This window comes from Trichosurus vulpecula, chromosome 5 (assembly GCF_011100635.1).
Source record: "Trichosurus vulpecula isolate mTriVul1 chromosome 5, mTriVul1.pri, whole genome shotgun sequence".
Lineage (NCBI taxonomy): Eukaryota > Metazoa > Chordata > Mammalia > Diprotodontia > Phalangeridae > Trichosurus > Trichosurus vulpecula.
The window spans coordinates 39,028,803-39,086,852 of NC_050577.1; the positions used below are offsets into that span (position 1 = coordinate 39,028,803).

General features: G+C 44.7%; 3 protein-coding genes and 1 non-coding gene across 4 annotated transcripts in view; 2 read left to right on the top strand and 2 right to left on the bottom strand.

Annotated features, from left to right (window-relative positions):
• COLQ (collagen like tail subunit of asymmetric acetylcholinesterase) overlaps nt 1-6,703 on the top strand; it is a 46,695-nt gene extending 39,992 nt beyond the window's left edge. Inside the window, exon 7 of the mRNA XM_036760488.1 lies at nt 6,396-6,703. Within this exon, the coding sequence (XP_036616383.1) occupies nt 6,396-6,465 (70 nt within the window). The 3' untranslated portion in view covers nt 6,466-6,703. The remainder of the gene's footprint in view (nt 1-6,395) is intronic.
• An 11,536-nt stretch (nt 6,704-18,239) lies between these two features.
• Nucleotides 18,240-26,529, bottom strand: EAF1 (ELL associated factor 1). Its single transcript, XM_036761329.1, has 6 exons — nt 26,220-26,529; nt 24,891-24,985; nt 23,154-23,290; nt 22,021-22,205; nt 20,085-20,318; nt 18,240-18,754 (listed from the first exon to the last, which is right to left on the bottom strand). The coding sequence occupies exons 1-6, from the start codon at nt 26,320-26,322 to the stop codon at nt 18,708-18,710; spliced, it is 801 nt and encodes a 266-aa protein (XP_036617224.1). The 5' UTR covers nt 26,323-26,529; the 3' UTR covers nt 18,240-18,707.
• A 48-nt stretch (nt 26,530-26,577) lies between these two features.
• Nucleotides 26,578-34,645, top strand: METTL6 (methyltransferase like 6). The gene is made up of 6 exons (XM_036758686.1): nt 26,578-26,838; nt 28,194-28,561; nt 29,175-29,309; nt 30,194-30,364; nt 31,154-31,295; nt 33,165-34,645. The coding sequence occupies exons 2-6, from the start codon at nt 28,346-28,348 to the stop codon at nt 33,311-33,313; spliced, it is 813 nt and encodes a 270-aa protein (XP_036614581.1). The 5' UTR covers nt 26,578-26,838; nt 28,194-28,345; the 3' UTR covers nt 33,314-34,645.
• Nucleotides 34,646-44,201: 9,556 nt separating this feature from the next.
• On the bottom strand, nt 44,202-44,275 carry TRNAT-AGU. The gene has a single exon. It is a non-coding gene; the product is annotated as a tRNA-Thr (tRNA).
• Between the last annotated feature and the right edge of the window lie 13,775 nt (nt 44,276-58,050).

Here is a 58,050-nt window from a genome sequence, read left to right on the forward strand (position 1 = left end):
GCTCTCGGTGCTCTGGAGCAGGGCTTCTTAAGCTTGCCAAAGGGCTCCTGAATGGAAGAAGGTTAAGAAGCCCTGCTCCAGAGAACTCTTGAAGACTCCAAGTTAAAGGAAAGGTGCCAGTCTGCCCAGGGAGAGGAAGTTCCTCACCAAGGCTCCCTATACCTATGGAATCACAGGTCTTATCTCCATCCGTCTTCTTGACTGGGTGCCAGGTACCGTGTAAGAGCTGGGACTACAGAGAGAGGCAGAAACAACCCCTGCCCTCCGGAAGTCTATATCCTTTTTTTTATTTTATTTTTTTAATTTAATTTTTGTTTATTTTTAGTTTACCACTCTTGGTTCTACATAATTTTGAGTTCCAGATTTTCTTCCCTCCCTCCCTCCCCCACTCCCTCCCCAAGACGGCATGAAATCCCATATAACTTCCACGTGTAACTTCGCATTGAATTAATTTACACTCTAGTCAAGTTATGGAGAAGAATTATGACCAATGAAATGAATCATGAGAAAGAAGAAACAGAACCAAAAAAAAGCCCCAAAAACAAAAGAGAGAAAAAGAAAAAAAAAAAGGGAGGGGTGGGGAAAGGCTAGCACGAAGTGTGCCTCAATCTGCATTCATACTTCATAGCTCTTTCTCTGGATATAGACAGTATTCTCCATCGTGAGTCCTTTGGAGTTGTCTTTGTACCTTGTGTTGCTGAGACGAGCAAAGTCTGTCAGGGTTAGTCCTCACAGAATCCATATATCTGTGGCTGAGTATAATGTTCTCCTGGCTCTGCTCCGCTCAATCAGCATTATGTCGTGTAGGTTTTTCCAGGTTGTTGTGAAGTCCGTGTCATCCGCATTTCTTATGGCACAATAGTATTCCATTACCTTCATATACCACAGCTTGTTCAGTCATTCCCCAATTGATGGGCATCCCTTTGATTTCCAATTCTTAGCTACCACAAAAAAGAGCTGCTATAACTATTTTTGTACATATGGGTCCTTTTCCCACTTGTGTGATCTCTTTGGGATACAACCCTAGAAGTGGTATTCCTGGGTCAAAGGGTATGAACATTTTTATAGCCCTTTGGGCACAGTTCCAAATTGCTCTCCAGAATGGCTGGATCAGTTCACAACTCTACCAGCAATGTAACAATGTTCCAATTTTCCCACATCCTCTCCAGCATTTATCATTTTCCTGTTTTGTCATTTTAGCCAATCTGACAGGAGAGATGTGGTATCTAAGAGTTGTTTTGATTTGCATTCCTCTAATCAGTAGTGATTTCGAGCATTTTTTCATATGCCTATAGATATCTTTAATTTCTTCCTATGAAAACTGCCTGTTCATATCCTTTGACCATTTCTCAATTAGGGAATGGCTTGTATTCCTATATATTTGGCTCAGTTCCCTGTATATTTTAGAAATGAGGCCTTTATCAGCGACACTGGTTGTAAAGATTTTCTCCCAATTTTCTGCTTCCCTTCTAATCTTTGTTGCATTGGCTTTTTTTGTACAAAAACATTTCAATTTAACGTAATCAGAATTATCCATTTTTCATTTTGTAATGCTCTCTATCTCTTGTTGGGTCATGAATTCTTTTCTTTTCCATAAATCTGATAGGTAAACTATTCCTTGCTCTCCCAAATTAAAGTATCAGCCTTTATTCCTAAATCATGAACCCATTTTGACTTTATTCTGGTATATGGTGTAAGATATTGGTCTATACCCAGTTTCTGCCCTACTATTTTCCAATTTTCCCAGCAGTTTTTGTGAAATAGTGAATTCTTAGCCCAGAAGCTGGCTCTTTGGGTTTATCAAAGAGTAGGTTGCTATAGTCATTGACTTCTCCATCTTGTGTTCCTATCCTATTCCACTGATCCACAGCTCAGTTTCTTAGCCAGTACCAGGTAGTTTTGATGACTGCTGCTCTGTAGTACAGTTTAATATCTGGTATGGCTAGGCCACCTTCTCTAGCATTTCTTTTCATTAATACCCTAGATATTCTAGACCTCTTGTTTTTCCAGATGAATTTTGTTATTATTTTATCCAGCTCTGTAAAATAATTTTTTGGTAGTTCAATTGGTATGGCACTGAATAGATAGATTAATTTAGGTAAAATTGTCATTTTTATCATATTAGCTTGGCCTAACCATGAGCAACTGGAAAGACAAAATAACAACAAAGAGTGTTTATGGAGCTTTTTGAGGTTTGAAAAGTACTTTATGTGATGATAATAATGATCAGCATTCCCAAAGTCCTTACTCTGTGCCAGGCTGGTGCTAAGCCCCTCACAGTTATCATCTCATTCAGTCTTCACAGCAGCCCTGCAAGGTAGGTGCTATGGTTATCTCCATTTTTCAGAGGAGAAAATGGAGGCATTCAAAGGTTATTTGCCCACGGTCATAGAGCCAATAAGTGCCTGAGGTTAGATTTAAACTCGGGGCTTCCTGACTCCAGATCCAGCACTTTATCCCCTGAGCCATCTCCACCACACCTAGAGAGGGGACCAAAGGTGACATTAGATGAGAGGAGTGATATTTCAAGTTGAAGGTTACCCAAGGACAGTGAAGGGCTTGTGGCAGGTATGAGCATGTCGCACCTCATTATATTAAAGAAGCAGGAGCCCAATGGATTCTATACCAGAGATGAGTGATCAGGGAAAAAAAGAGGGGCTGGTCCTGTATGGGGGGGGGGGACTAGCCAGCCAGTGGACAGCCTGCATGCTCCATCTTCTGTCAGGAGGTTACAGTAGGACTTGAGGGGAGGAGAGGAGACAGGGAGCATGGTAGAGGGGGAGCCATGCATTGCTTTGTGCTCTCTGGGCCTCAGCGTGCTTATCTGGAAAAGGAAGGGGCTGGACTAGACAACCCTGAAGGTACGTTCAGGCTCTGAAATTCTACAGCTATACTAAGGTACGTTCTTTTTTGCATTCCATATGAACAAGTTCATAAGCATTTATTAAGTACCTACTGTGTGCCAGGCACCATGCTTAGCACTGGGGCTACAAAGAAAGGCAAAACCTCCCAGTCCTTGCTGTCAAGGAGTTCAGAGTCTGATGGGAATAATGCTTTTCATTGAGAAAGGGGACACGGTGTTCTCTTGGAGCGGTGGAGGAATAGGGCCTAGTGGGTTTTTTTCTTGGTAGATTTGTTGGGTTTTCTACACTGGAAAAACATCACCACCCTCACAGAGGCAAGGAAATATGTGAGCTGTGTAGAATGAGAGCAGAGAGGAGGCCCAGAGGCTGTTGAGGCTCCGTTCCTGTCTTTGTGCTTGAAGGGGCCAAGGTTCTTGTAGAAGGGGCCCACAGTAGCCCAGCTATTGAGTATGGCAGCTGTGTTCCTGAAACGTGGCTCTCCTGACTCTCCCGGGGCAGCACATGGCCTTCGCTGGAACACTGCCATTCTGGGGAGGTTGGGTGTACTGGGCCAGAGCCGTGTGCCACATTATCTCCTGATTATTGACTGGCCTCCTTTGTCTCCTCATCAACATTCCTCTTCTCCAGTCTGACCTTCTGTTTCCTGTCAGCCATCATTCCTGTGGAAAAGGGAGCAGGCAAGAGCTACCCCTGAGCCAGATTGTGGAGCCTGCAGGTGGATTGTGGGAAAGTGGGCCAGGCTGGGATTCCATTCCAAACTCCAGATCCACAAACAGTGATCAAGTGCTCACTCTATGCAAGGCTCTGTGCTGATACTAAAGATGCCAACACAGAAACAAAACTCTGCCTGCTCTCCAGGAGCCCTGTTCTGCCGGGCTGGAGAGAGGCCGAGCATATCTCCATACACATGTGATACAAGACCGGCTTGGGACAAACCCAGGAAAAGTGGAGGTGGGAGAGGGCTCCAGTCTCGTGGAGATCAGAGAAGGCTTCCTGGAAGCCAAAGGCAGAGATGAGCAAGGAGTACATCCCAGAAATGGGAAATGGTTTGTAGGGATTGGGGGAGCCTGAGGTGATGGAATGCTCAGGCCAGGGAAAGCTCCTCGTCCAGGTGGACAGGAACATATAGTGTTTAACATGAGGCCGTCAAGTGGAACTAGACTGTTAAGAACTGGCAGTTCCAGGCTAGGAAACGTGTCTTCTATTCTAGAGGCTATAGGGAGCCATTGAATGTATTTGAGCAAGGGAGGAACACACTCAGACCTGTGCTCTAGGAGGATCACTCGTGCCTTAAAAGGGCAGAGACTAGAATTGTGGAAACCAATCAGAGGGCTCTTACAACATGGAGGGGAGTAGTGATAAGGGTCTGAGGTAGGTGATGGTCATGTGAGTGGAGAAGAAGGGATGTACATGATGCGTGTGGAGATAAAATGAATGAGACTTGGTAAAAGGATTGGCTCTGTGGGCTCTGAAGAGGAAGAGCAGAGCTACGGAGGACTCTGAGGCTGTAAGCCTGGGTGAGCATGAACACGGGTGCAGCCATCGGAAACAGGGCAGTGTGGAGCACTGGTATGGGGGAAGATGGGACCTCTCATTTGGAGATGTGGAGTTTGAGGTAGCAACAGAATGCCTGGGTGGAAAGGCGGGACTAGAGTTTGAGAGATTATGTATGGAGAGGCTGGATGTTTGGAAATCCTCAGCATGAGGGTAACTGAATCCATGGGAGCCAAAGGGAGAGTAGATAGAGAAGATGGCTCGTGACATCTGTCTTTGGGGGGCAAGAGATGGGTGATGCAGCAAAGGAGACTGAGAAGAGTAGTCCCATGAGTCTTTAGGAGAAGCCAGAAGGCTCAGCTCCCTACAAGCTAAGGTAAGAGAGTATCCAGAGAGAGGGCGTGGTCGACAATGTCCAGAACTGGGGAGAGGCCGGTGAGGATGAGGATTGAGAGATGAATGACCATTGGTAACATTCGGAAGTGGCTTCTGCAGAACGATGGAGTCAGAAGCCAGATTGTAGGGGGTGAAGAGATGGGGTGGCTTGTGAGAAAATGGAAACAGTGAGGGTAGATGATGTTTCTCAGGGCTTGAGGGGGTGGTACCATCAAGTGAAAGGTGTTTGTTTTTTAAGGATGAGGAGACCTCATTACATGGTCAGGCAGCAGGGAAGGCCTCCTTTGATGGGGAGAGATGGAAGACAGGAGAGATGAAATAATCAGTGAGACAAACTCCCAGAAGTTGAGATGGGATTGAGGGTGCAAGGTAGAGGCATTTACCTGCTGACTCTGTTACTGAACTTGTATCTTTAAAAAAGGGGAAGAGCCGCTTCTTCCGAGGCTGGAGCAAAGAGGGAAGGCATAGATGAAGGGAGGTCCCTGTGCAGGACCTCAGTTACTCAGTAGAGCAGGAGCCAAAGTCCTGGGTGCAAGACAGAGTGCAGGGGGTGCAGTTGGGGGCCTCAGAAGAGAGAAAGGCCATTGCGGATGTGCAATAGAATGTCAGCCAAAGCAGGAGAAAAGGACTGGGAGAACAGGTGAGCAGTGAGGCAAGGCGAGAATCCACAGGGGACCAGGCTACTTGCTTGGGTAGTGTCCTCCAGTGCTGCTCAGCTGGGGGCAGCTAGGATTAAGAGTTGGCAGGCATGAACAGTGGAACAAGGCAACAAGGAGGGAAGGGATTCAAAGGAGGAGGCCAGTGCTCTGCTGGACTGCTGAACTACAGAAGGGAATGAAGAGAAGCCGAGGTCGGGATGATGGACTGAGATGAATAATTCCGTTAGATTGTAAACTCCTTGTCTTTTGCCTCTTTTTGTGTCCCCAGCACTTAGCACAGCGACTGGCGCATACTAGGTGCTTAATAAATGTTTTTGCTAGCTTGATTAGTTATAACAACTCCCCTGTCAAGAAGGAGCTTCATGGGCACTGAATCCAAAAGTTCAGATTCAAATCCCAGTTCTTCAGCTTCCCCTATTTGGGCTGGTTTTACCTCATCATTGCACTAGACCAGGAGTCCTTAATTTGGGGTCCACAGATTCCTAAGAGGGATGTGGATAAATTTCTGGGAACTCAATGAACTTGTTTTTAATATTTAGCTAACTGCATTTCAATATAATTGGTTTCTTTTGCAATCCTCTGTATTTTATTTTACACATTTGAAGTCAGGATTTGAGAAGGGGACTATAGGTTCACTGCACACTGCCAGAAGGGTCCGTGACAGAAGGGTTAAGAGCGCTTGAACTAAATGGTCTCTAAGGAAGTTTCCAGGTGGTTCCATGCATAGAGTGCTGGGCTCAGACTCAGGGGTTCAAATCCGGGCTGTGTAGACCTGGCAAGTCAAACTCAGTTTCCTCTTCTATAAAGTGGAGATAGTAGTAGTACCTGCCTCCCCCCATTGTCCTGAGGATGAAGTGAGATGGTCTTTGTAAAGCTCTTAATGTGTGCTGTTATCATCCAGGTTCCTTCCAACTTGCAAATCCTAAGTTCCCATGGTACCCAGGGAATTCTTTCTGACCCAAGGTTCTCTTTCTCGCCTCAGGTCCTATGGGGAATTGAGATGTACTTCACACTGCTACATTGACTCCACACCGTGTCGCTATTTCACATGAAGTGATGCAAGGTGGACAGTATCCCCTGTGGAATGGACAGCAGCTGCCATGACACTAATTCAGACTGGCATAGTCATGCCAAATCTCTGCATGAAGAAAACAAAAACCAACCATCTTGCTGCTGACGGCTATTGGAGATGTATGCTTAATTAGTTCTGACTGGAAGAAAAATGGACCACTGTATCCTTGTCTTAATCCAAAATGTAGATGGCATCTCATAGACTCACTCGTGGGAGCTGGTCTGCTGTTCAACTGTAACGGCAAATTAACTGGAAAACAGTAACAAATCTCCATATCCCAGAAAACTACGTGATAAGACAATGATACCTCAGTTTAGCACTGTCTATACACAGACTTTTGGGGGTGTTGTTTGAATTGAGTTTTGATCTGCAGTTTTCAACTGTCTCTGGGTATAGCCCAGGCGTGGAGGTCACAACAATGCTCTTCTATCCTCCTCTGACCTTGAGCAGCGTCAGGACCACACAACAGTACAGACTTCAGCATCAGTGACTTGAAGTGCCAAGGATGCCAATAACTGATGGAGCGATTCTCCCGTGCCACCATGGAAGGGACCCTTGGCCACTGTAAGCCCCAGCGGACTCTTGAAATGTAGTGAATCTGCAGAGGGCATGCAGCCACCCCTCCCTGAGGAGATGCTGGTTCAGCCCCACACTGAGCAGCTTCAAAAGAGAGATAGAGGGTCAGCTCCCATTCTGACTCCTATGAGAACAGAGGCTTACTGAGAATTTTTTAGATTAGCTGGAAAAACCGTCCTGGAGGTTGGTGTCCATTTTCTTGGCATTCCCTTGAAGGGGAAGCCCATTTCTATGTCCCAGGCTTTCTTTTCTCTCTGTTCGTTCCATTTATCTGAGCTGAGCTTCATTATCCAATTTTAGTAACCACACCTCCACACCATTCTCTTGTAAAGTTCACAGATGTGGTTTTCCACCTGGGTGCAGTCTGTCTTCTCTCAGCCCTTCAGGAAACCTGGTCCCCAGTCTTAACTGTATAGGGTTTTGCCACCGAAAATGATGTCTCCGTGCGTCTCATCCTTCCTGAGTGAATTCTTTGTGACACCTCTCCAGGTGTATGAATCATGCGTGGATCTTATTGTTGTGTCTGCAGATGGGAGCTGCTGATTTCTTTACATGTGAGTCCACCAGGCCTGTGAGTCATCCTGCAGTCAGTCTGGCTAGAGAGGTCTTTGTTCTGTCCTGTAAAGAAGGGTCAAATGCGATCTGCTCTCTGTCCCTGTGGCATTAATGATGTCTCTGTTTACTAGAACTACCAAATGGCTCTTTCTGTGCAAGAGGATGAGTGTTCTGTACGTTTTGTGCAAACGTATCACAAATAGGGCAAGGAATGTGCCATACAGTGCACATGTCTGTAGCCCACGCACTGATGCAATTGGGATCCCAGTTTATGACCCGGACTCCAAATGAAGATGTCAAATACGTGCATTGCTGGGGCTGGATTCAGCAGGGCTAGACTCAGTCCTGTCGATGTCTCCCTAAAGACTGGATGCAGACAAGAAAATCCCTGACTCATGTCAATGAACAAACGCTTTCCCCTTTCATCAAGTGGGGAGGAGCTATTGCTGTACATCCCTGACATGGGGATTCATGGGTGCAGAAGGAATAAAGGCAGTTCATTTACTCTCAGTGACTTGCTTTTGCTTCATGGTTTGTAACCAGTTCAGTGTTGCTAAACACTGCCAAAAGGGTGTTAACAGTCTGGATTTAAATCTGTTTTATTGACCTTCTTTGTTGGCACAAATTCGAAATTCTTTTTTTAAGATTAAAAAAAAGGATTTCAGTTCTTTTTAACTTAGACAGCATATAGCACTTTGGCGGGACAGAGGCAGCCAGAGCAGATTGGCTGGGGGGTGGTGTGGAGGAAGTTAGTAGTCTTGTGTCAGCCTGTCCATCTCTCTGGGACTTATCTTCTTTATCACTTAAGTGATGGGGTGAACATGTTGACTTCGAAGGCCTTCCACCTCTAACATCCTTTGACGCTCTCTATGACTACTGCCCAATCCTTGGCAGCATGGGCATTATGAGTTTTTTCATAGTGATGAAGACCATCTTCTTAAATGATCACAGACAGGACCTGCATGCTCAGAAACTGTGGGCAGGTCTATGGAGATTTTTTAAAATCATGATTTAATGACATATCTGTGTTTTTGCTCCCTCTTGGACAGAGAATGAATCAGAGGAAAGCCTCCAGCATGTTCTGTTGGGTAGATCCTTTATGGGAGATATGGATGAATGAAAGCGTTCACATTGTACACGCAGCAGGACTTCCTCATGGACAGCCATTCACTTTGTCTATCATCCTGTTTTTTTGTTGCCCCATCAAACGGCTTCTGCTGCTAACCATGTTGCTGCCGTGGGGGTCCGTAAGTGTGTGCTTATTACTGGATGCTTCATCTCTGCACTGGAATGTCCCTGGAGACCTGTTTTCTTTCCCCTCTGCTGGCTTTTCTTCCATGCCTCTGAAGCAAAGGAATCTGGCCTCCTCCAGGAGGACATGTTTTTTAGAGCTGACTTGTGCAGTGTGTTATGTCCTCCCTTTAAATGTGCTTTTCCCTATGAGTCATGTAATCTTGTAATACATGTTTTAATATATCCACTATATAGATTTTGGAACTGACCATATTGCACAGCCTACACACAATAAAATCCATTTCTTTGAAATATGGGTCTCCTTCCTAATCTCTATTCTCTTTCCTTGTCAGATACAGCAAATTTTTGTTCTCTTGGGCTACCTGTGTTTGTTATAAAAGTACATTTATAAAAATGCTTTAAGGTTTCCTTTGTTGTAATGGATACAACGCAGATGGAGTCAAAAAGATCTGGGTTCAAGTACTGCCTTTGCCTGTTAGTAGCTGTATACCCATGGGCAAGGCAAGTAACCCCTTAATTTCAATTTTCTCACTGCAAAGTGGAGCGAATAATAGCTATAGTACCCAGCCCCAAGCATGGCTAAGAGACTCAAATGAGAAAGTGAACAAAAAAACGCTTTGTCAACTTTAACTTGCCATGGAAATATCCGAGCTTCTTAACATTTCCTCATAACAACCCATTAGAAAGAAGAAATGGGTCCAGAGAGAGGAAGAGCCTTGGACACAGAAAATCCCTGTCTCCCAAGTCCACATCCAGTGTTCCTCACGCTGTTGTTCAGAACCCAGTGTGAAATGGAACCAGAAGGTTGGGAAGTAGGGCTGGAGATAAATCAGATTCATCAGTGGGACTCTTCTGGCCCCTGCAGCCCCCTGCCGTGTGAATCCTCAGTGCCATCATCTAGAAAATGTGTCTGTTGGGTTTTTGTTTGTCTGAGTGTATCGAGGCTTGCTGAATTAGCTAGTCTTTCATAATTCGGGGGGTCTTGTCTTTCCCTTTTCATAAATTTGACAAACATGAATATTTTCATATACAAAGAGAAGCAAAATTTGGTATATGAAACTCTTAATTTTTATCACATTTGGTTTTTTTTAAAGCATAGATCATATTTAATACGGTGGTATCAACACTGTCCTGCTTTTCCCTTTCTCCTTCTGCACATTTCTGATTTCTTCTGTGTTTTTCAAGTGTTCCATTGATGTTTCTCTCTAATTTTATTATCACTAACCCCTCTGTCCAATTATCTACATAACTAAAAGTATAGTTAAATAAAACAAACTTATTCATTGGCTGTATCTGAAAATGTTTCATTCTGCACCCACAGACTATCACCTCCCTGCCAACAGGTAGGAAGAATCCTTCACCATCAGCCACATGAAGTTGTGATTAGTTCTTAAGCTTTTCAGAGTTGTTTTCCTTTACAAGACTGTGGTCATTGTAGAAATTGTTCTTCTGGTTCTGTTCATTTCACTTGGCGCATCAGTTTATGCAAGTTTTTCTGTGTTTCCCCAAATCTGTCTTTTTTTGTCATTTCTTAAGGTACAATAATATTATGTTACATTCAAATACCGTAATTTGTTCAGACTTTGTTTCCAGTTCTTTGCTACTACAAAAAGTATTGCTATGAATATTTTTGTGTATATATGGGTCCTTTCCAACTATTTTTAGCCTGTCTAGGATATATGCCTAGAAATGGTATCCCTAGGCCAGAGGGTATGTAGTTTAATAAATTTGGGGATATAGTTGCAAATTGCTTTCCAGTCTAGTTGAACTAATTCATACCTTCCTCAACAGCACAGGCGGTGTGTCAATCTTCCCACAATTGTCATTTACCTTTTTTTTTTAATCCAGCTTTACCAATCTGATGAAGGTAAAATAGAAACTCATTTTAATTTGCATTTCTCTTATCATTTATGATTTAGACCATTTTCCCCCATGTGTTGTTGATAGCTTACATTTCCTCTTTTGAGATATGCCTGTTCACATTCTCTGATAATTTATTAAATCTATTGGGGAATGGCTTTTGTTCTTAGATATTTGTGTAAGTTCCCTGTGTCTTGGATATTAGCTTTTTTATCAGAGAATTTGCTGCAAAGATTTTTCCCAAGTTGTTTCCTTTTGAGTTCTAACTCCTTTTTGTTTGTACAAAATCTTTTTGATTTTACAAAATCAAAATTGTCGTTTTATCTCTTACGAACATCCCTATTCCCTGTTTGGTCAAGAACTCTCCATAGCTATTACAGGAACCTCCTTCCTTCTCATTTGTTTACATGACCTTTTATATCTAGGTCAGGAATACTTTTGGAGTTTATTGTGGTGTATGGTGTGAGATGCCAGTTTGAATCTAATTTCTCCCATACTGCTTTCTAATTTTCTCAGCAGTCTTTGTCACATAATGAGTCCTTACCCCAATAGTTGTGTCCTGGGGTTTGTCAAATACTATGCTACATTGTTTGCTTCTGGGGCTTTTGTACCTAATCTGTTCCATGCATCAACTTTTCTATTTTTTAACCAGTACCAGATTGTTTTGATGATTACTGCTTTATAGTACAGTTTGAGATCTAATACTCCTAAGCCCCCTTCATTCCCATTCTTTCATTATTTATCTTAAACTTCTTGATATTTTGTCCCTACAGATTAATTTTGCTATTATTATGTATAGTTCTATAAAATAATTATTTGGTAGTTTGATTACCGTGTCATTAAATCTATAAATTAATTTGGGTAGTACTGTCATTTTTATTACATTGGCCTGATTCAACAATGAACAATTAGTATCTCTACAATTATTTAAGGCTTCTTGTATTTCTGGAAAGTATCTTGTAATTACATTAATATAATTTCTTTATGTGTTTTGGTAGGTGGAATTTGAAATATTTTATACATTCTATGGTAATTTTGAATCGAATTTCTTTTCCTTTCTTTTTGGGTTTTATTGGTAATATATAGAAAGGCTGATGATTTTCGTGGGCTTGTTATATCCCTATGTTTTGGTGGTTGTTGTTTCGATCAGTTTGAATTGAATCTCTAGGGTTTTCTAAGTAAAATATCATCAGAAAAAGTGATAATTTCGTTTTCTTCTTTGTCTATGCTTAGTCCCTCAGTTTTTCTTGTCTTATTGCTAAAACTAGAATTTCTAGAACTATAGCAGATAATAGCGGTGACAGTAGACATCCTTGTTTGACGTGTGATATTATTGGAATGGCATCTAGCCATTCTTCATTATAGATGTTAGCTTTTGGTTTTACATAGATACTGCTTACCAAAATTAAGGAAATATCTCCTTAATTTTTTTGATTATCTAAGTTTAAATTGTTTCTTGTTATGTTAACCTGGGCATTTTGTACTTCTATAAATATTGATACTTTTCATTTATCATTTTTGTTGGCATAAAACTGAGCAGAATAGTTCATAATTTTCTTTATTTTTATGGCTTTTTTTTTGTTTACATTTTTGCCCACCTGGGTTTTCTCTATTTTTAAATTAAATTTTTAAACTATTTATTAGGCTTTTTTTCCCCCTAAAATACCAGCTCCTGGCCTTATTTATCAACTCATTTTTCCTCTTCATTTCTCCACCATTTTTGATTTTCAGAATTTTTATTTCTGTACTCAGTTGAGGTTTTCTGATTTGTTGCTTTTCTAGTTTTTTTTTTTAAAGTTGCATGCCCAGATCTATTATTTTTCTTTTGTTGATAAGTGTTTCAAGATAGAAACTTCTCCCCAAAGACCATATTGGGGCTGCATCCCAGAAGTGTTCATATGTTGTTTCATTGTCTTTTATTTTATGAAATTAGCTATTGTCTTTATGATTTGCTTTTTGATCCACTTAATCCTTTGGGATTTAAGATCCAATTAATCCTTTAGGATTAATTAGTTTCCATTTAAGTTTTGACTCCCTTCTTCAAATGCTCTTTATTGATTATATGTTTTTACTGTGTTATAGGAGAATAAGGAATGTCTAATACTTCATTTTTCCAATTTGGAAGTATGCAAATAGTCTTTAAAAGGGCTCCATATACACTAAAATGTTTATGTCAGCACTTTTTATGTTATCAAAGAACTGGAAACAAAGTAGATGACCATGAGTTGGGGAATGGCTATATAAATTATAGTTCATGAATGCAATAAAATGTTACTGTTACTGGTGGGAACTGATACAAAGTGAAGTAAGCAGAACGGGGAAAACAGCGTACACAGTGTCAGTAAATGGAAAGAACAACTTTAAATCATATGAGCTTGTGTATGGTGAAATTGCAAAGACTACACCCGGCCCCTCCCTCAGGCCAGGCCCCTGGTTGTTTTGGTGGGATAATGGAATGACAGGAGACACTCATAGGCTCTTAATGGTTAACAAAAGGAGATTCACTCAGCCATAGCAGAGGGATATTCCACAAAGGCATATAATTTAAGGATCAAGTTGATTCATTTTGAATGAAACTCTCATTTACTCCTATCTCCAATCTCAGTTTGTGGATGGGGACTTTATGCCAGGACCAGACTCTTCCCTATTCTGCACTCGGGATGGGATGGGCAAGCCCCTCTTTGGTCCCGTCTCTTCAGCAGTCCGAATGCCACTTCTGCTGCAGTTCTAGGTGAGGTAGCTGGTACAAGGTTCCATCTTCTGGTCCAGTCCTTTTCCTGGTGGTTCAGTTCAGATGTTGGCCTCTGCCTCATTTTTTTCCTTGCACCATCTCTACCTACGATTTGGCTCTATCACTTGCTATAGTCGGGCTCCAGTCAAATGCTGTTGACAGGCCAGTCTCAGGCCTCCTGCAAAAGTCCCTCTGTGGCTCCTTGTTCTCTTAGGGGTTCATTCCCTGGCTCTGTCTCCCTGAACACTGACCTATCAAAAAGCTAGCTCTGTCCCCACCTGCTGCTCCAACAGATTAGAGCTGTGATCCCCTTGTCTTTGGGAACTCGCACTTTTTTTCACATCCCCAGGCATAATCCCTGAAAAGTAAAATACCAGTTTGCTTCAGATTGGCCTGCTTCTGATTCCCTGGTGCTTCCCAGCTTGGAGCTCCCACAGATTTCAGGATCTCCTTACACTAGCTTGTACTGGCTTCTACCTCCCCTCAGCACCTGCAGGCTCTTGGTCACCTTCTTGGACAGTCCTGGACAGGATGGAAGAGTTTACTGGTGTTTCTCTTTGGTCTCTGGATCATTTTTCAATCTGGTGCACTTAGGGATCTTTGCTGGAATGTTTATGGCAGAATCACCCTCTTAACCAGAAATTTCAAAGTCCTTGTTGGTAATGGATTGTAGGTCTGTTTAAATCTACTATGTGCCTCTCCATTGCCCTTTGAGTGAAGGAAGAACAAGTCCCCCCAGTGATGTGGTTGCTTGAGGATGGGTGCCTACCTTCATAAGAAAATGGTCAACTTGCCAGAAAACCCTCACAGGATCCCCAAAACTCAGGCTCAGGCCAAGGGCAGTGCCTGTTTGGCAGAGATCAGTGAAACAGATGAAGTTGTAGATTGCAGCTGTCCTTTTTAAAATCGTTGCCCCAGAGTCGGAAGGAACCTTAGAGATTTGACCATTAGCTAAAATAAGAATCCTTTCTACCACATCCAGTAAGAAGGCATACAGCCCCTACATGAGGACCTGCAGTGAAGAGGAATTCTCTACTTTTTTGAGATAGCTAATTTTATATGCATGCCTCTAATTAGGAAGATTTTGTTGTTGACCCTAAATGTGTCTCTGTTAATTTCCCATTTATTAGTCACAGTTCTGTCCTATGGATCTGATCCTTCTTCCATGTAACAACTCTTCAAATGTTTGAAGAGAACAATCCTCTCCCTACTAAGTCTTCTCTTCTTGCAGTTATCATCACGTTGTAGCACTTGTCTATGTCATGGTTTCAAGCCTCCAAACCATCCTGATGTCTCTTCTTTGCACATGTTCTAACTTGCCAATGATCCTTAGAACACACTTGCCTGGAATTGGCCACAATTGATCATATTTAGGCTGACACAGGAAAAGAAGTAACATTATCACCTCCTTGACTGTTAAACCCCTTGACTTGAGTTTTCAATCTACTAAACTCCCTTCCCTTGCCTTTTCCCCCTCATGAATTGCTTTTTAACTTCATTTGCTTCAGTCTGTACTTGAACATTTGATTTTTGTTAACCTAAGTGAATGACTTCATTCTTATCCCTATTTAGTTTCATCTTGTTGGCTTTTGCCAACATTCCAGCTCATCAAGATCTTTTTGAATTCTAATTCTGTCATCTAATATATTGGCTAGTTCTAGTTTTATGTCATTTAAAAAGCATAAAAATCAATAGTCATTCAAGTCACTGATTTTTTTTTTAAGGTGTTCAAAACACGGCCAAGGAAAAGAACCATGTGGCTCTCCACTAGAGTTCTGTCCAATCTGACTGCCACTCAGTGGCATTAACTGCCCTTCCTGACCTTGGAAATCACCTGATCCAGCCCCCTCACCAAAGAGAGATGGCATGCCTCATCCTGGTAAGTGCTCTGAATGACCCGAAGTCTAGCACTCCTTCTACGACCTCCTGCTGGCCTCTCACACTCTCTGGGTTTAGTCGATCAACTTGTTCCAACCCACTCACCATTTTCCATCCAATCCATAACCTTTTGTCTTGTTCACAAGGAGACTGTAACTCTAGTGAATGAGCTGCTAATACCTAGGTGTCCACAGGAGTTCCCTGGCTTTCTACTCTAGGGTCACTGTCAAAAAAGAAATGCAGTTAGTCTGGTATAACTTGTTCCTGGTGAATCCATGCTGGCTCTCAGGTATCCCTTTCTCCATTTCAGAGTGCTCCTAAGTCATTCCTTTAATAATTCATTTTCAACTTTTAGCCTTGTAAACTTCCTAAACTTAGTGACTTCCAGTTTTAAGAATCATTTTTAAGATTCCATTATCATTAGATCCAAGCATGAAGGGTTATTGTAAGAAATTATTTCCATTATGTCTACCTTAAGAAAAACAAAAACAAGACAACAAAAGAAGAATTGCTGACTTTAATTTCTCATTTAAATATAGTGACTTTTTTAAAAGAGTAAACTATAAAACTTTACACTGCAAATATTTTACATAAATGTAAACATGCATATTTCTACCCTATAGTAAAGCAGCTATGAAAATAAACTCTAGGCATAGGATTTTTAAAAACTGCAATCACAGAGCCAGACAACTTTAAGTTAACTTGTTAAAATGAACTTGGGACAAAAGTGATGATGGGGAAATGGCTATGGCTGTGGCAAGTGATCATTATTCTACTGGTCTTTTACTTCAGCCACACCACACTGGAATAATTCCATTTTTACTATCATCTAATATACATCCACATGACAATTATTTCTTTCAAAACAACATATAAATACATCACAAACACACACACGCACACGCACACATCCTACTGAATCTGTTATCTTAATCGAGGAAAAGGGATTCTGGAGTCTTAAGTTTTCCCACCACCAAAGACAAGCAAATATAAACACTACACACAGAAAAACAGGAGACTGTTACAGACAAAAGGCAAATAAAGAATAAGTAGTCTTGGTTTCAGCTAAAACTCTCGAGTTTGCTAGCATCCAAATCCTACTGTGATGTTAGATGTAAAATTTAAGCATTGTCCAACAAGTATTTCCAAAAGGCAGGGTTCTGAGATTTCTGACTATCCACTATGACCACCGGGCTCTAAACAAAAACAAAAGGATGGGAGACAAATAACAAATAAAAGAAAATTTGAAAAATTCCATAAGATGCTTCAAAATGTTGAAAACATCCTTGGCTCCCATGTCCAAGTTGTCATCCAAAGTGTGCATATTCTTGGAATGTCCTCCCCTCCATGTTTCCCCTACCAGTTTACTATATCTGAATAACTAACCATAGCGCTATGTGCAAAAATGCGTTTACACAATCCTTTTTGACGATTAGCAAATGAACCTTGACTTGGAGATGTCAGAACCAAGGCCCTGCCTGTTTCCTTTAGCATTTGTTTTTACTTAAAATTTAAAAGGTTATACAGGAAACCTTAGCTCAAATGACTGAAATCTGGCTCAAAGAATTGGGCAAGTTAATAATAGCAGTGAAATATTTAAATATTCCTTATTTCCAGCAATAATATAAACTGATAATGGTATTGTCCACCTCTAATGTCAACACTACCAAAAGATTATAAATAAATTATCAATTCATTATAAATAAATTCTTATACTCCATTAAATTCAATCTAAAAGCCTGAGATTTGGGTAAGAACCAAAAAGTACTTAAAAGGTCACAAGGCAATGAGGTTTATTCCCCTTACTTGAACTCCCGGCTCTCTTTGGACAATTTGTAAGGGGAAAGCAGAGTTTTTCTCCCCTTCCTTCTACCCCCTAATTATGGCTCCACTTAATTGTATTCCTTTGAGCTTCCCCCATGTGTCTTGTATCCCATGTCTAGATTCAAATTCTCCTACTACAGAACTGGTGAAGAGCTGATAGGTAGGGGAATGGTGGGGGTGAAAAGGAGGCATGAGCCAGGGAGGCAACAGGCCAGAAATTAATTTAAAATCTATATGGCCAGTATTCTAATTATAGGCAATGGGATGTTCACTTAGACTGTATGGAGACCTATTGCATGTACACTCAATAAGGTACACTTAGTTTGAACTTAGGATTGCTGTGCCAGAACAACATTTTCATTTTGTCAGTATTTTAGGCATTTTGCAGATCTGTACAAAACAGGGCCTATTTTGTCTTGCTTCTAGCTATAGAAAAATACAACCTGTAATTTAAACAGTTGTATAAAAGCACAGGGGGAAGAGGAGGCTATCCCCAAATCAAGGAGAGTCATGTTCCTCTCATGTACTCTCTTAACTCCTCCTGGGATATTTTTTAAAAACTCACTTCTAGTTCAGTAGTTTTCTCCTCTAACCCCTACTACTCACAGCCATTCCAATTATTTCTTTTTTTAAACCCCATTCCTTTTAAAATCCACTGAATCAATTATGTCCAATGAAGGCTGAACATGGGCTCATGGTTTTCCCTTATCAACTCAGTACTCAAAGCTCCTTTTTCATCCAGTCACTGTGCCTAAATATGGGGTTCTTCCTGTCCTGGATAGAGCCAACTTCTACTGGCTCACATTCAAACTAGAAGTAAAATGGTAGTCTTGACTTTCACAGTCTAGGCACAAAGCTCCAATATGCATCTGATTGGGCTCCATACCTAAGCTCTGCACACAGTAGGTGCTGAATAAATATTTGATTAAATATAATGGGAGGCATTATGGTACAATAGAGAAAGTGCTGGAGCCTTGGGTTTTACTCTGTTAATTAACTACCTACGTGCATCTGCCTCTCTAAGCCTCCCTGCTTGGACTGGATCACATACAATGTTCCTCTCTACTTCCTAAAAGTCTATGCCTAAGTGTCTCCACTGGCCTAACAGGTCAGGTCTAATTAGGCAAGGAAGGATACAGCCTTCATCTCCACATGGGCAATAATTAGAAGAGGCTTGAACTCACTTCAGGGGTGCTGCTTTCCCCGCAAAGGCCAAATAATTTGCTTCAGCAATGAAGATGACACGTCCAAACTCGTGACTGCCAAGGATGTCTATCACTCAGCCTTTCAACGACCAAGATTCCCCCTCCCCCAACTGTTCAGGTTTCCATCCACAACATTAACCAAAAACAGCCCTCCTAGTTATTTACTCTACAGACCTAGGTAAAACTTTTAAAACTGTATTCACATAGTATATACAAGAGCACCGGTGCTCGGTGACAGCCCCTCAGTGCTCACTAATCCCCAGGCGCTCTCCTTGGTGCTGTGTCCTGCTACCACCACATGATCTCCTTCCAAAGGGACAGAGGCAGGAAGCTCCGAGGCTAGTCATCACTGTCACTGCCAGACTCACTCAATTGTAAGTCATTTCCTGTAAAAATAAATCAAAACAAAATCACAGAGTTAAGTCAGTGCCTTAAAATTCTTTGGCTGACAGCATTCAGTATCACCAAGAATTCTCTTTTAAGCCTTACAAGGACACTTTTTTATCTATCATTTTGGCTACTATTATGACACATCACCAATTTCTATTAATTTAGTACAGACACTCTTGGGCTTGGTTTCAGCAATGCTGAGACTGTAAAAAGCCTGTAATTATACCCTTGGATCAGCGATGGGGATTGGGCAGGCAGAGAGACATTACACTTCATTTGTGTTTGCTTGGGATGAGTTAACTCGGTTGGACCTCCAATCCATATAACAGGAGCAGAGTTAACTCAATTACTTTCTCTACTGCTACTGTCATAGTTTCCAATTCCTCCACAGCTTAAACATACCAAGGAAGGGCATTCATCAGTAAAGACAAGCAATATAACCAGGTTAGGGGCACAGAAAGACCCAACATCCTCCCCCCAACCCCAGACTGTTCTTCCTCCTGCTCTTCTCTTTTTAATTGGCTGCAGCAAATGCTGCCAAACATGTGAATGCCTGACCAGCTCTTAATGGCCAGAGCCCGCTGGGCCAAGGGCATCAGTGTGTGCTGGAAGATCTGGATTCAAGTCTTGCAGGCTATGTCCCAGCAGACTAGAACAGTTACTGCTTTGCACTGGCTGGCATGGGGAGTCCCCTATGCCAATGAAAGAAAAGGTCAGGACTAAACAATATGCCAGCTGCTGGGGGACATGCTGGTGGACTAAGCACACAAAAAGGACAAAGTCCCCACGGTCTGTCAGGGCACAGCCACAAGAAACTCAAGACAGGCTCTGGCAGCCTCAGGGAGGAGATGCCCTCTGAGATGAGCACTGAAAAGGCCACAGGATCTACCGAGCTGAACAACTGGGGCCCTTCAGGAAATGGGGAAAAGCCCAAAGGGCCAAGTCTAGGCCAGACTGACCCTAAGCTTGGCTGTGCAAACACTGGAATTCAGCTGTGTGTGCACGGGAGGAATGCTAAATACCAGTTTGTGCTCTTTGTTCACACTGACAGTCTGGGTTAATAATCGGTTCTTTTTGGTGACCAGATTCTCCCACAAGCCCCAGGTTCCTCCAGTTCACATAGAACTGTTGATATGCCATGATAAGCCTTCAGGTACACTGAAGAACAAGAATATTCCTTTGAATCCCAATGTCCCTAAGCCTCAGGACCAGTCAACGGTATGAAATACAATCACAAAACAGACTGGACTTGGGCTGAGACCTTAACTGGGGCCACACGGATGTCACAGAGGAGGGAGCAGCGGCCCCCAGATGCTCCCCACTTACGCAGAGTGTTCATCAGCTGGTTGTTTCCTGGGGGCCGGCTCGTGCCATTGGCCACAGGGTTTCTGTGACTGAACTGCTGGGGAGGAGGCTGGGAGGGGGAGGCCCGGGCGGCCGGCTCGTCCCCTTCACTGCTAGAGCTGTCATCGTCACTGCCTGAGGAGCTCTCGGAGTCTGAAGAGCTGCTCCCGCTGCTGCTGCTCATCTGTTCGATGATCTCGACCTCTGCTCTCAGCTCTGGAACAAAAGGGCAATTTGTGGGTCAGGGAGAACTAGGTCAAACTACATTCTTGGCTTAAAGCATAATATTTAAAATTTTTGCAAACTACAGGTTTGTGAATTTATTAAAGAGGAGAAAGAATTCAAAGTGTGGGCCAAAAAAGTCCTAGTCTCAAAAGACACCAATATACAATGTTGCTTTTCACAGGCATGGATGAATCTTCTCACAGCATTTTAAGGTTCTAGCAACAGAAGGAACTGAGAAGTAAATGACACTGATTACGTGAAGAAGAAAATGCCAGAGTAATGAGCCAGCCTGGCACACTGGTGCTGGAGTCCAAGGACCTGGGTTCAAATCCCGCCTCTGATGCTTACACCAGGGTGATATCAGGTGAGTCTTTTAAACTCCCTCAGACTCAGTTTGTACCTCTTGAGGGGGTTGGACTAGATGCAGATGGCCTCTGAAGTCACTAGCAGTTCTAGATCTGTGACTCCATTAACTCCACTGCTAAGAACATCTCCAGGAAGATGCTTTACCATTTTATAAACCACGTGTTGCCAACAGATTTGGCTAAAATTTAATCACTGGATTCCTTATTCTGTATGATTTAAAATTTAAAAAAATGTATTTGAAGTCTTCTTGCAAACACATTATCCATTGCTGAGATATATCTGCAGACATTCACACATAAAACACGCCTTCCTGTGGACACATAGTACAATCCATTCACTTATTCCCAACACACCTGTGTACAACCAGAACTGACTAGGCACTCATGGTCTATAACGCTCATCCAAGTAAACACAGGGAGTTCTTAACACCCCAATAAGTCAGAAAAATAGAAATGAGGAGCATATATTTTTAGGGTGCTAATGCCTGTAGTGCTTATGGAGGGATCCTGGAGGCTAGAAGCTGAAGCTGAGCACTGGGGCCTAGGTTTTTTACATTCACTATCTGACTGGTGGGGCCAGGGGGGACACTGTCCAGAAGAGGCTATTTATCAACTCTCCTCCTATCCACTGGCCCACTGGTATCTGCAGGGTTTAAACCATTTCACACAAGTCAAGTGTGGCTCAATCTCAAAATATCCCTCCAACTGGAAGGTGCTAAAAGCCCACATTTTCCAGAGGAAGCACATGAGGGTCATGAATTGGGGAGAGTTACCCAAAGTTACCAGCGATCAACCACCTCTTTAGAAAGGCAAAAGTAAAATGGTCCCTCCCCTCAAAGAGACCCATTTTAATGGGTCTCATTCACCAGGGCTTACTAATGCTGACTCTCCTGCCCTCTCTCACACCTGTTCCTCAACAAAGAATAAGGGAAGTGTAAATGAACTAACCAACCAATCAACATTTCTGATGGCCTTTTATTCCCAAGGCCACCCTATGCAAAAGAGGAAACAGCAGGGGATTCAGGCTTCCCAAATGCCCACAGAGCTTTAACACTTTGCCTTATGTTTCATGTCCATGGTATGTGTTGATTCAAATTCTGAGCTTCCAAGATGCCTGACTTGAAGCCACTAATTTCACAATCTTCCTAGGCATCCTGGGAGGCCCCCAAGAGGAACAAATACAGCTGATGTCTGCATCTCCTATGAAGCAGAATCCTCAGGTGGAAATTCCAAGCATAGACTCACAGATACTTATAAAACCTCTTAGTGGTTACTGCTGTTCTTGTCTATCTTTCTTGAGGAGAAAGATTCTACAAACTGCTATTTACCTCTCTTAATGTCATCCAACTGGGGTTCAGGTGAAGGGTTATCTTTCACAGGTGAGGTTTTTGGTCCAACTGGTGGTTTCATTGGGGCTCTAAATGGTACAGGAGGAGGAGGAGGTGGTGGTGGAGGTGGTGCCCGAGCAGGGGGCTGTTCCATTCGAGCCTGAATTTTGCTGCTTCCCTCAGCTCTGAAACAAGGACAAAAATATTTAATAGGACTAGATTATACATTTTAGACCAGGAATGTGGTCTTACATTACAATGAACTAAAGCTCCCTGGTTTTTTTTCACATGTAAAGACTAAATTATGCACTTTAAATAGCATGTTCATAAAACTTCTGGTTTCATGTGAAATGGTGTTCACTACTCAAAAAAAGTCAGTGAAGTTTTATTTTCATGGTATCGTAGACTAGGCTACATCACTCTCGGAGTTTGTGCTTTCACCCCAGTGAAACAGTCTCTATAATAATCAATTCTATTTTGCCATTAGAACTTCAGGTGCCCAAACCTCTTGTCTCAGATTTTCCTGTTTCAACAACCACATTATCAATGAAGCATCAATCATCTTTGGAACACACAATCTTTCTGAAAATGAAGATGGTTTGCTTTCTTGTACAGGTCAACAAAATGACAATTCAGAAAATTATTCCCTGTGTAGTCCAGATTTTGTTTAGAGAAAGCTACGCCTAAAGCAGTAACTGACACTCAAAAATATATGAATAAATGAACCTGCCTGCTGAACTGAAGTAACCAAGGGAAAGGTAAGCATTTTTCCTGGTAGAGCACAGGGCTTGGCATGAGATAAGCTGGGTCTGAGGCCCTTCTCTGCCCTTACTCACCATATGACCCTGGGCCAGTCTCAACTTAGGCCCTCTGGGCTTTGGGCTCTTCATTGGTACCCCTCACGGGGGCAGCACAGCCATGGACTGAGTGATAGAGTCAAGATGATCTGGCACTTTCTAGCTGTGTGCCCCTGGGCAGGTCATTAACCTCTGTGGGCTTCAGGGAACTCACTAAGAATTACCTACTAAACCATCATTCCTGCTGGGAGCTCCTCCCACTGATGATATCAGAGATCCTGGGATGGGCTTTGCCAACGGCAGATGTGTACAGGTGTGGATTCATCATACGCTCACCTGGTCTTCTTGACCTGAATGCTGCTACTGAGTTTTTCCAACACATATTCACCGGTGTCATGATTAATGATGAGAACACAGTCTTTCTGATACGGTCTTTTGTTTCCTTTGAACACAGTCATTGGAGGTGTAGATCCCTGTTTAAAGTAAAAGTACAAGACAGCAATCTTAAATCACATGTGGAACATGCTGCTAACTAGGAAAAAAGGTGACTGTCTTTAAAATGGTCAGGTAGCAGGAATAACTGAAACTCATTTTTAAAACTCTCTCAACTAATTTGAATTTCTTACCAGTTAAAGTTGTGAATATACAACAAAATGGACCAATTTCTGATTTAGCTTTTGGATCTCCCTAGGGATCAACACAAGCAGCAATATGGTGTTTATTATCCCAGAGGGGACTAAATGATCCTAAACCAAAGCCAGTAATAATTTAAGTATTTTATTTCCTTTTCTGTTAATCTGGACAATTTATATTTTTGTAAAAATTCATCCATTTCACTTGGATTGTCAGGTTTATTGGCATACAGCTGGGCAAAATAGCTCCTAATTATTATTTTAATTTCTTCTTCATTGGTGGTGAATTCATCCTTTTCATTTTTGATACTGGTAATTTGGTTTTCTTTTTTTAATCAAATTAACCAAAATTTTATCTACTGTATTGTTTTTTTCATAAAACCAGCTCTTAGGTTTATTCATTAGTTCAATAGTTTTCTTAATTTTATTAATCTCTCCTTTGATCTTCAGAATTTCTAATTTGGCATTTAATTGGGGATTTTTAATTGGTTCTTTTTCTGGCATTTTTAGTTGCATGCCCAAGTCATTAATCTCTTCTTTCTCTATTGTATTCATGGAACCAATCAGAGATATAAAACCTCCCTTAAGAACTGCTTTGGCTGCATCCCATAAATTTTGGTATGTTGTCTCACTATCAGAGACAGTAATAATGGATGTTGGTAACATGCTTTGTAGTTGCCAAAGCAGTTTATCTCTATTATCTTACTGAGTCAGATCTTTCCCGGCTCTGGGCCATCCCCCGAAGCTGCAGAGCTTCCTCCCCAAGAGTTCCCTACCCCCATGACATCACAGAGCCCCAGGGTGGGCCTGGAGATTCAGAGGCAAAAAAAAAGTCTCTTCTTTCGCCAGGAACCTTAATGTGCACATTTTTTAGTCATCTTGGGCTCAAACCTCTGTGGACCAATTCCGCTTTGGGCAGCGTGTAAGGATCTTCTGAGTTAGACTCTGACTTCATGCTGTTTGTTCTCACTAACAAGGCGGGGCTCCTCTTACTGAGACCTCCGGCTTCAATCCCTGTTGCCCAGACTCTCTGGCCTTGGGCCTGAGATCTCTGCAGATCACCCTTAATTCTGGACCCAGGCGTGGCACAGGCTTTAGGTGATTACTGTTGGACTAAGTGACTCACAGCAGCGGGAGGCCCCTCGGACCCTGCTGCACACTCCTGGTCAATCTGGCCTGCCTCCTGCATCATGAGTCTCAGGGAAGCCTGGGTTTGTGAAGGAGGTGCTCGCCACTCGGCAGCTAATACAACAGTCTGACTTTAATCCAGCATCTCTGAGAAAGTTACAGAAAAACTACTTTTCCTATAAGTTGCTGACCCTTAGTAGGTCATCATCATCATAAAAACTTAACGATAGAGAAACAGTAAATATCTTTACACAAATTAGGCACATCAGAGCATCCCCAAGGCTTTTTAAAAGACTACTCACGCTCAACTTACAGGAATGTGCGGCAGGGTGATTGTGACCTCATCGCCTTTGCCCACCTGGAGTTCTCCCTCACAAGAGGTGTCTATGGACGCTGGTTTAAAATCATCTGAAGAAGACAAGGATGATTAGGGCGATGGCTGCTCGGACCCGCAGCTTCCTCAAACGTCACGCTTTTCTTGGTGAGATAACTACCCAGGATGAACGAAGCCAGTCCATTAAAAAGGACTTTCGTCCTGAGTGACCACAAAAACACCAAGCCGTTCCTGATACGGACTTTTAAAGTCGCTTTAAGCGTGGCCTCGATTAGTCCCGCACAGAAACCACGACAAAGGGCCGCTCCTCTCGACCGTAAGGAGGACAGGAGCCGCCGCAATGAGGCTTTTTGGACCCGATGACACTCCTCTGCTCGCACCGGGCTGATCTAACGGGGAAAGCGGCGGTCTGGGGCAGGAGACAAGGGGGCCGGGTCTGAGCTCAGCGAGCCCGGCAGAGTCGCTGAAAGCTGGGCCTCAGTTTCCTCCTTTGTAAAGTGAGGGCTGAACTGGAGGATCCCACAGGTCCCCTCCGCTTCCAGCCCGCCCCTCGGCCCCGACCCTCACCCCGCACCCCAAAGCCTCGCCCTCGGTCAATCCCGCTCCTTTAAGGGGCCTCCTGGGGCTGCTGGGGGATGCGGGGCACTGCTACAGGCCAGAGGACCCGAGTTCTAAGCCAGCCACTTCCGAGCTGGGTGACCGTGGGCGAGTCACTTAGCCCGGATTACCGCCCGCCTCCAACTCCACGCGGCCCGACACCCCACAGACCCGGCCAGGCGAAGCCGGCGCTCCCCCAGACCCAGGCCCCACCTGAGTCACGGCCGTTCTGCTTTCCTGGCAAAAACAAGCCTGGGCCGGCGCGGCTGGGGAAGCAGACTGCGGCGTCAGCTCGTTTCCAGCCGCCAGACCTTTGCGGGGGAGGCCGAGGGAAACGCCTCCCTCCAAAGCGTCTGTCTCGGTCGGGAAATATAAGATTAACCCCATCACGGCACTTTCCTACCAGTTTGTTTCTCGGCCCCCCTTCCCCCTGCCCGCCCACGGCCACGCGCGGCTGCTCCGAGCTCCGGGGCTCGAGTCCCCACGTTCGGGGTGGGAGGGGGGAGGGTCTGCGCCTCCCCGAGCCCTGAGAGGGGTGGGAGGGTGGTGCGGGGGGCGCCGGGAGGAATGGGGGCGGCCCTTGGCAGGTCCCGGGGACGTTCGGGGGTAGCCGGAGGGCGGGGCGGAGAATTCCACCGGGGGGGTCTTTGGGGGTTCCCCCGAGGGCCAGACGGGGGTGGTCCATCCCGAGGTCCCCTGGCCGGTACTCACAGCGGATGGTGTGGAAGGAGGACTTGGGCCTCTTCTCGAAGCTCTCGCCGAGCTTCAGGCCGTGCTCCTCGCGGTCCAGCAGCGGGTTCGCGGTGCCGTTCATGGCCCTTTCCCCGCCGGGGGAAGCGGCCTGCAGTCACCGCCCGGTCCGACCCCTGCGCCGGCTTCCTCAGCGCCGCCCCCGCCCCGAAGGCCGGCCGGCACTTCCGGCAGAGGCCGAGGGGGAACGGTGCAACTGAGACACCGCTCCGCTCCGAGGCTGAGGACGGGCTGGCGCGACCCCCAACAGAGGCCGGAATCGCCTTCTGCCCTTCCGCCGCGTCGGGGGCGGGGTCTGGGGCAGGGAGCTTCCGGCGTCGGCGCCCCTACCGGAAGTGGAGCGGAGAAGTGCTACAGAAAATGTGTTCCGATCGAGGCCCGTGACTGAGCGCGCTTCCGGTCCGCCCCGGGGGCTAAAGCGGAGTGCGCCCGAGAGGGTCCGGGCAGCGCTGCTCTGGGGGAGAAGAGAGAGGGGAGCGCCCCTTCTCAGCCGGCCCCGGGCTTCGTCCTGCGTCCCAGCCCCAGGCCCGGCCTGGCCACCCCAGGCCTTAAAACTCCCCTCTAGCCACTAGCCAGAGAGGTAGGTAATGCCAGTGAGGGAGGTTGTGCCCATTCTACAGGTGAGGAAACTGAGACCCAGAGTCCTCATCCTGCCCTTCCACTTACCGGCTCTATGGCGATACGCAAGCCCTCTTCCCCCGCCCCAGTTTCCCAGTTTGTAAAAATTGCATTCCAAGATAAGGGTGGAAAGAGCCCCTGACCCTGGAGTGGAAGGAACCGGGTTCAAATCCTACCTCGGACTCTTACTAGCAGTGTCCCCTTAGGCAAGCTCTACCCAACCTCCTTGAGCCTCAGTTTCCTCATCTGTAAAAACGAGGGGGCTGGACCCTTCCAGCTGTGCCCCCCCCAAACCTAGCCAAGGTGGGGGTGGGGCCGTCTATTCCCCAGCCACGCACCTGGTACCCAGCCCTGGAAATACAAACACAGGCCTGCCCTCAGGGGGCTTACACCCTAAAGGAAAAGACCACCCACCTAAAGGGGCTGAGCCAGACTTCTTAAAACAGGGGTTCTGGGAGGAACGGACCCACCCGAGGAAGGGGCCGCAGACTGAGGGACCTCCCGGGGGACCAGCCCCTGAATCCTTCCCATTAAAAACTTGGGCCCCCACCCCAGAGTAAAGGAGGAAGGGGCAGAGCGGCCTTAGAGCCCCCTGGCCTGGCCCTGCGTGCCCTGCTCTTCAGCCAGGACAGGCCATGGTGGTCCTGGGGTCCACCTACAGTCCTGGGTACTTGGTCTCGTGGCTGTGCAGACCTGGGGTATGGAGGGCAGAGAGGGATTTGGGGGGGGGGTGGCCTGAGCGGGGGTGGTGTTGACCTTACACCCCCCTCCCCCAACATCAGCAGTCATTTCCTTCTTGTTCTCACTCAGTGGGTGTAAAGAAAGCCACATAGACAAGTGCCTGGCACACAGTGGGCTCTTAGTAAATGTTGTTTGATTTTCCAGGAATTCTGTACGTGCTAAATCATCCTCTGGGGAAGGGAAGAAAATATAAGAGTAACAGTGGCTTATATTTATATAGTGCCTACTGTGTGCCAGCCACTGTGCTATGTGCTTTACCGTTATCTCATTTGAATAAACATTTATATCATGCCTACTGTGTGCAGGCACTGTGTACTTTTGACATGAAAAACTACAGCCAGACAATAGACTAGTTACTATGTAGCTTCTAATCTAATATAAATTAAGACAACAGAAACAGGATATAAAATGACCCCATGCATTCATTCCGCAGTGAGACCTAGATTTTTGCAAAGTGGGATTTCCCCACTTGATTTGTTGGTCATGCAAATACAGCTTTACGAATACTATCTCATTTTACCTTACCCACCTGAAAATGTTCGGCTTATTGTATTCTCATTTTCATTCCTTTTTTAGTTCTTGATCCTGCTTGAGTTACGGGAATTGGCTGCCTGAAAATGAATATGGGGAAACACAACTAAAAAAATTATCCCCAAAAGGGCTGCAGGAAGGTGAATTCATCTAGGAATTTCAAGGATGAAGACTCTTTAACGGGGTTCCACTTGGGAATGTCCACCAGTGGAGAGGGTCCGCTTCGGGAGAAAGAACAAGAGACCGGACCTCAGAACAGAGATGTTGCAGTCGTGTCTGCCTTTAAACAGGCGAAATTGGAAAAGGAGGCTCAGAAGAATTGGGACCTGTTTTACAAGAGAAATAGTACCAATTTCTTCAAAGATAGACACTGGACCACCAGAGAGTTTGAGGAACTGAGGGCGTGTAGGGAGGTAAGCCAACTAATGCTGACTCCTATAGGAAAGACAAGGCCTGAATGGGTGGAGGGGACTCCAGGGGAGGACACCAGCGCTGATCAACCAACTTACGGTATTAGCGGTTAAGTTACTCATCCAGGTCATAAAACCTTCGGGTGTCAGAAATGGGACTTAACCAGGTTCCCCTGACTGCTGAGGCCAGCTGTAGCCCAGAAGTACCAGCACTTAGCGCCTAGTAAGCACTTAATGACTATGTACTTGTGGGTTGAATAAAAACCAATGAATGGCTTTCAGGTTTTGGAGATTCATTAAATGCTTAGCAGTCTACTTGGGGGTGTCTTTTCTGCTCTCCTGAGCTTGTTTCAAGGATGTCCTAAGCTCTGGGTATCTTATCGAGCTTATTTGGTGCTTGTGACGTGGAAAATACAGCTGGCCAGCAAACCAGTCACTCGACGCTTCTAGTGAAACTTAATCCAACACAAATTAAGACAACAGAAATAGAATGTAGAATTATCACATGCTTTCTGTTCAGCATTAAGACCTGGATTTTGAATAGGTGAGAATTAGCAGTTTTGTTCGCTGATCATACAAATACAACATCCATTCTTTTTCTTCCCCTGCCCCCCAGTTTGATGATCAGAAGTTGACTATCCTCGAAGCTGGCTGTGGGGTTGGAAACTGTTTATTCCCACTTCTCGAAGAAGATCTAAATATCTTTGCTTACGCCTGTGACTTCTCCCCCCGGGCCGTGGAGTATGTTAAGGTTGGTCTGATAGGCCTGTGATGCCCGTTTACATACAAGTTTGATGAGACCAGGTTTGAACTCACAAAGTTAAGTATCCTCAGCTCCAGGCTCAACACTTTATCCACTGCACCACCTGGCTGACCCAAGCTTCTCCCCTTAGCTGATTTTTCTTGACTCGGGTCTTAAGATTTTCCATTTTTCCCTGTTAGTTTTCATCTTATTAGTCTCATCTTACCATCCCAGCAGAGGACTTTTGCTCTGTCTTTGTCAGTGTTGAATGAATGTATAGATGTGAGAATCAATAAAATAGGTTTCTGGAAATGAGTCCAAATATTTTATAGTTTGGGACTCCCATTCAAACTCCCATTCTTGGAGTTACAGCCATACAGTCAGAGTGCAGACACACAGTCCTGGGATACCTCAATTGACAGTTGGAAAGCAATGCTGGAGTTCCATGGGATTCCAACACATTGAAAAACCTTTTACTCTTAGAAGGAAAAGATCCTCTGCGGCAATGACCAATCCCAGATGCTTCAAAGAGAATGAAAGGATGAGCATTCAGAGAACTGTGTTGGGGAGGAAGCTTCACCCGAGGCCTTCCCAGAGCCTGAAGGTCTGGAACCTCTGCTGTCTTATCCATTTAAAAAAGCCCTCTGTCAAAAAGCTTCACCTGACACCATGTTTTCATGAAATTAATTCATGCTGTTGGGCTAATTCAGCTCATACCCTTACCAGTAGAATAAAGACAAGGACAATACCATTTTTAACTTTGTTCCCCCAGCTCCTAGTACAGTGCCTTACATATAGTAGACACAATAATGTTGAATTTGAATTATTTCAATGTTGGCATGATTTAATTATGAAACCATTTGTCATGTTTTCCTCCTTTCCCTGCTGAATAGCAAAACCCTCTGTATGATGCTGAGCGGTGCAAGGCGTTCCATTGTGACCTCACCCAAGATGATCTCCTGGAACACGTCCCAGCAGCCTCTGTCGATGTTGTCACCTTGATATTTGTGCTTTCTGCTGTTCATCCTGACAAGATGCACCTGGTCTTGCAAAATGTTTACAAGGTAGGTGAGAGCCTGATTGGGGGTGGAGGGGAAGTGCGTTTGAAATCATGCTCCCTGGACAGCCCTGGGGACCACTTTTTCCTTTGGTCCATTGTACTGTGTATATGTTAGAGATCAGAAACTGTCTTTGACTTTGCTCGGGAGATGATGTGGGTCAGATCAGTTTTTGTAAATAGAAAAATTGTTGTAAATTGATTGAGATAATTACTTTGTAGTCCTGAAAGATAAACTTTGAAGAAGAATTAAACTATTTTCCATATGGACATAGAGTAACAAATTTCAGGGATTTAACGGGAAGGTTGCATGACTTGCAATTGAGTGTCCCATGCCTTTTGGTCCATGGAAGATGAAGCTGGTCAGCTTCAGGCCAACTACAGATGGATGGACTCTATAGTGACTGTTGGGGGAGTGCGGCCTTTGAAAGAAAGATTCTTTCATTTTAGAAATAGCTATGCAGAGGAAAACTGTGTTCCCGGCAAAGCCCTGAAGCTAGACTTTTTCAGCATTGTGGTTTGTCACTTCTTAGATGTTTGCAGGAATGGATACAACACTAAAAGGCATGTTCCATGCTCATCGTCTTAAACAGCTGAGGCAGCAGTCTCCTTTTTTCCAGTCATTTGATTGCTGTGCCACACATCACATCAATAATCCAGTTTAGCTCAGCCTAGAACTTTCCCAAGCTTGAATTAGCGGTGTCTGAACTAAGGAGATTTCAGTTGATGTGCGATTTTTATTGAGCTTTTACTTAACACATGGAAATAATGTGCAATATATGTTTGTGTTCACTAGGTATTAAAGCCAGGTAAATGTGTCTTGTTTCGAGACTATGGGCTGAATGATCACGCGATGCTTCGATTTAAAGCTGGCAACAAGCTGGGAGAAAACTTTTATGTTCGACAAGATGGAACCAGGGCTTATTTCTTTACTGATGGTAAGAGAAATGAAAGGGCTATTTCCCTTTAAAGTACTTTTTGTCAATTTTCAGTCGTTCATTGAATTATATTTAATTCTGATGTGGCTGACACTGTTTGTGTGTGACAGGTTTCCACCTTTCTGTTCTGGTATTTAGACAGATCACGACATGGTCGGTACAGAGCAATGGTTCCCCAGTCAGATTTTCATGTCTCAAAACAAAGCAGGAGACAGAACATATACATGCCTAACTGAGCTCTGGACTTTGAAGGCAAGAGAGGGCAGTGAGGAATAAGTGTTTGGAATTTACATGGAATGGACCTCAACAAATTTTATGGCTTGTCAGTCGAGAGCCTGAAATGTATCCCTTCCTCTCACAAGGGCGCCCCTCGACACGTTACTATTTTGCATAGTTGTAGAAACCAAAGCCAGACATTATGCAGGAAAAATCCTCAGTTCTTGACTGCTTTGTATGTAGGCAGGGCATGTAGGCCTGAACAAAGGCAATCAAAGAAGAAGTAGTTATTTAATGCCTTCTGCAGGGCCCAGCACTGTGCTAGTTGTGTGGGGAGAGGTAGACATTTGCGATGAGGTCCCTTCCCTCAGAGACTCAATAATGTTGGTGGAGAGGCAAAACCAGGCTATATCAACGTAAAGAGATCTGTCACTACATCTACACACACACACACACACACACCCACACACACACACACACACACACACGTGTGCTTCCATACATGTGTCTAAAGCATTCAGAGAACAACATGAGACAAGAATGTAAAGTAGAACCCTGTGTGGAAGAGACTAAAATTGCTGTAGGAGCCCAGAAGAAAGGGAGCTCAAAGAAGCTCGGAGACAATGTTTAAGATGGGTTGGAGGGGAAGGACTTTGAGTTGGAGCCAGTGTTCGTCGTCTTGAAATCATTTAGGTGTAATAAGAGCCAGACAGCGACCTGGATGAGGGCATGCTTGCTGTTGTCTTTGTATTGCTAGTGCCTAGCACACAGTAGGTGCGTAGTAGATGCTTGCTTATATGACTGATTGATAGACTAGGCCAGCAGCAAGAATGGAGAACGAGGGATGGCCAGGAGAGGTGTCTAAGGAGAAGTCAGCTGCACCAAATGACGGATTGGATAGAATGAGCTGTAAAGAAAAGGGATGAATGAACCCGGGGTGGGTCAGGGAGGGTTTTTGGAAGATAGAGGAGATGTGGGCATGAGGCAAGGCCTTGGCTGGGGAGGGGAGAGGGAGGCAGGGAGATCCATGGGAATTTTGAGGAGCAATGAGAAGGCTTGGAAGAGCCACTGTGGGGAGTGGGAGACCAAGTCAGGGAGGCATAAAAGGTAGTGAAAGTCCCGGTGAGCTGCCATCACATAAACATGTAGTGGACCCAGATGGCCCAATCCTGTAACTTTCTCTTTAGCAGCACGAGAAAAGGAGTAAGGGTGGCAGATGGTGGCTGTGAGTGAAGGCTGAGAGGCTTGGCAGGGCATGGTGGGCCATAGGACAAGGGACCTGGAGAGCAGAAGGTAGTGGGACAGGTTCATCAAGGGGTTAGGCACTGGGGACAGTGAGGCACCAATGGCATGAGGAGATCTTTGCCTGTCCTGAGGACAGTGACTGATTAGGTGGGTAGTTTGAGCCCAGGTGAGGGGCACCTGGTGTCTGACAACCAATAGGAGTCTGAAAACTTCAAGATTCACCTTAGAAGAGACTCAAGGTGGGGGTTGCTCTTGTTTAGATTGCATTTATCTCTGCTCCATATGTGTCTGCATTCATTTGTTTAAAACAAAAACATGGTCTTAGCTTCCTGGCCGCCTTGACTTGGTGAGGTGATAGAAAAGCTCTGCAGACAGATTATTGGTGCCATTTACCTTTCTCTTTTCTAGTATTCCTGGCTCAGCTCTTCAGGGCAGCAGGATATGAAGAAGTGGTCAATGAGTACGTGCTTCGAGAAACCGTGAATAAGAAAGAAGGTTTGTGTGTGCCTCGAGTTTTTCTTCAGAGCAAATTTCGGAAACCTCCAAGGACACCGTGATTCTCACTACTGCCATCACAAGTCTCAACCCTTCACAGAATAAACAGTTTGGGGCAGAGACGCACGGTTAAAAACCAACATTTTTGTCCCAGTTTAGGAATTCACTTCTTCAGGGGATCCATTATCTCACAAATGGGGATCTTTCTTCCAGTGGTGCAGAGCACAGACCATCGACACCTCATTCTTCTCCGTTCTTATCTGTGTCCTTTACAGAGGGTCCCTGCTGAACACTGGAGGCCTTCTTCTGGGTCAGGCTTCTAACCCTGCATCTGTGAACTTTTTTCAATAGTATTTCAATAACTGTATTTCAGTACAATTGGTCTCCTTTGTAATCCTATGTATCTTATGCATTTAAAAACATGATTCTGAGAATGGGTGTTTAGGTTTCACCAGAGTCCCAGAGGGCTCAGAGACACAGACAGAGGTTTGGGACCGCTGCTTCCAGGTCTTTTGACATTCCATGGGTGCCCATGAGGTTTGTTAACCCTCCCACTTTATCATGCAGCTGGCCCATCTCCTTGTTCAGGCGTCTTCTAGAGAATACTTTTCATACCTGATGGGTGGCAACTTGAGAGTTAGAAAAGGTAAGTTACAATGTTCTGGCTTTATGTTCACCTCTGTCAGCCTCCACATCTTCTCTCATAAGTTGACACCACTCAAGGACTGAGGGGAATCATGTGATGCCAGTACACTGGCATGTCGGGGTGTTAAACCGTCAGGAACACAGTACAATGAAGTGTGTGTACCACAGGAGACACCAGGGCTGGCCCAGAAGCCATGGAGAACAAAAGAAATGGGGCTTTGTCCCACTTCCCAAGTCCAAAGAGAGAGGAAGCCACATACCCCAATTTTGTTTCAGATAATCTGGTCAGAAGGCATACACATGGTGAGGGAAATATAGGAAGGCTTGGCCCACAACCTCTGAGAGCTCTTATCCCAAAAGACAGGATTTCGGTAACTTGAGTTCCAAAGATGGACTATTAGGAGAGACAAGTGGAAGGGGATCCCATTACATCTCGATTTTACCACAAATATGGACCTGCCCAACATGATGGGATGACCCCTCAAGAAGAAGGGACCTCGGTGGAAGGCTGTGCACGAAGAATGGCGATTATTAAAGAGCATGGCGTCGGCATCTCAGTTCGAATAGCCATTCTTCTGTTCTTCACAGTCAACTTCAGGCTCCCAAGTCCTGTCTATCACCGGACTCTAGGATGTCCCAGAATGGTTATTGCTAGGCATTATATTAAAACAAGCCAACAGAAAGGTAGAGGGGGTTTTTTTTATGTTTTTTGAAAATAAAGGGAGATTTTTAATAAATACATTTTGGGATCATCTGTGAATTTTTATGGGAATGGGAGGAAGAGGAAGGAACACATTTGGGGGGAAAACCTTCAGAGGGCATGTTTCAGCATGGGGAATTGTAGGTGTTTTCTGCATCTTGTCATTGTCATTTGTTCTTTTGCTGGTAAGCATGAAAGTGTGTTCTCTCCATTGCTCCCCACATCCTTGGGCTAGGAACAGATGTATCTGCCTCCAGCAAATACAGTGTTTGGCCACAAACACAGATGCTTCAAGAAAAGCCTAAAAGGGAACAGAATAAAGGCAGAATGCATTAGCTCTCTTTTCACTCCACTGCCTGATTTTCATTATGTCTGCTGTGATGGCTGTAGGACCCAGCTACTTGAACCAGTGCTTATTTTGGCAATTGCAGTAAGGCTTAGTCAAAGGCAAGAAGACAGATGGACAGTTGATCTCATAGACTGAATACCCAGGGGACATCAGGGCCCTCTTGGAAGTCCAGGACACTCCTGGATAATCCAGTGACAAAGCTCTGGTCCCAGGTGAGAAAAGATGGTCAGAAGAGATTGGAGCAACATTGACTTGTCTTAATGGAGAGGCAGACAAACCCAGAGCTGACAGAGAAATGAGGCATTGGTTAAAAATAGTGAATGTTCCAGGGTCAGAGCTAGGACAGATTGTGGCCCCCTCCCACCTGCTTTGGAGAACTGTGCTCATACATTTCTGAAGCCTGGAGCCTTCCCTCTTAGTCATGGGACTTGACTTACCACAAGATGAATCCATGACAGAGAGAACAAGCTTGTCTGGCATAAAGTACACATGCATTTAAATATTTAAGTGTACTTTTCTTGTCCCTTCTCCAAACATATTTGTCCTGTGTTGCCCCTATGACCTCCCAGACCCAAACATCATTCCTTTCTATGTGTTGTTTCCCCCCATAAGGATATGAAGCTCCTTGGGGGTAGGGACCATTGGGCTTTTTGTATTTGTATCCCCCACACTTAGTACAGGGCCTGACACTGAGTAAAGGCTTTTTCATTTGGTCAAGCATCCCCTTCCCTTCTTGCTTGTCTTGCATAATCCTAATTCCAGCTCTGCCCAGAGGAAATAACCATCCATCATGGTATCCAAATAGTGGAAAGAGTTGTTCTCTCCTGGATCCCACGTTTGGAGCTGGAAGGCATAGTACAGGCCACCTACTCCAACCATTCCATTTAATAGGTGTGGAAACTGAGGCCCAGAGAAGGCCAGTGACTCGCCCAGGTCCACAAAGCTAGGAATTGTCAAAAACAGGCTTTGAACCCAGTTCTTCCTAATTCCAAGTCTATCCACCAGACCACACTGAGAGTCCACAGACCCACATGAAGAAAAAAGACTGCTGAGAAGAAGGTATGAAGCACGTTCTACTGTACTTTTAGAGAACATTGCTGGTCACTGCTTCTGTCTCATGCTAGTACCTGTACTACAGGATCATCGTGAGAGAAAGACAAACCACAGAGTGCTTTACAGCCCTGAACTATTAATGTTTGTCGTGTTAGATTTTTTAAAGAATTTCAGTGAGCATTTGTTAAGTACCTACTATGTGCCAGGCACGATGCTAAGTATTAGGGATACAAAAACAATGTAAAATAAACCCCGGCCTCAAGGAGCTTATAATCTACTGGGAGGAAGACACACATATAAGTAATCACAGTAGACACGGAACACAATTTCTTGGACAAGGTCAGTAGAACAGGACTTCCAGAACAGGTGAGAGTGGGCTAGGAACCCTGGCAGGGGGCCGGGGTGGGAGGAGAGGTGAGATAGGACCTGGATGAGTGCAAGGAAGCCGACTGTGGTGACCACAAAGAGAAGCTTTGGTGTAAAGAGTCTACATGTCAGACTCGGGGATTCTGAGTAGAGCCACAAGGCAGCAGATGTTCACTGCTGACTGAATTAACAAGCCTTGCCTGGGGAAAAGATGGGAAGGGGTGGGGAAGGCATGTAAGGCAGAAGTCCAGTCTAGTCCTTTCAGCTAGGGAGTCCTGGGGCCAGGCCAGTTAGAGAAGGTATGGCAAGTTTGAGTTACTCACCCTTAGCCAAGGGATTGGACCCTGGGACTCCTAAGCTTGCAAAAATGTCCCAGGGAAGGCTTGAAAAGCATTGAAATCAAAGAAATGGGTTGTGTTGATGTTGTGTTCACCAGGTGGCAGTAGAGGCCAGTCGCTCTCATTTCCCTTCTTCCATCCTCAGTCACCATTATAACAAACACCATCATCCATTTCTATGGTAACGATACAGAAAATATGTGCCAGCAAAGCCTTTGGCTGGGTTTACTGTCTCCTGTCACTGGGAAGTTACTGTAATGCTTTTGACCCGGCAGCTGACTTGTGTAAGCACCACCAAAACAGAGAGGGCTTCTTTTCACAAAACCGAGGCCACCTAACCCACCCAAGGCTTCTGTGATTTGCTTTCCATTGAATTTCAGTGACATTTGTTACCTTCTTAACCAGTCTGGAATATTAACCTATGTTAGCCACGTTCCTTTCCCAGTCTGCTACCAACACTGCTTCCTATCTCCCCTTTACCCCTTTATGAGTGTTGCTCAGAAATGCGCAAGAATTCCCTACCCAGCCTGTGGTTCCTGGGACTTTTTAGTAAATAGTCAATGTGCTGTTGTGTTGAGTCGAATGTCACTCAGTGAAACAGACATGATTATCTTCTCCAGTCTGTTACCAAGAGAGAAAGGGCATTTACATGTTTGTGGACTTCCAGGAAAATTCTTAATAGAAACATATAAATCGTTCCAAAATGAGTTCTCTAAATTGAGGGCATAATTATTAATGATAGTCTTAACTATGCAGACATCCAAGCATTCTTGCAAACAGAATGGAATTAGATTCTAAATACCTTCATGAGTCCATTAGGCTTGCTTGGTGTGAAGTCACACAGGTAGAAAGAGGGGGATGATGCCAGAGAAAAAGTAGCTGTGTGACTTGAGGGCAGCAAGAATAGAGGGTCCCCAAGAGAAAGGAACAACTGTGCTGCCGGAAAAGAAAGGCAAGAGACAAAGGACAGAGAGATAGAGACAGAGAGAGGACAAAGAGAGAGACAGAAAGTCCTTTGTGCATCTTCCCTAAAACGTTTCCTCTACCTCTGGTCTAGTCAAGTAACGTGTAACCAATCATGTTTTCTTTTGTGAAGGTCATAATAGCCTCCTCCCTCTTTCCTGAGAATTGGAGGCAAAATTAAGCATTTTGCATTTCAAGTTATATGCCAGGTTTAGAGGTTACTGGGTGTGTGTGTTGGAGGGAAGGGGGGTGGTCTGTCCCTCTTAAGGAACAGGCCAATTTAGAACTGAGAACAAACCCTCTGAACAGCAAACAGCTGTATCTTCAATCCAGTCATATATAAACCACAGCTGCTATTATTTTCTGAGACCACTGGACTTCAGTGAGAACTGAGTATACGTGTGTTGGGGGGTGGGGGACCTCGGCATTGCTGTAGACTCAGTCTTATGATAATATTGCCAAAGATAGCTAAATTAGCAGATGCCAACCTCTATGCTGTCTACCAGCTTCCTAGTATATGGATAATGAAGGTATGAGGCACAGGTTTCTTTTCTTGGAAAGAAAACACATTTACTCTCCATCTATAGATTCAATTTTTACAGCTTAGGTGGTTCAAGCAAAGATTCCAGAGGGTCTGCAGTCTGGTTACATACCTCCTTCACACATTAGTCATTTTTATCTCAGGCAAGATTTGCTTCTCTTTCACAGTTCCTGGCCAGGGAAGAGAAGATTATAGAATAAATCATTTGGAGCCATGATAGAAATTGTGAACCTTGAAGAACCTCCATTCATAAAAAAAATTTCTGGTTAAAAATTGTGCATTTTCAGAGCTTTCACCTCTTGTCAATATGTTGGGTTTGATGAAATCAAATCAGCAAGTGGTTCTAAAGGAATATACAGGACACTCTTTTGGGCACTATGGAGAATATAATCATAGATTTAGAACTAGAAGGATCTTTCAACATCTTTGACCCCCAACTGCTTTATTTTAAAGATGTGTAGGGAAGCTCACCCATCATGAGGGCTACCTTTGTGTGTGTGACTCAAAGGGTCATAGAAGGGACCTCCCTAGCTTCTCCTCCCCCACCTTTCTCAAGGGAGGCTTTCATTCTTACCAGGAGGAGCAAGAAATTGGGGCAAGAGGCCACTTTGCTCCCCTCAGAGAGGGAGGGTGCTGGGCTAGAAGTATATATCTGTTCCCTTAAATATTATTAGCCTAGGGAGTACAATTGACTTCAATATAACTTCTGATCACTGTGTCACTGTTGGGAGAAAGGAGGATTCCAAGCTATATATCCAAGGCACACTCACTTCCCACCAAACACCACTTTTACAATGAATACACATACAGCAATTAGTGAAGAAATCCATTATGCAAGGCGCAAAGCAAGAAACAGAAATCAGAGGAAGTATGCATGTGAGAATATATACCAGACAATGCCCAGTGAAGGAGCTTTCCTGTTGGGAGCATGTTACTCAGCTCAACCAAAAGAGAGTCCTAGATCTCACCCAAGGGGAAGTTCCCTAGAGTCTTTAGCGTAGTAAACTGGGGACAGGAACATGATGGAGACATGGTGCAGCTTTTCAGTGTCCCCATCACACGTTGCAGCATAGTCTGAGAAGGTACAGAGTACAGGGGGGCATATTCTTTTACAATTGATATATTTAAAGATTTCCAAGCCTTAGCTCTTTTACGTAAAGCAGCATTCAAAACAACAGCCGCAGCAATTGAGCACAAGCATTGACATATTACCAGGTTTGTGAGGGCTGGGTCAGAGAGATATGAGGGCTCTTTTCATGAACCTGAAGGGATGTCATGGAAGAGGTTAGACTTCCTGGTGGCCTCAAAGGGCCGAACTGGGAATAATGAGAAGTTACCATGGGGCAAATGTCACCTTCATATAAGGAGAATATTCCCATCAATTAAAGCTAAGTCACAAGAGAGTGGGCTGCCTTGGGATGGACCGGGTTCCCCACACACTGGAGACCCTAAACGAAGGCCATTTGTCAGTGGATGTCATAGAGAGGTTTCTTGCTCAGGTATGGGTTAGACTGGCTGGGTAGTGAAAGCTCTTCCAGCTCTTAAGATTCTGTGAAAATGGGAGAGTGGCAGATGGAATGCCAACCTCCAACATGCCCCAACGGGAAGCCGTGGAAACCAATGGCACACAATTCTTGAAGTAACTGTTGGGGCAGTCCCTTTTCATCAAACCACCCTACTGGATGGTACAGGCGTGCTCCATCTACTACCTACTTGTCCTGAAGGATCTCCTTGTCTCTAGTACCCAGGTCTTCTGAGTTTTGGAGGGTGTATGTTTGAATGGGGCAATGAGGATTCACTTTTCCAGACTCCTTGCAGGGGGCACATTGTTCATTTAAGCAACTCAGTTTCTGAAGAAGAAAAGAAAGAAAAGGCTGTGGGGAAGATGAATTGAAGAAATTGCCTTTAATTCCATTTCTGCAATGGATGGTTGGATGGAAGGATAGACAGATTAGTAGGGCCATTCGAAGGGCTTAGTATGTGCGGAGCCCTGTAGGCCAGGTGCCAGGTATATATACAGGCAAGCAAAACAATCGTTGCCCTCTGGTAGTTTATAGTCTAATGAGGGAAGACAATATGCTGGGGGGAGGGGCTTGCATTGGGGATGGGGTAGGCAGCACGGCTGATGTCAAGGAGATGGGGAAGTCAGAAGAATGAGTCAAGTTTAATCAACTTAAAGTAAAAGTCCACAGGCTTTGCAAACTATATTAAGTCCTCTTATAACCATTGGTGGGTATGTGGAAAAGTCAGTGTTTGGTGCGCATTTGAATGGGCCAGTGCCTCTCCCAAATGCAGATTGTTGGCCCTTTCTGCTCCGGTCCTGGTGACTTCATTAGGCAGCCCACAGCACAAAAGCCCGTGGTGAGGTGAGCTTTGTTGAGGCCTCTCATGACATCATGGTCAGGATTGGAGACTCACCAGTTAGGAGGGTAGGACATCAGAGTGACAATAACCCAGGAAGGGATAAATAAGACATCTGTAGCGGCCAGACAGCACTCTGGCCTGGAGTCAGGAAGACCTTAGTTCAAATTTGACCTCAGCCAAAAGTTGTGTGACCCTGGCTAAGTTACCTAATTCTGTTTGCCTCAGTTTCCTCATCTGTAAAATGAGCGGGAGAAGCAAAAGGCAAACCACTCCAGTATCTTTACCAAGAAAACCCCAAATGGGGTCACAAAGAGTCACACAACTGAAATAACTTAACAAACGTGACCAAACATTTTCTTTCAAAATAGCTGCCAGCACATTAGTTTGTCTTCCCTCTTCTTTTCTGTCCTGTTCACAATTATTTTGTCTTGTTTACTCACTGTTGTTTCTTCTTATCGAATTATGCTAAGAGACTTTGTCAAAATCAAAGATTTTAAAGTTCAAAATGTGACTGGAGGAATTAAAAATAGAATTGAGAAGAAAAATGTAACACCTGGAGCTGGAACTTTTAACAAGACACGGTTACAGGTACTGCCCACTTCCAGAGGCTTTTCCTCATCACCACCAGGACCACAACACCGCAGAGCAACTAGGTGGTGTGGATAGAGCACCAGGCTTGGAGTCAGGAAGACTTGAGTTCAAATCCAGCCTCAGACATTTACTAGCTATGTGACCCTGGACAAGTCACTTAGCCTCTGTTTGCCTTGGAGGCATCTAGGTGGCTCAGATGATGGAGTTGCTGGGGTTGGAGTCAAGAAGACCTGAGTTCAAATTTGACCTCAGATACTCACTAGCTGTGGGACCCTGGACAAGTCACTTAATCTCTGTTTACCTTAATCCTCTGGACAAGGGAATGGCAAAGCACTCCAGGATCTTTGCCAAGAAAACCCCATGAACAGTATGGTCCATAGGGCCACAGTCTGACACAACTAAGCAACAACCACCAAGCCACCAGTTAGCAATTGGTTTCTGCCACTAGAAATGACTGTATTATTTTGCATATATCTTGCATCCATTTCACCAGTACATGTTATCTCTCACCTCCTCTCCACCCCCCCAACCCCCAGAATGTATGTTCCTTTAGGGCAGGGGCTGCTTTGCCTTGCTGTCATTATAACCCTCAGTACTTGCTTAACATAGAACAGGTTCCAAATAAATGCTTCAATTAAATTGAACTGAACCTCCTCTTCTAAGAGCTAGAGAAATTGAGTAGAATAGTAAAAAATAAGCTTTGTTTTCTGCGGTTTGCACCCTGTTACCTAAATCATGTGTCTTGTTGTTCCTTTCAGGTCAACAAACTTTTTTGTCTTAAAAAAAATCCCCATTCAGCAATTCAGTAAACACGCCTATTGCGTTCAAGAGAGTGTGCCTGGACACTGAGGCTCCGGGATACACTGACTCAAACGTTGAATTTGGAGTTTAGGAGGACCTAGGTTTGAGGCCTGTGCTTGCCAGCTGGGTGTCTGTGGGCGAGTCACTCAAGCTCTCTGGGAAGTGAAGGAATGAGGCCAGATAGACTTTCTTCTAGTTCAGTCACGTCTGACTCTTTGTGACCCAGTGGGCCATGTGGCAAAGATACTAGACTGGTTTGCCATTTTCTTCTCCAGCAAATTAAGGCATACAGGATTGAGTGACTGGCCCAGGGTCACACAACCAATAAGTATCTGAGGCTGGGTTTGAACTAGGTCTTCCTGACTCCAGGCCTAGTACTCTATCCGTTGGGTCACCTAGCTGCCTCCTAGAGAGGCTTTGAGGTCCCTTCTATTTCTAAATCTACATAATCCTATCAAGAAAAATAATTTTTGATTCCATCAGAGTTTAGTCTAGTAGGAAGAATTGCTACCCTTGTCATTCCTGTAAGCTTCTGAACCAAAAATACCCCTTCAAGACCATTTATCTTTAAAGTTCTCTCCAATCAGCCCATCAATCAATCAGCATTGATTAAGCACCTACTAAGAGCCAGGCATTGTGGAAAGCACTGGGGATACAGAAAGAGGCAAAAGAAAGTCCTTGGCCCCATGAAGCTCACAATCTAATGGCGGAAACAACAAGCAAGCCAGTATATACAAAGCAAGCTATACACAGGATAAATGGGAAAAACCAACAGCAGGAGGGCATTAGGATTACAGGGGGGTGGTGGAGGAAGGCTTCCTGTAGGAGGTGGGATTTTAGCTGGGACTTAAAGGAAGCTGAGGAGATCAGTAGTCAGAGCAGGGGAAGGAGAGAGCATTCTAGGCATGGGGAAGCTAGAGAAAATGCCCAGAGCCAAGGAACAGCCTGGATCAAAGTGGAAAGGCAGGAAGGGCCCAGGTTAGAATGTTAGTTCCACCAAACCAGAGACTCACATTACACCCTCTTAGAACCATGAAGGGCACAAGAGGCTGCTGGATTGTCCAGTGGATAGAGCCCTGCATTGAGGAGGTCTGAGTTCAAATCTGGTTTCAGACACTTCCTAGCTGTGTGATGCTAAGCAAGCCATTTAACTGCTGTCTGTCTCAGTATCCTCATCTGTAAAACGGGGATAATAATAGCCCCTACCTGGGGGGGGGTGTTGTGAAGGTAAAACGGGATAGTAATCATGAAGTACCTGGCACATAGAAAGTTCTTAATACTTGTTATCTGAATGCCTTTTTCATTCATTTACTAGATGCCTGATGATTTGACCGAAAGAACCCCCGATATTGCTGGAGCCAGAGTGATCGAACTGCAGAGGTGCTAATATTTTGCACTTTGGGTCTGTCCAGCGGCTCCCTGCAGAGCCTACGGGAGGGCTTTCCTGCCCCTTTCTCTAGGGCTTCCCCCAGAAATTACCTTATATTTATTTATGTCTGTAATTGACAGGGATCTTGTATTTGTCAATCCATTATCTTCGTATCCCTATAGCCGAGCACATTGGGTATTAATTGGATGGTAGGTTTAGAACTGGAGCGGATCTTCGAGGCCGTCGGGTCCAGCTCCCTGCATTTACAGGTAAGGACACTGACTTGCCAGAGTCAAATAGCTAGTAGGTGTTCGGGGCAGGATCTGAAGCCAGGGCTTCCCGACTCTTAGGCCAGTGCCCCAGAGGAACTTAATAATTGCTTATTGATGGATTGCTTGCCTGAGTGGGAAGAGACAATGACCAGAGAGTGCCTGGGCTTACATCGAGGCGAGGTGACTCAGCTGGGGGGCGAGGTTCCAGCTAGTATTTCCAGGGCGGGTGGTGGGTGGGAGCAAAGTAGGTAAAACTTAGGAGACAAAAGGGTAATCGGTGGCAGTCACGGTCTGAGCAAGTAGAAGTAGGAAATGGAAGGCAGGAAAACATCGTTCGGCCAGGGTCTGCAGGGAGGGTTCCAGGAGGCTAGAGAAGAGGTGGCTGTGGGCTGGGAAACTTCACACCGACCCAGCGCTTTGCCCTTGGGATGCTGGAGGAGGAGAAGGGAATGCCCGGGAACGTGGGGGGCTGCCAGCCTTCTAGAAATGGAGCCGACTCTCCCCACCTGGCCTTAACGATTCCCAGGAGGCCCTTTACCCTACCGTCGTGACATAGGGACGGGGAATAATAAGATGCACGTTCCCTCGAGAGGAACCCAGGCACCGCTGGGATTCGAACCCAGGATCTCCTGTTTACTAGACAGGCGCTTTAACCAACTAAGCCACGGCGCCGCTGCGGACAAAAGGAGGAGATGAATGGTAAAGAACGAAAGACTAAGTCCAAAGGTTAGGGCCCGACGAGGAGCTGGTGGGGGAAGGGGAGTAGGGAAAGCGCGAGTTCCGGTAAGAAATCTATCAGCGGCTTGAAAGTTTCAAGTTGAAACCGACAGTCAGGGGAAACTGCCCCGAAGTTACGGGCAGACGCCGCAGTCCCAGGTGGGCGCCCTAGAGTGTTACATTGTATCCGAGGCGGACCCCAAGCGTCTGGCTCGCGCCGGCGTGGGGGAGGGGACGGGCTTTGTCTTTGTTTTCTCGGGGTGCTCTAGAGCCCGGTGTTCACACTGACCCGGAGTGGGTCATTCCGTGACTTTACAAAAAGGATTTGTGTTCACTGACATGTGAATTTTAAAAATTAAACATACATTCGAAATCTTAGAAGCAGCCTCCGCATGCGTACAACGTACATAACAGAAATACTTTTTATTTTTTCTTCATTTTAATTAGCACCGGGAGAAGAAAGTCACTGAAAAATAGATGAGTACCTAAGGGGGATGATCTAAATGGCCCTTTCTCCATCTTTCTTTCTCTTTGGCCCCCAACTGCCTGAATGTGTCCACCTTCTACTCTTTCACAGGGCTCCCCTGCCTTCCGTGTCCCATCTGTCATTTTTTAAAAATGCTTCAAATTCTCTTTGTTCCAAAAGACCCGGTAACTCCAGGGGAAAAGCCATTTGGGGGAAGACACCAGCTGAGGCCGACTGTGGGAAATCATTCGGAAGTTAAATCCTAAATTCCCTGGCTGTGGTGAGGAAGACAAAGATTATAGAAGGACTTTATGTCTACCAAGTTGGTGGTGTAGTGGCGAGGGCTTTGGCTTAGCAGCTGGTAGTCTTGGGTTCAAGGCCGTTCTCTTCTGAGAGTTTCTTGGGCAACATATACAAATTGACTTGGTTTCTTTGCCTTCTTCATTTACACCTTTCCAGCTCTAAAATCTATTTTTTTTCTTGCCCACTGATTCAGATTAATTTTCTTGTCTTGCCTGCATTGTTCTCTAATTGTTTCAATCTCCCCAAAGACCCCAAGGAGGCATGCCCTGGGTTTGTAGCTTCTTTAACACTCAGTGCAATGTTGATCGCTACAGGACCCCAGTTATTGAACTGAGCGACTGGCTAAAAGAGGGAGGGGGTTGGGAGCCGACCAAACCCAAACAGGGCAGATGATGGCATTTCCTTTCCGTCAGGGAGGAAAAATATCCAACCCCAGGTTTCATTCAAGGATAGTCTCCTGCGGCTGCTCGGTCTTTACAACATTTAAAACTTGCTAGGGTAGAGACTTCAGGGACTTTCCCCTTGGCAGAGATCTGGAACTCTCCCTCTCTCCCTTGAGTGAGCTGAGTTACCTCAATCCCAACGGGAGAGCTCCCCTGCACTGGGTTGTCTGGTGCCATGTTCATATGTGTGTCTCTGTGTGTATGTATGTGTGTACATGTAGACACACACATATATATATACACACTCTGATTTCTATTTTGCTATGATTTGGATAAATGGGTTTTTTTTGCTATTTATGTATATTCATAGTACTTGGTGGGGAAAGGGTCAAGCCTTGGATATAGAGCTTGGATATAGGGCTTGGATATAGGTTCCATTCTCCCCCAGCACTTAACACAGTACCTGACATATAACAAACACTTAATAAATGTTTATTGATTGAGCCCTCCTAATAATGAGGAACAGTGATCAGAAATTGAACCTGATCAATCTCCTACCAGCGCTGGGGAACCTGTGGCTTCGAGGCCATGTGTAGCTCTATATATCCAGTGCTATGAAGTTTGGATTCAGTCAAAGGGCTGTACCCTGGAGGGCCACATGGGGCCTCGAGGCCTCAGGTTCCCCACCCCTGTGACTAGACTAAGACTACTTAAGGGAGCAGATAGATATAATGCTAGCCCAGAAGCCCATCTCTTTGAGAAGAGCAAAGCTTCCTTTCCTGGTAGGAATTAAAGCTTCCCTGAGAGAAGGGTGGGGAGAGATGGTGCTAGAGGTGTCTGTTCTGCCTCCCTTAGAGCCATGCACAGACACCCCCATGCCACAGGTGGGGGACAGCCCCTGGTCACATATGGTCTTCACAATATGTGGAACTTCTTCATTGCAGTAACTCACATGACTTGACTTAGCATAAATAAATACCACCATGCCATGGAAAGAAGAATTTTCTAGCATCAAAAGTTTGCTCAGAAAGAGTCCATTGTGCCTCACCATGTACTACCCCCTACATGTGGGTGTGTTGTATCATACATAGATAGCTGCCCACTTTTCCCACCTTTCTTTGAAGCAGTATCCCATTCATGAATGATGTTAAAAGCTCTCGTTTCTACAACACTTTATGTCAAGTTAATAAGCATTTATTAAGTGCCTACTATGTGCCAAGCATTATACTAGGTGCCAGAGATTTAAAGAAAGGCAAATATAATCCTTGCCCTCAAGAAACTTACATTCTAATAGAGGAGACAGTATACCAATAACTATGTACAAGATAAATGCAGAATAAATTGGAGAAAATCTGAGAGGGAAGGCACTAGCATTGAGGGAGGATTGGGAAAGGCTTCTTAAAGAAAGTAGGATTTGGGGAACATAGGAAAGTGGGATTTGAAGGAAGCCAGAAGACAGAGAGAATTCCAGACATGAAGGATGGCCAGTGAAAATGCAGAGTTGGACAGTGGAGTGTCTAGAAAGAGAGAACCATTTGATTGCAGAGTACATTGAAGGGAGTAAATGTAAGACTAGAAAGGTAGGAAGGATTATACGAAGTATAAAGAGCTTTTAAAAGCCAAACAAAAGATTTTGTATTTGATCATGGAGGTGATATGGTGGGATCTGTGCTTTAGGATGACTTTGACAGCTGAATAGAGGGTGGACTGACGTGGAGAGAGACTTGTGGCAGGCTTCTGCCGTGGTCTGGGTGTGAGGTGATAAGGGGCTACACCAGAGGTGAAAAAGGAGCTTATACAAGACATGTTGTAAATGTAGAAATGGTAGGACTTGACAGACAAGGGATGAGAATGAGAGGGAATTGGGAACTGAGTATAGTAGTGCCTACTTGTGATCCTGGGAGGATGTGGGTGTACTCGGCAGTAACAGGAAGTTGGGAGAGGGGAGGCTTTTTGGAAAAAGATGATGAGTTCAGTTTAAGATGTCTTACTCTATGGGGCATCCAATTCAAGGTGTCTAATAGGCAGTTGGAGACTGGAAGTCAAGGCAGAGGTGAGGGTTGGATAAATAGATCTGAAAGTTATCTTCAGAGAGATGATCATTGAATCCCTAGGAGCTGATGAGATCACCAAGTGAAACAGTGTATAGAGAGAAGAGAAGTGGGCAGGTGGATTTCCAGCCTATACCCAGCAGGACTAAGCTTTCCCTAGAGTTCAGGGAATCTCTGTGTTCCCTTCTACTGCCTGGAAACAGCAGGTGGGGAAGGAGGCGATTCTACCAACAAATGCCAATAAATTAAATAAATGATACATTTATGAGGCATTTTACTCAATGTCATACAGGAGATACAAATATTGGATACTTTGATGGGCACTTTTTCCAGGGGGGCAGAATAGAGCCCATTCATATGCATGACTCTTGTGAGTATCCTCCTGTCCACCCACCATGCTTGGGCACTTCCTCTAGAATGATCACTTGATATTACTCAGGCACAAATGCAATGCTCAGCTTGGGCATCATTTGTCAAGAGCTCTTGCTACATGGTCATATCACTGCCTTTTCTGGGATTATGTCTCTTTGACAGAATCCACTCTTCCATTTGTCATAGGATCATTGACTTAGAGCTGGAAGGGATCCTTTAATCTGGCCCCTTTATTTTACAGATGAGGGAACCGAGGCCCAGAGAGGCTGAGTGACTTGCTCGGAATCACACAGCTTGTCTGAGGGCAGAATTCAAATCCAAGTCCTCCTCCCGTTCTCTATCAATCACACTATGTTGCTTCATCTCCTGCACGATTATTTGTTGGCAGCATGCCGCAGTGTACTCACACCCATCCTATGTTTATCACCATTACCTTTTGGATAATATGCAACATTAATTACTTGTAATTACGGCTCCATCGGATTTATAAATGAAACAACTCAATGAATTGCCACTGAACACGGTGAGGAGCAGAATATTGATGCTAATGCCATGAGCGGTACCAAACACCAGAGGGCACTCTGGGGCATCCACCAAGTTCCCACTATCTCGGGCTCCCAGAGCCACTGACCGACATTCACTCCTTGGCTCCATCCTTTCGTGGCTGTTGGTTGGCTAGGGGTCATGTCTTCATCCTCTGATCGTATGTCAGGATTTATATCCCCCACCCCCACTGCTCAGATAACCACCGTCTTTCATCTCAGCATTTTCCTTAAAGTCAGCTGGAATGCAGGGCTTCTTAACTTTTTGTGTCGTAGACCCCTTTAGACCTTCCTTAGGATAATATTTGTAAATGCGTCAAATCAAATACCAAGAATTACAAAAGAAACCAATTATATTGAAGTAGTTTTATGTACATAGATGTATGTGTGTGTGTATACACACACACATACATAGAAATAAATGAATACATACCAGTTCCTAGACCCCAGGTTAAGAAGCCCTCCTTTGATGGTAATGGTAGAATGGCAGGTAGTCATAGCAGGTGAATATCGTCACCCACCGCACTAGCGTTCCCAACCTGTGATCTTTCTGGCTCCCTTTCAACCTCCTTACTCTCTCCCCTCCCCAAAGTATCAAGCAGGACAGAAGTCCTGACGTTCAAGTCCCTGCAGGGAGAAATCAAGAACTTTCCCTCAGGGTTCTCCCCTCCCAGATCACCAGGGATTATCATTTGTGACGTAGCAGCTATTTGGCAATCTCACAGATCGCTTTGCTTTCAGGCAGTCTGTTTCCTGATTTCCTCTTTGGAGAAGCAATATAGCACAGTGGGAAGATCATTGACTGTCAAGGACCTGGGTTCAAATCCTGCCAAGTACTGAGTTACTACTTGTGTGCTGAAAAAAAAAAAGTGCGTGCATTTATCTGAATCTCTGCCCCTTTAAGTACCAGACAAATCTGAGGGCATTTCCCCCATGGGAGGTAAATGGCCAGGGCATCACAGTCCTGCCAAAGTTGTCGTTGAGGAGAACGCATGGGCCATCACAAACCTGAGCGCCATTTCCCTAATCCCTGTTCCAGTTCTCTTCATCACTCCCAGGTAAACTGGGGAGTCTGGCTAGCACCCGCCTGCGCTGTGTACTTGGAGCCTTCTAATGGCACTGTTACATCAACAGGATGTGGCCTCAAACACTTACTGGCTGTGTGGCCCTGGACGAGTCACTTAACACCTCTCGGCCTCAGTTTCCTCATCGGTAAAACAGGGATAATCATAGCATCTAACTGACCGTGTTGTGTAAGGACTAAACAAGATAACGTGTAAGGTACTTTGCAACCTTCAAGTCCTATGTAAACGCTGGCCATTATTACCATTCCAGTTCTTTAAAGCACCGAACCATTTCCTCAATGCTCCTTTCCCTACCTGCACTGTCTGTCCAAGTACCACCATCTCCATGCACATGAGGGTGCTGAGGGACAGAGGGGTAGGTTAACTGGCTTGCCAATGGGCTCACAGCTTGTAGGGGTCGGAGCTGAGATTCAAACTCAACTCTCCCGATTTCCCGCCTGATCGTCTGGGCACCATACCAAGCTGTCACGTTCACATGGCTCCAAATCTCTCAACATTGTGGGACCCCGGTTCTTTAGCTGCCCATCGGCTCTTCTCTTGGATCCAGCGAGCAGAGAATCTTCTGCCATGGACCCCTATAACTCCCCAAATTGAAGGTTGTTTCTTTGTGACTTTTCTCTTCACCGCTGCCCTTAATGTTCATTTTAACTTGACTTCACCCAAATTGAAGTGTTCCAAGTAGGGTAGGGTAGGGGAAGTGCACAGTATAATTTGGGCCCCAGTCCTATTCTCCATGGGGATAGCCCTAACATTATCACTGGCCACGTTGGCTTTGAGCAGGGTATAATAGTGGCAATCACTGACATGTACGTAGTACGTTAATGTCTGCAGAGCAGTTTATACACATTATCTTATTTGGGCTTTACAACAACCATGTTAGGTCACTACCATTTCACAGATGAAGAAACTGAGGCTCAGAGAGATTATGGTCGTATACCATGCCATATACCTGGTAAGTGTGAAAGGAAGGATTTGAACGTAGGCCTCCCTGACTCCAAGTCCGGCATTCTATTGAGTATACCATGCTGCCTCCGTAGGCAGAGCCCTAATTAGGCTGGGGTGATCAGGACTTTGCCACAAGGAGCCATCATGCCAGGGGGGCAGCATACATCCTCCCCATTACAATCCTCTAGCCTGTTAGCTCCATGATGTGTAGTATAGGCACTTGGCCACTCCTACTTTCTCACCCACCAATAGGCTACCACTTCTAGGGTTCCAGTTCTGTCAAACACCCCGCTCCTGGGGCTTACTTGCCCTCCCCACACCCACTGCATTGTTCCCCATCTGCTCCTGGGGTTTGGAAAGTTGGGAATTGAGAATTGCCAGTGGTGCCACGGGGTCAGGTGGATGGAGCTTCTGGAATTGAGCGTCACTCTATTCCTGGTATGATTACACCCAACCAGGGCCAGGTCACACCTCTGCCAGGCCTGGGACCCACAACCCAACTTTCACAGAGGTTTCCTGAGATCAGTGGCTGTCCCAGTGGGTATCTCTGTGCCTTTCTACTACCCAACACCAACTCGATTTGTCCTGGGTGCCAAGATTCCTGGTAGTGGCTCTGCCACTAGCAGTTATGTCAAAGTCAGCACAACCATCCCTCCTGCATTTTCTGGGACTGTTCGCATTTCCTCTTCTGTAAAATGAGGGGGCTGCACAAGAAGAGGTTTAAGACCCCTTTCTTGTTCTAAATCCTAGGATTCATTTCAAAGAGAAATGACTGCCCTGTCAAAGTGACAACCAGGGTAAAAACCCCCTTGTCGTAATCTGGGGTCACTGTCATGTGCTAGGGATGGGGGAGTGTCCAGCATGCCCTCTGGTCACCCAGGCTGATGGTGAAGGGCCTTCTCCTACCAATGGGCAAGGGCCTGGAATCTGCCCTTCCCTCTCTGGGGGCCAAATTGTAGGAACAACTGGTCAAGGTTGGGGGCAGGAATGAGGTGGGAGGGCACATGGTCCTGTGGCTTTGGGCCTTTCGCCATGATTAGCAGCTCCAAAGAGGATCTCTTTAGAGTGACACGTCCCACTTAATTTCCTGACAGCTCCTCCCACGGGATCCCCAGAGAGAAATCCTTTCTTATGTCTGTCCCCATGGACAATAAAAGGGTAATTGGTTAAAATAGAGCATAAACTCTAAAGAAACCTGAGCTGAGTCCTTGGGGAAGCTGATCCATCCATTTGTATGGGGTTCTTTTTTTATTATTAAAGCTTTTCATTGTTGTTGGGTTTTTTGCTTAAATTTTTTCCCCCAATTACATGCGTAAGATTTTAACATTCGTTTTTTAAAATGTTGAGTTCCAAATTCTTTTCCTCTCTCCTTCCCCTCCCCCCTTATTGAGAAGGCAAGCAATCTGATATCAGTTATACATGTGCAGTCATGCAATATATATTTCCATATTAGTCATGTTGTGAAAGAAAACACAGATAAAAAAGCAGGAAAAAGAAAGTGAAAAAAAGTATGCTTTGATCTGCATACAGACTCTATCACGTCTTTCTCTGGAGGTGGAGAGCATTTTTCATCATGAGTCCCTTGGAATTGCATTATGTTTTTAAAGACTTTGGTTGATGCCCTTTCATTTTTACCTGATGGTTATTTCCCAATAGACCATGCTCTCCCCACCCTTCCCCAGGGAATGGTTCCCAGTAACAAAGAAAAACAGCGAGGCAAAACAAATTGGCTGCATCTGACAGTGGATCTGACGGCGTATGTAACCTTCTGATCCCCCAGGGCTTCATCATCTTTTCTCTAGGTTCAGGATTAATTATTGCAGTTCATTTGAGTTCAGGCTCCAACCTACCTTCCCAGCATCGTGGTCATTGTATATATTTTGCTTCTGATTCTTTCTTTTTATATGGCACTTCATACAAGTCTTCCGATGCTTCTTGGATTTGTTCGTATTCATCACATCTGATGGCAAAATAACTGTTTCGTACTGTAAATAATATCCTTGCCATCACAAGGTTTTATTCCACGTGCACAGTTTGTTCAGCCATTCCCTAATTGATAGCACCTCCAGTTTTTTCCTGCTGCTAAAAGTTCTATGACGATTATTTTGTTATATATGGGACCTTTCTTTCTGTCTTTTACCTGCTAGGAGCTTGTCATGTTGCCTTTTGTTGTCGTTCACCTAGAGCAAAATCATATCGAGAAATAGCAGAAATGCTTAACCTCCAGTGGGAAGACCTGGATTCAAATCCTAGCTTTGCCTTAATATCCGAGTGACTTTGGTCAAGTCTTTAGCCTCTTTGGGCCTCAGTTTCTTCATTTGCAGTAGTAATGATAGTGATCATTTGTGTGCTGCTGACACCGTGCTAAGTGCTTTACAAATATTATCTCGTTTGATCCTTACAACAATTCTGGGAGCTAGATGCTGTAATTATCCCTGTTTTACACTTGAGGAAACTGAGGCAAACAGATTACTATGACTTACCTCTAATCACACAGCTAGTGGTTGTCTGAGGCCAAATTTGAACTCAGGTATTCCTGACTCCAGGGTCGGGCTTCTATCAGCTTTGCCACTAAATAAAGGAACAAGACTAGGTAACATCTGAGGTCCCTCTAGGCACTAACCTCTCTGATCTCAGCAGTTTCAGAGGTCACTTAGATACAGAAGCACAGGAAATGACCTTTGATTTTGGGAAAGGTAGAAGAAGGGACAAGAAAGGAAAGGGAAGGGATCGGAGCCTCTCTTGAGCTCACACTATGTTCTGCGAAGGAGAGTGACAGATGTTCATTTTCCAGTTTGTGGAGATCCTCTCCCTGCCTGGAGAACAACCTGGCAGTCTGCCACCTGAATCTGAAGCTCATCTGCCTCTGGTTTACTCTGTTCTTCCAAGAAGACTCCAAGGGGATCAGATCAGAGCCTTCTCAGGGCCTGGCCCATAGATAAGGGAGCCAGGCCAGGAGCCAGAGAGGACAATTGCCTTGGGACTGCTTGATGCTCTCATGAGATTCTGGGAGTTACAGACTTAAGACCAGACTTGGGTTACTCTTGTATCTGTGATGGGGCAAGCAGGGAATCCACCCTGATCTGGTGGCCTGGGGCATATGTGATGGGCCTGCACCCTGGCCACCTCCGATGGGCTGCATGTGCTCTGTCTCAGGGACGGAAGGACTTGCTGCCTGGAGCTCAAGAGTCAATGAATGCCATCGGCTGCCTATACCCACCAGGATCAAACACAATGTCCTCTGTTTGACATTTCGAAGCTCTTCATAACCTGGCTCCAATCTTTCCAGTCTTATTAGATGCTTCTCCCCTTCCCAGGCTCTTGGATCCAGCCAAACCCACCTTCTGGCTGTTCTTCACCCAAGATACTCCCTCCACCCCCTTCCTGCCTTTGTACCGGCTGCTCCCCAGGCCCGAAATACACCTCCTATCCCTGCTTCACAGAGTGCCCCTCCGCCTTCAAGATGCACTGAAGTGCCATCTCCTTCAAGAAACCTTTTCTTATCCCTCCCAAAGTTGGTGCCCTCCCTCCCAAAATACCTTGTATTTTGCTACTTTGTATGCATTTGTGTTTATTTTATATTTATACCATCTGCATTTTTACATGTACTTATCTCCCCATTAGAATGTAAGCTCCTTGAGGGTAGCGATTGTTTCATTCTTTGTACTTGTATCCCCCATAGTGGCACATAGTAGGTGCTTCATAAATGCCTGATTGAGCAATTGGACCTCCTGTCTCCACCTATAGAATGTAAGCTCCTTGAGGGAAGGGATTGTTTCATTCTTTGTACTTGTATCCCCCATAGTGGCACATAGTAGGTGCTTCATAAATGCCTGATTGAGCAATTGGACCTCCTGTCTCCACCTATAGAATGTAAGCTCCTTGAGGAAAGGGATGTATAATTTTTGTCTTTGTATACCTAGCACGATGCCCAGCACATGGTAGGTGCTTCATAAATCCTTGATTGAGTGAGGATTGTACCTGCTCTCTCCCCCTTGGGTGAAAGGACGTTTCATTTTTGTCTTTATATACCCAGCACAATGCTTGACATGTAGTAACTGTATCTAGCAGGATTGATTGAGTGATTTAAGCTCCTTGAGGACAGACAGGCATTGATTCTTTTTTTTTTTTTTAAGCAGAGTTAAATGACTTACCTAGGAGTCTGAGGCTGAATTTGAACTCAGGTCCTCTTGACTCCAGGATTGATTCCTTTTTGGTTTTGTATCCCTAGCACAGTACTAGGTACATTGTAGGTACTTCATGCCTGAGTGAATGATTTAAGCTCCTAAAGAGCAGGGATTGTTTTATTTTTGTTTTTATATCTTTAGCACGGCAGACACATAGTAGGTGCTTTATAAATGCTTGTTGACTGGTTGGTAGTATGTAGTAATGGAAAGCAATGACACAAGTAACTTAGGAGCCTTGGCTACATATATGGGGGATTATTATTATTATGAAGAACTGTTACACATAGAGGTAAATAAAGATTCATAGGACAAACCACACCTAATGTTTCCTCGATCTGCTCTATGGGTCTGCTCTCATGTTGGCTAAGCTTGAAGTCATGTTGAGAAGAGTGACTAATGGCAAAGTTCAGTGTTATTGTCCTGTTCAGAAGCCCTACGTGGCTTTCTAATGGCACCGCATACACACATTCCTTTCTTGGCATTTGCTGACTGGGCACCGCAGGCCTCCGTGGTAATGAATATTCATATAGATCACATGGGGAACTGTGGGGAAGTGGAGCCTGGCATTTGTACTCAGTGTCCCCGCTGAGAGGAAGTCACTTGACCCCCAGCGATTCCCCTGGGAAAGGTCGCCACTGCCCTGATGCTAAGGCATTAGGGCCTTTCAGGGAGTCCCTACTGGGAAATGTCATCTCCTCAAGGAGACCAGAGGTTCTTAACCTTTTTTGTATTGCGGACCCCTGTGGCAGTATGGAACCCTTCTCAGAATAATGGTGTTGGGTTTTTTAAAATTCATATTCAAAAGAAATGCTAAATTTCATTAAGAGGCTAGTGAACATAAAGATTTCTTATGAATCTATATGTAGAACCTATATCAGATTGCGTGCTGTCTTGGGATGAGGGAAGGGGAGGAAGGGAGAGAAAATTTGGAACTCAAAATCTTATGGAAGTGAATGTTGAAAACTAAAAATAAATAAATTAATTAATATTTTTTTAAAAAAAGATTTTTTTTGACCATCAAAATTCATGGACCCTCTGAAATCCATCCATGGTCTCCTGAGGGTTAAGGACCTCCTGTTTGAGTGATATATATCTGGGCAAGAGTGTCTCCATTGGCTGCTGGTTCTTCCTCAAATACTCAGTTGTATTTGGAGTCAGGAGACCTTGGTCCTTGCTGAATCACTTATTCCTCGTGTAACCTTCGGCCAGTCACTAAATTTCCTTGGACCTCAGTTTCCCTATTTGTAAAATGAGAGAGTTGGGCTGGATGGTCTCTAGAGACCCTTCTAGCTCTAAATCTAAATCTCACTTGAAATCTACTCCTCTGAAATTTCTGCTGTTTCCAGTTCTATCTTCTGGGGCTAAGCAAGACAAGTCTGATCCTGTTTGCATAGGACATATGTTCAAATATTTGGATATGACCATGATCTGCTACTGCCTGCCCCCCTCAAATTCTTCTCTACCTCCACATCCCCAGCTTCTTCAGCCAAACTTCATAGAGCATGACCTAGAAGATGCTTAATTTCTTTTTCCCCCTGCTTAGTAGAATTTTATTTTTTCCAATTACATGTAAAGATAGTTTTCAACATTTTGAGTTCCAATTTTTTTTCTCCCTCCCTCCCCTCTCTTCCCCAAGACATAGTGCAATCTGATGTAGGCTATGCACATATAGTCATATTAAACACATTTCCACATTAGTCATATTGTAAAAGAAGAATCAGAACAAAAGGGAAAAAAGCTTGAGAAAGAAAAAAAAGAGAGAGAATATTGTGTTTCGGTCTGCATTCAGACTCCACAGTTTGTGCTCTGGATGTGGACAGCATTTTCCATCATGAGTCTTTTGGAATTGTCTTAGATTCTTCCATTGCTGAGAAGAGCTCGGTTTACCAGGGTTGATCATCGCACAGTGTTGCTCTTACTGCCCACAATGTTTTCCTGGTTCTGCTCACTCCACTCGGCAGAAGATGCTTAATTTCCAAACTCTATGATATCCTATTTTTGCTGCTCCCTCCCCCCTGGTGTTGGTTCCCATCCCAGGAGACACTCAGAACCCAAGAATCACAGAATCTGAGTTGGAAAGGACCCTAAAGGTCTTTAGAGGCAGCTAGGTGACACTGGAGATAGAATGATGGACCTGGAGTCATGAAGACCTGAATTCAAATGCTGCTGCTGACATTTACTATTTATGTAACCCTGGGCAAGTCACTTAACCTCTGTCTGCTTCACTCGTCATCTGTGAATGGGGATAATAGCGGCTCCTGCCTCACAAGGTTGTTGTGTGTGAAGCTCTTTGCAAACTTCAAAGCATTATATAAATATTAGCCATTATTATTATTAGTCTTCGTTGGACTGGGATCCTGTGTGGGCTTGATTTACATAAGGCTGATGAACTACGTGGTAATGGGCTTTCCTGTCATCTGAATTCATACCTACACCTCTCCATAAACCCAGCCAAGAGGGCCAGGAAAGGTCCTCCCTACCCCCTCGACCTGCCTTTAACATATGAAGCAGGTGGGCATTCTCTTTGGTGCCCTCCTTCTCCCTCACGGCTCTGAATCAATGATCCTGGTCGATCTCGATAATTTCTCGGATCTTTTCTTGGAACCTCAGGTTGTTATTTCCCTTCAGAGAAGAAAGCAAGTCGGTAAAGAAATTAGCTCTAAGATACTAATTCAATACCATTTGCCCTATCTTTACTAAGCATGCACCTACTGTGTGAAAGGCACCATGCTAAGGTTCTGGAAAGAACAAAGACCAAAAACAGCCCACAAACCAATGAAGTGCCTGCCCTCAAGGAGGTTACATTCTACCCGAGCTTATATTCTAGCATTTTAATGTATTATTAAATAGCATTTCAAAAGAGGAGACCCGATCAATGTCTATCCCAAGGGAATGAATGTCTAACAGTAAAATGTGAAGCACCGTGATGCCCAGGTAAGAAGTAAGTATGGGGACAGGAGGCAACCATGAGCTAAAGCTGTTGCTTTTGTGGCACCAAAGTACAGAATGAGCAGCCACAGGCCTTGGGTAAAGCAGCTGACAAGCTATAAAGGAGTCTCCCTCTTCTGGAAACCGTTATGGGGGGAAGGAGCCCTGGAGGCCATTAAGTCAAGTCCTCTCTCGCTTTACAGATGATTAAACGGAAGCACTCAGAGGCACATGACTAGTCCAGGGTCACACAGCTAGCAATATTTGAGCCAGTAACAGAACACGGGTCTTCCTGACTCATAAGTCCCATGCCCGTTTCAGTCCTTCCCACAACAGCTTAGAAGAACCAGTATCAAATGCCTCCTTTTCCAGTTACAGAAAAGCCAGCCTTCCCTTGCTCCTGCCACATTGGGAGGGCTGGGATTTGGGCTGATAAAGAGCCAGATCCCTTCCGCCCTGTATCATGAG

Excerpts from the sequence above, each read along its gene's own strand:
- EAF1 (XM_036761329.1), bottom strand. The coding sequence starts at position 26,322 with ATGAACGGCACCGCGAACCCGCTGCTGGACCGCGAGGAGCACGGCCTG. Across the intron at positions 22,206-23,153 it reads ATTCAGGTCAAGAAGACCAG|AGCTGAGGGAAGCAGCAAAA; the intron begins GTGAGCGTATGA and ends TCCTTGTTTCAG. Across the intron at positions 20,319-22,020 it reads GTTGGATGACATTAAGAGAG|AGCTGAGAGCAGAGGTCGAG; the intron begins GTAAATAGCAGT and ends CTTTTGTTCCAG.
- METTL6 (XM_036758686.1), top strand. The coding sequence starts at position 28,346 with ATGTCCACCAGTGGAGAGGGTCCGCTTCGGGAGAAAGAACAAGAGACC. Across the intron at positions 29,310-30,193 it reads GGGCCGTGGAGTATGTTAAG|CAAAACCCTCTGTATGATGC; the intron begins GTTGGTCTGATA and ends CCTGCTGAATAG. Across the intron at positions 30,365-31,153 it reads TCTTGCAAAATGTTTACAAG|GTATTAAAGCCAGGTAAATG; the intron begins GTAGGTGAGAGC and ends TGTGTTCACTAG.